The sequence below is a fragment of the Neltuma alba genome, unplaced genomic scaffold (assembly GCF_004799145.2).
Source record: "Neltuma alba isolate B1F8T4 unplaced genomic scaffold, ASM479914v2 tig00012152_pilon, whole genome shotgun sequence".
Lineage (NCBI taxonomy): Eukaryota > Viridiplantae > Streptophyta > Magnoliopsida > Fabales > Fabaceae > Neltuma > Neltuma alba.
This window is the reverse complement of record NW_021636700.1, coordinates 2,705-72,455: the sequence shown is the minus strand read 5'-3', so window position 1 is coordinate 72,455 and position 69,751 is coordinate 2,705. Positions and strand designations below refer to the sequence as shown.

At 36.7% G+C, this 69,751-nt stretch overlaps 8 protein-coding genes, 1 non-coding gene and 2 pseudogenes across 10 annotated transcripts; 5 read left to right on the top strand and 6 right to left on the bottom strand.

The window, feature by feature from the left end:
- The first annotated feature begins 685 nt into the window (after positions 1-685).
- On the top strand, positions 686-1,408 carry LOC114723739 (uncharacterized). The gene is made up of 2 exons (XM_028909971.1): positions 686-764; positions 885-1,408. Exons 1-2 carry the CDS (start codon positions 717-719, stop codon positions 1,155-1,157), a joined length of 321 nt encoding a protein of 106 aa, XP_028765804.1. The 5' UTR covers positions 686-716; the 3' UTR covers positions 1,158-1,408.
- A 4,512-nt stretch (positions 1,409-5,920) lies between these two features.
- Positions 5,921-13,575, top strand: LOC114723724 (SWI/SNF complex subunit SWI3D). The gene is made up of 8 exons (XM_028909957.1): positions 5,921-6,577; positions 7,674-8,200; positions 8,890-9,552; positions 10,085-10,254; positions 10,355-11,106; positions 11,268-11,458; positions 11,548-11,984; positions 12,857-13,575. The coding sequence occupies exons 1-7, from the start codon at positions 6,103-6,105 to the stop codon at positions 11,914-11,916; spliced, it is 3,147 nt and encodes a 1,048-aa protein (XP_028765790.1). The 5' UTR covers positions 5,921-6,102; the 3' UTR covers positions 11,917-11,984; positions 12,857-13,575.
- A 905-nt stretch (positions 13,576-14,480) lies between these two features.
- On the bottom strand, positions 14,481-17,416 carry LOC114723729 (ras-related protein Rab7). Its single transcript, XM_028909964.1, has 7 exons — positions 17,253-17,416; positions 16,715-16,741; positions 16,487-16,586; positions 15,856-16,002; positions 15,682-15,762; positions 15,380-15,525; positions 14,481-14,798 (listed from the first exon to the last, which is right to left on the bottom strand). Exons 1-7 carry the CDS (start codon positions 17,303-17,305, stop codon positions 14,732-14,734), a joined length of 621 nt encoding a protein of 206 aa, XP_028765797.1. The 5' UTR covers positions 17,306-17,416; the 3' UTR covers positions 14,481-14,731.
- Positions 17,417-20,538: 3,122 nt separating this feature from the next.
- On the top strand, positions 20,539-23,500 carry LOC114723732 (putative proline-rich receptor-like protein kinase PERK6). The gene is made up of 8 exons (XM_028909965.1): positions 20,539-21,097; positions 21,259-21,942; positions 22,042-22,128; positions 22,234-22,304; positions 22,416-22,492; positions 22,582-22,729; positions 22,888-23,049; positions 23,240-23,500. Exons 1-8 carry the CDS (start codon positions 20,539-20,541, stop codon positions 23,498-23,500), a joined length of 2,049 nt encoding a protein of 682 aa, XP_028765798.1.
- A 2,108-nt stretch (positions 23,501-25,608) lies between these two features.
- LOC114723725 (coatomer subunit gamma) lies at positions 25,609-33,631 on the top strand. Of its 2 annotated transcripts, none has more exons than XM_028909959.1 (18): positions 25,609-25,833; positions 26,330-26,427; positions 26,528-26,578; positions 26,708-26,821; positions 26,924-27,124; positions 27,247-27,348; positions 28,836-28,943; positions 29,035-29,268; positions 30,042-30,292; positions 30,407-30,578; positions 30,674-30,829; positions 30,943-30,993; positions 31,389-31,529; positions 31,602-31,799; positions 31,878-32,009; positions 32,088-32,261; positions 32,552-32,791; positions 33,083-33,631. In XM_028909959.1, exons 1-18 carry the CDS (start codon positions 25,788-25,790, stop codon positions 33,275-33,277), a joined length of 2,664 nt encoding a protein of 887 aa, XP_028765792.1. In that variant the 5' UTR covers positions 25,609-25,787; the 3' UTR covers positions 33,278-33,631. The 2 variants fall into 2 exon arrangements, with proteins under 2 accessions (XP_028765792.1, XP_028765791.1); XM_028909958.1 differs by having other exon boundaries at positions 26,924-27,119; positions 27,242-27,348; positions 33,083-33,339.
- A 395-nt stretch (positions 33,632-34,026) lies between these two features.
- LOC114723728 (guanine nucleotide-binding protein subunit beta-2) lies at positions 34,027-38,724 on the bottom strand. The gene is made up of 6 exons (XM_028909962.1): positions 38,445-38,724; positions 38,255-38,349; positions 37,042-37,466; positions 36,346-36,703; positions 35,326-35,439; positions 34,027-34,402 (listed from the first exon to the last, which is right to left on the bottom strand). Exons 1-6 carry the CDS (start codon positions 38,548-38,550, stop codon positions 34,367-34,369), a joined length of 1,134 nt encoding a protein of 377 aa, XP_028765795.1. The 5' UTR covers positions 38,551-38,724; the 3' UTR covers positions 34,027-34,366.
- Positions 38,725-39,857: 1,133 nt separating this feature from the next.
- On the bottom strand, positions 39,858-39,929 carry TRNAE-UUC (transfer RNA glutamic acid (anticodon UUC)). Its single transcript has one exon. It is a non-coding gene; the product is annotated as a tRNA-Glu (tRNA).
- Positions 39,930-40,584: 655 nt separating this feature from the next.
- LOC114723727 (glucan endo-1,3-beta-glucosidase 7-like) lies at positions 40,585-44,259 on the bottom strand. Its single transcript, XM_028909961.1, is given in 6 exon segments — positions 40,585-40,953; positions 41,403-41,649; positions 41,855-42,181; positions 42,998-43,602; positions 43,605-43,661; positions 44,121-44,259. Coding segments are annotated over 6 exon segments (1,365 nt in total). The 5' UTR covers positions 44,212-44,259; the 3' UTR covers positions 40,585-40,915.
- A 3,858-nt stretch (positions 44,260-48,117) lies between these two features.
- On the bottom strand, positions 48,118-52,656 carry LOC114723726 (cyclase-associated protein 1). The gene is made up of 10 exons (XM_028909960.1): positions 52,268-52,656; positions 51,354-51,522; positions 51,217-51,281; positions 50,420-50,720; positions 50,200-50,347; positions 50,013-50,122; positions 49,836-49,891; positions 49,654-49,710; positions 49,199-49,342; positions 48,118-48,596 (listed from the first exon to the last, which is right to left on the bottom strand). The coding sequence occupies exons 1-10, from the start codon at positions 52,547-52,549 to the stop codon at positions 48,510-48,512; spliced, it is 1,419 nt and encodes a 472-aa protein (XP_028765793.1). The 5' UTR covers positions 52,550-52,656; the 3' UTR covers positions 48,118-48,509.
- A 1,707-nt stretch (positions 52,657-54,363) lies between these two features.
- LOC114723730 (probable receptor-like serine/threonine-protein kinase At4g34500) lies at positions 54,364-58,533 on the bottom strand (annotated as a pseudogene).
- A 9,243-nt stretch (positions 58,534-67,776) lies between these two features.
- The window catches only part of LOC114723731 (BTB/POZ domain-containing protein At1g63850-like), a 2,912-nt pseudogene continuing 937 nt past the window's right edge, over positions 67,777-69,751 (top strand).

Sequence of the window (69,751 nt, the reverse complement as noted above, 5' to 3'; positions counted from 1 at the left end):
TCTTATGCTTCCAACATAATTAGGTGTTAAAAATTTTGAAAATTTCTAATCACACAAATATTCATTTAAATTTTTTTTATAAATAACAAAATAAATTACGCCTTAAAATTAGGGTTTAAATATTTGAAAGTCTAAATTAAAGATTTCAAACCTAAACGTATTTTTAATTTTATTTTTTTATTGTAAACTAAGAGAGTCATATACTACCTCCGGTTCTAATTATAAAATCATGTTTGTAGACTATAAATAAGGTCTTATAATTAGGACCGGAGGTACTAATATAGATTGAAATGAGCGGCATTTGTCAGATTTTTTTAATAATGATACGATTAATTATTTACCTGAAAACCAAGCTATCTTATACAAATAGCAGACTTTTTAAACTAAAAAAATAAAAATATGCTTCATGCGTAAAAACAAGGATTGAATTCAATTCAATTGCTTACATAAAAAGTAGAGTATATATCTGCCACCCATAACACCAACCTAATCAATTTGATGAAAAAAGCTGAATGAATATTATTGATATTTTCCAATTAATAATTTTCTATTTTTGAGTAAGGCGTCCAGGCGTCAAAACGATGTGCGGCGAAGGTTGATGATGAATCACTTTACAGCTATAACGCAAGCATGAGAGAGAGGTTTCCTAATTCCTATAAATTTGCGAAGGGTTACTTGACCCCTTTGGAAATACACCAATCAGAATCACACCAAAGATGAAGCCCGCTTTCTCCTTCGTCTTCATACTCTCCCTTCTTCTTCTGGTAATTAATCCTCTTCTTCTTCTCTCTGCAAAATCCACTATTTTCCTCTTTCAGTTTTCTCCGCCATACATATATATAAACCTCTCGATCGATTCTTTTTCTCTTTGAATATCTCTGCAGGTTTCTAGCCCTAGCCATGCCAGAAAAGATCTCGAAGCCTACTGGGAGAAGAAGATGAAGGGACTGCCCATGCCTGAACTGATCAAAGATCTTGTTCTTCAGGATCAGCCGTCTGTGTCTGATGCAGACAAAGATCTTTTCGTTAAGGACTTCGATGTGAAGCCTAACGTCATTATATATCACAGCCACCATGTGGAATCTCATCAAGACGAGAAGAAGATGAAGGATAAGGCTTTTGGGGAGAAGCTTGAAGAAGAGAAGTTGGCTCAATAAATTAATGAAAGGGACCATAGCTTCTACAATACTCCGTTATGTTTGTTGGAATAGTGGGAATTAATAGTCAACTAGTGTTTTCATTGAAGTTTGTTTTGCAGGGAAGAGAGAGAGAGAGAGAGTTATTAATGAATTTTAATGGATAAACATCCTCTGCTTCTGGTGCTTGTTTTCTGATTCTGCACAATATTCATAGGAATCTAATCTTGTCTTGTTCCTTTTCACCCATTCGAGGTTCAGATCATTAAAAATTACGCAAGGGGTTTTTTGGATCCATTCATTTACTCGACCAGCCAATAAGAGATACAGTTGAAAAGAGATAGAAAGACGGAAATTCAGGTGGCGCCTATACAAGCAAGTAAATCCAATTCCTACATCCATCAGTCTAGGCTTCGACCTTTCGATTCTGAGAAACGTCACCAAAATAAGTTTTGTGGAGATCAGGAAAATCATTAAATAACATCAGGTTTTATAAAATAAATTTATTACTCTTTTGATCTTTTATATATAGGATACGAGTAAATAAATTTAGGTTCTGGAAAAAAAGTAAATAAATTATGTATATGACTATGATAAGGTGGTTAAAAATAGTTAATGGTAATAAGTATGAACAAAATAATTTTTTTAAAAAATATATCCTTATTTTTGGATAGAGAGTGGGAGAGCACAACCAAACAGAAATATAGAAGCATACCTATTTAGAATAAGAGGTAGAATATTTTTTTTTTATAGAAATGCTCTCAGTCTTCTTTAAATAAATACCACTCCTAATTTAATGCATTATTTTTTTGGCCAAAAATTTAATGCATTATTGAAATCTTTAATTAACAGGGGAGCAAATCTGGAAATAAAAAAATTTAGTGCATTATTGGAATCTAAAATTGACAAGTATTGTAAAATATGTAAAGCATATAAAACAGCTTTTCTGTGAGAGACAGACATTGGGGTGATTCTTTTATATTTATTTATTTTTAAATTAAGTCAGAATTATTACTCCCTCCATCTATGACCTTCTTACCCATTCATACACATTAAAAAAAGTAGGCATATTTATTATTTGTAACTAAGGTATAAAAAATTTGCAATACTTTCTCAGAATTAGCCACACATTCAATTGACTGCACTTATTAGTTCCTATTAAATAGGGGAAAACATGAGGTACTGAATGCTGGTTTGACGATCCCTGTGATGATTACTTAAATAAGTCCTTATTCTTCTGTCTTTTATAATAAAATCTAATTTTTTTAATTAGTTTGTCCCTATTTATAAGATCTTCTTTAAATTTTTCTAAGCAATAAATGTATTTTTACCCACTTTATCCTTAATTAATATACTCTCTCTCATTATCTTTTTCCCATACATTTTTTCTCACTCACACCTACCCACTAGTAAATAGGGGTATATTTGGAAAAAAAGTATATTTTCAACATATTTATTACTTTTAATTAATTGTAACAGTTTTTAAACCACGTAATATAGTTAAGTGGATCTCATAATAAGAGATGAAGGAGTATGTTTTTACTCTCCACCCCCTTGTCTGGATAAGACATCAAGTCATCAGCTGATTAGTATTTTTGATCCTTTGTGTAGGATATTTGCTTAGTTTTAATAATCATCAAATACTTTTTTTAATCATATATGCTCATATTTAATAAAGATATAGTGAGATAATAAAAATTAATATGATGTTAAAGTTTAATGTAATTAATAAGGATAATATTGAATGGCAAAAAAAAAACAATAATATTAAAAATTATTTGAATTTTATGACAAATTTAATATTTTTAGCTATTTTTATTGGCATGATTGAATTGGTTATAAATGGCTTATAATAGGAACTACAAAGAGTATGAGATAAAACTCTGGTCAGTTCTTACATATTTATTCCATGCAATAAAAATCACTTTTTTTTAACCAACGCAAAAAAAAAAACAACTTTAAAATAGGAAAAACACACTTATATTAGTCGAAACATTAGTTTCGTGAGTTTTAGTGTTTTATTTTTTCGGTAGAAAAAGTTGAGTCTTGCAAGTTTATACATGCCTCCGTGGGTCGCGATTTATATATATAAATATATATATGTATATTTTCGGCCAAAGCGATTTATATACCTTGGGAACTCATCTATGTTAGGGATAGGCTTAGCTTGATGCTCCTCGCGTCCCTTGACTTTCTTCTTCTTCCTCTTAGATTACCAATCTGTTATTTAGCTGCGGCCTAAGAAAATCCATTTATTATTTAGCCACAGACAAAGAAACGAATGTCCACTTGGGTGTCATTGCTTCACCTGAAACCGGGTAACTTGCTTATAAGAGCTTTATCTACATATAATGAAATACTCGTATATATAGGAGTAATATCTTGTTAGTTGAGCATAAATATAACAGAAAATATTTTCTATTAAATATTTGAAGTTGTAAGATTTATTAATGCATAAAATTTTTGAAACACCAACCAAGTCAACACCTACCCCCACAATTCATATGAGTGGGCCAAAAGGGCGATATGTAACTAAAAGCTTTCTTCTTAGTTAAGGTCATCAAACTTTTTTGTTGCCTTTAGGACTAACAAAGGGAACCTTGGGACACTTGAATTGTTCGGGATTGGACTATATTTTGACGAGTTCATTTTTTAATGATATCTGTGGTTAAATTCTATTCTTTTTTAAAAGCAAAAGAAAATACAAAGTAATTTTTTAAACAGACAAAATGGTAGCAGGCACACCCATGAAGGCTGTTTGTGAGTGGAAGGGAGTAGCTTCATGCCCAAGCAAGAACAAATTAAAGCAGTGTGAATGTCCAGATTCCAGACCAACCCATGTGTTCTAATCAATTGCATTGAAATTGTACTTACGGGCCGAAAACCCAAGAAGAAGAAAACGGACACAGAGAGAGAGAGAGAGAGAGACAGAGGTGAGAGCAACAAATATGTCACTCATTTTCAGGTTCGGGCGCTTCCCCTGTTCCCGGAAAACACGGGGGGAAAAGGTAGGGGCAGTGTGAAGACTTTACAAATTACTGTGTTTTTATATATCCAATTATCTTATTTATAAATCATTTTAAACATATTTCATACAAGTTAAAAAAATATTAAACTTTGTCAATTTTTATTTAAAATTTAACAAGTTTTCAATTTTATTCGTATTTAATATATATTATATCGCATATAAACAAAATCAACAAAATAATAATAAAGGATAAATTTGTACATCCACATGAAAAATTTCTCTTAGTATCCTATAAATAAAATAAAAAAATATCTTTTTTCTTTGCTCTATTTATAAATAAGACTAAAGGAGCGCCAAAAAAGAAAAACATCACTATGTTTCTGAGAAAAATCAATGTACAGAAATCAGTCTTACAAAAACAACAAATTACCAGCGATAAAAGATATAATTACTTCTTCTCATGTATGTGTCACTCATTAAGCACTTTCTGGACAAAATATAAAATGAAGGCAAAACAATTAGCAGCAAATACACTAAAGCAGAAAAACAAATTACGTGTGAAGAAATTGACATGAGCAAGCGCGTGGATCATCAATCCAACATGATCCTCTGACAAGCTGATAAGCCCAAGACAGTTGTAACATAACTGGACCTCTACAGTAGTAGTAAAACACAGGAATAGGCAACTTCAATATTAAAGTCGCAACATTGAATGGAACCAGAACACTCACTGATATTTCCAATATCTTTTCTGGGCCTGGTTATTTCTTCGTGCTGGGACCTGAATTATTGCTATGAACCAACTTTGTCATGTGGGTCTTTAAGCTAGCTACAACTTTAGTTAAATTAGAACGTGTGAGCTGAGCAGGATCAAACTTACGAGCCCAACAAGAAGAAGAGATGTTTCGTGGAACGATGCTGATCATCTTTAGGTCGAGCAACTTCTGGGAGGATGTGGAGTTTCATGTTGGATACAAGTGATGGAAACCCATAAACAATGCAAGACCCACCCCAACTTCGAAAGCCCACTCATGATGAATGATCCAAGCTCTTGCATCTTTTACTAGGCGCTTCATCTTCCACTCAAGCAAATACGTGGGAACACAGTGACATTGCAAGACAGATCCCAATCATAATAATTAGGTTTAGTGAAAAGGGTTAATCCTTCACAATATGACGAATTAAGATTCGAATTTTTATTGGAAGATGTGTCCACATTCAGTATCCCGAGATACCTCAAATAGGATTATCTCGAATAGAAAGATACTTCTGTTTTAACAAAAAAAAAAGAAACAGATCCCAATCCTAACTTAAAAAAGAAGACCCTTTTATGGAGGATCATTTTTTTTTTGTTTTTGGGGGGGGGGGTCTTAATTGAGGGTTATAGGATATGTGGCTAATGATGTATGATCCAATCCTAACTTTGTAGCGTTATTTTTGTGTTTTGCAAAATTAAACCTTTTTTCGTATGCTGCTTCGCATGGTACATAATCGTTAAAATAAGTTAAAATTAAATATAACAATAATTAAGCTGTAAGTAATTTTAAAAATTAATCTGTAACAGTTGAATTATAATGAATACTTGCTTTGGATAGCTTAACCCTCTCTCCCCATAGAAAAGAGGACTCGCGCGCTCTTTTTGGGACATAAAACTCACAGTCTCTTCTATAATATGATATAAGGCGCCTTTAATAAACATGCTAAGCTGTTCGGAAGAAAAATAATGTTAAGCATGAGGATCAATTTAGTTAAAATTAATTTGACTACCACCACCGTCCACCAATACGAAAGAAGGGCGCAGCTCTGTACCGCGGACGAGCGCCACACGGGATTAAATCGGCTGTTACCAGGGAAAGCCTGAAAAGATGAAAGCCTGAAAGCACTGAGAGTGGAAGAAGCTCTGGAAGTAGCAATCCACGATATGACGACGACGTACGTCTTTGAAGACCAAGCACAGTCACACTGAATCATATCCCCCTTTCTCAGAGGAGCGTCGCGATGGAGGAGAAACACCGCGAAGCTGCCGTTCAACCGTCGTCCAACGTCGATTCGCCGGCATCCGAGTCGACTTCCTCCCGCCGCCGCTCCGGAGGGTTAAAAAGAAAGGTTAATACTCTCGGCTCCTCGAATTCCACGCCCACGCCCTCGAAACGTGTAACTCGCGAGAAGGCTTTGCCTGCTCATACTCCTCCCTTACACAATGGCCCCTTGACCCGGGCTCGTCAAATCCCGAGCAACCAGGCCACCCCCTCCTCTTCAGCCTTGGTAGCTGGTGGCGGCGGCTCTGCTGCTGGCGCTGCGAAGCACTCACAGCATGCGGTGACGTCTGAGGCTTTGGGTAGAGACTCAGGCGCGCATGCGGAGGATATTAAGAAGGAGCGTGAGTGGGAGGCTCTGGAAGCTGCGATCGAAACTGAATTCGAAGCTATCAGATCTCGTGGTGCCAATGCTCATGTAGTTCCGAGTCATTGTGGTGAGCCCATGTGTCTTTTGTGGAACCCTAGTTTGTTTATGTGTAGCTTTAGGACCTCTTAGGATTCTTCTTCATTAGATACTGGAAATTGGACGATGTTGATTATCTATGCTTTGAATTCTTTGGTGTTCCATTGACGAATATTTCAACTGAACTCGACTGAGCTGGTTTGCGGCTGGCTCTGTCTAGTATGCTGCTTAGTGCTTGCGATAGGCTTTTTCCAGTCTAGTCATGCTTGCCTCTGGCAGTTTGCCATAGTAGACCGTTGTTCATTCTACCTCCGGAGGCCACATTTTATATGCAACAATAAATACGTTTGTCCGGTTGAAGCATTCTCATCTTCCCACCTTTATCATGCCAGCGTTATAGTATTATTAAAAAAAGCGCGGAGTGGATGTTGGGAAAAATTGATATTTGTTAATTTTATCTTTGCAGAGTTCATTAAATGGTTTTGTGCAGTATACATAACACTAGATCAGCCCATGCTTTAAGGGATGGTTATGAAATCTTTTTATCCTGTTACTTTTGGAGCTTTGGTTCCAAATTATTGTGGTTGTTTGGAATCCTTATATTGAGTTATTGACCGGATGAGTGGACTAGCTTCTAAAATTACCCTTTTCTACTATATATATATATATATATATATTTGTATACAAGTTTGAGGACTATTTTTGGGTTTCTTTTCAGAACCTTGTAAGATCTAGAATGGAAGTCTAGGCACTGCAAAATCATCAGAATTTCCTGCAAAACCTAGAAATGTGAATAGTTTTGCTATGAGAATTTTGTTGTGGCTAAAATGTTTCATCGTGGAACGATGTATTGGTGATCTTGTTAACTGTATCCTTGAAAATCCTTATTTATCTTTTGTTCACTCCTAAATCTTCAAAAAGTGATTTATTCTTTTAAAAAGGTTTATCTTGTCTGGTTACTTTCCTTGATTCAAGCTGTTTCATGAAGTTATGTTGGTCAACCCCTCCCCCCACACCCAAGATCAACCTCTTAAAAACTAAAAAAGTTAAGTACTCTAAGTTTCAATCTTAAGTCTGACAACAGCTTTCTTCAATCAAACCATTTTACCTCTGGAATTGACTTTCAGGTTGGTTTTCGTGGACGGATATCCATTCAATAGAGAAGAATGCATTACCTTCTTTCTTTAATGGGAAAACTGAAAATCGGACTCCTGATATTTATATGGAGATACGGAACTGGATTATGAAGAAGTTTCATGCAAACCCAAATGCTCATATTGAGCTGAAAGACTTGTCTGAGCTTAATGTTGGAGATTTGGATGCCAGGCAAGAGGTAATGGAGTTTCTGGACCATTGGGGTTTAATTAATTTCCATCCATTTCCATCTACGGACAATGCTGTTGTCGGCACTGATGATGATGGGCAAGCAGAAAAGCAGTCCTTGGTTGAAAAATTGTATCACTTCGAAACTGTGCAATTATGTCCGCGTGTTGTTCCAAAGACCAACCAAATGACTCAAGATATGCCATCTGGCTTGTTTCCTGAATCAACATTTGCTGAAGAGTTGGTGAAACAGGAGGGGCCAGCAGTTGAGTACCACTGCAACTCCTGTTCAGCTGATTGTTCGCGCAAACGCTACCATTGCCAGAAGCAGGTTTTACCCATGTCATTGAATTGCATTGTTTTAGCTACGTTTTAAGGACTCTAAATATATTAATGGGCTTAATCTTTTTTGTGTGTGTGTGTCCGCCATGCGCGCGCATAATGGGCTTGATCTTATTATAGTTTAAATTTGAGTTTCTGTTCCTAGTCTGCTGCTTTAAGAGGTGTTTAATTATCTACATTGTTTGGTGTAGTTTGTTGAAATTACCTCCAACTGTGAGGATTGAACTGGTTGCCAAACTTTGCTCCAAGAAGCCCTCTTCGGTTTATTTTTAAGTTACAAAATTATGACGCATGGAATCATTTTACCACCTCTTCTGCGTCAAATTAGATTTTTGAAAATATTTTTGCATAATACTCCTGTGACACAACATGGTTCTGGATAAGTAGAAGGCGTGGAGTGTGAGCAGAAAATGTTATAATGATGACTGTCACATCCAACAGCTTGGAAAGGCTACTTGCCTTTTTGAATTTCTATTGACTTGCAAGAGGGTACATTCTTTGAAATGGTGTAAATGGTTGTTGCTCTAAAGGTTGTTCAACTTGTCGGAATGACTCAAGTTTGTGACTTTTAGTTAGACTTAATCTGTTTGACTATCGAAGTATTGAATTATTTGATTAATTTTAATATGTTGGTGAAAAAATAGGGTGATTGATAACTTTCTAATTTGCTTCTGACAGGCAGATTTTGATCTATGTACTGATTGCTTTAGTAATGGAAAGTTTGGCTCTGGTATGTCTTCAACGGATTTTATACTTATGGAACCAGCTGAAGTCCAAGGGGTTAGTGGTGGAAAGTGGACTGATCAGGAGACCCTCTTGCTTCTTGAAGCATTAGAACTCTATAAAGAAAATTGGAATGAAATTGCTGAGCATGTTGCAACGAAAACAAAAGCTCAATGTATATTACACTTTGTTCAAATGCCAATTGAAGAAGCTTTTGTTGATAGTGATGTTGTTGCTGCCAATTGTAAAGAAACTGCTGATCCAGCTGCAGCTAAAAATGATTCATCTATTGTCAAAGATGCATCAGAAACTCTTGAACGTAAGACCAGTAATGGTGATGGACAAGTCCTGACCCCATGCGATGAAACTTTAAAGGCTGAAGATGCTAATAAAGTAAAAGTTGATCAAGAGACCCTAATGCCAGAAAATGGCAGCAATGAGAAAATTAGTGAGGGAAATGGCAAACCAGAAAATGCTGCTGAAGTGAAACTTGGACAGGAAGCTAGTGACGGCTTTGTTCTAAAGGCTCTTGGGGAAGCATTTGAAGCTATCGGTTATTCTCCTGGACCTGAAGGGCCCTTGTCATTTGCGGAAGTGGGCAATCCTGTGATGGCATTGGTAAGTGGGATGCCTGGATGCTTGAAAATTAGCACATTGCTTGCAGAGGTTTCGGTGACTTGTAACAGATATCAGTCCGTCCATTCAGTCTGAATTTATTGATGACACATAAGGAAGGGATTGAAATAAAATTAACTTGCAAATTTGAAAGTTGTGTACTTGATGGTGCTAGTTTTCAGTGCCTGGCTTAAATGAGAGAATTTGATATTTGATAATGAGTACAAGCATATATGATCGTTTGTTATGATGACCCCCCCCCCCAAAAAAAAAAAAAACCTTAAACTAATTATTAAAAAATGATTTCAACTGCTGGCTGGTATTATGTGGCTGCGGGCGTGCGCGTGAGAAATATTTCATAGTATGTGCTTGGAGAAGACAGATTTGCTAAATTATTGGTGTTTGCTGTGCTGTTAAATTCTCTTATTTATAAAATTAGTATGAAGAGTATGTCTACCTTCCCCTTTTCCTTGTGTCCTGTCCCATATTTTCTGTCTGTTATCCATCTTGTGGAGTAATGCTGCTTTCTGTACAGGGAGGTTTCCTGGCACGCTTGGTGGGTTCTGATATGGCTGTTGCTTCAGCTCATAGCTCCTTAAAATCCATATCTTCTAATTCTCCCAGCATTGAGCTTGCAGCAAGACATTGCTTTCTTCTGGAAAATCCACCTGATGATAATAAGAAGGGACCATCTAGATTAGAAAGGTATTTTCATTAAATGGGGCGTGTGTGTGTGTGTTGCAATTTCATGCCTAATTTGACTATTGTTGATGAGATACTCATATCGTGTCTGAATGGATCATAGGGATTCTAAAATGGATGCGGGTCAAGATGAAAGTGAAAAACAGGATAAATCTATATTACCTGCTAAAGACATATCAAATGATCACAATGAAAGGAAAATTGCAAATGATGCTTTAGAAGATAAAAGACAGTTGAACTCTCCCAATGGTGGAGCCTCAGAGGAACCTGGTCCTTTAAAGGAGCAAGCAATAGCTAATCATGAGGAAATTGTGCCTGATAATTGTAAAAATCCAGCCAATTCAAAGTTGTCTGGTGATTGTACTATCCAGCATTCAGATGGTTCGACATCCAAGGCTGAAGGAACTTCAATTAAAGAGCTTTGTCAGCCTGCAGAGAAAACAAAGGATGACTCTGTTGTTTCTGATTCTCTTCGCTCTGAAAAGAATGATCTTCAGCAGTCAACTGCGGCCAAGAAAGCAGGAGAAAAGCCCAAGTCTGTACAGGCGCCAACAGACACGGAGGTCGTGTCTGATTCTTTGCCCTCAGATAAAAACAAACCTCAAAAACCTCTATCTAAAAATCCAGTTGGTGAGCATATGGAAATGACGGAACCAGTAATGAATGTTGACGTGGTTCCTAATTCCTTGCCATCAGAGAAGAATCAGAAGAATGAATCTGAGCCGCAGGTTACACTAGATTCGTCTCAACATGCAGGGACAACAAAGGATGTTGATATGACGTCTTCGTTGGACCAGAATGAACCTTCTCATCCAGTCACATCAAAGTCTGGTGCTGAAAATGGGAAAAGCCCAGGTCTCTTTCTCTCTGACAAGCTTCCCCACACCCACACACAAACTTCCACACGCAAAACATACACTTTTGCAGAAGGAATGCAATGGAGCATTGAAAGGTTTTATTCTGAGTAGCTTTTTCTTAAGGACACGAATAATAATTGATGTCTTCCTTATTTGCAGGTGAAGACGACACAGAAAATGGTAGGAAAATGGAAGATAATATCACAAATACCAAACAAGCTAACAAATTTGAAAAATTAAAACATGCTGCGATTTCTACACTTGCTGCAGCAGCAGTTAAGGCAAAACTTCTAGCCAATCAAGAAGAAGATCAAATTCAACAACTTGCTACATTATTGATAGAAAAACAGGTATTCTCATAGTCAGAGAAAGTTAGCACAGCAATTTATTTGTATTTTCTACTCCTTTGAAATTCATGGAGTATTTCATCAACTTGCAGCTGCACAAGTTGGAGACGAAGTTAGCCTTTTTCAATGATATGGATAATGTGGTGATGAGGGTCAGAGAACACTTGGATCGGTCACGGCAGAAGCTTTACCATGAGCGTGCAATGATAATTGCATCTCGCCTTGGGATACCACCTACAGCTAGAGGTGTACCCCCTTCCTTACCAATGAATCGAGTTCCCATGAATTTTGCAAATTCAGTACCAAGACCACCAATTAATATGAATCCCCAAAGGCTACCAATTTCTAGGTCCATGGGCACTGTGGCAACCACCCTTTCAAACTCATCATCTGCACCCACAACAGGAAATTCAGTTCAGCCAACCGGCCAGGAGAATTTTTCATCGGTTGAGACAAAATAAATGTCACGTGTGTCTTGAGAATGTTCAAGTATTCTTACATAGCGATAGTCTGCTACTATTCTGATAATGTGAGTATTCATTTAATCTGATGTTGAAAGTTTTGTTGGTTGAAATTGTAATAGTATTGCCAGTAGAACACCTCACTTTACTTTGATGTTTCTAGAATAATTTGGTCTAAGACTGGTATTCTAAGACGTAAAGGAGCCTGAAAATGGAACAAATAAGAAGTGCATGAATAGGAGAGGGAAAAGTAAGCTAAACGTCAACTGGGATGTTTCCACCATCACATTGGAAAAGATGTTTTTTGTTGATAATTCAGGCTATTTGAACTTGAGAGTGAGCATTTCATCCCTATTGATGAGTTTCTATTTTGAGGTTATGCTAATTTGCCTCGGTCCAATTGTCCTTGAGCTGTTTATTTATTCGGAGAATGGTAAAGCTGTTGCCATGACTTTTGATCAAGCAGCCCAAAAATTGTCCTTGGCATGGCGTATGGACACCATTTATTGGATAAATGGATCTGACTGAGCATGATTGTGGGACACTTGAAAGAAATTATGGTTTGGATTGATTAGAGCTGTAGAGCATATTATATTTTATTTCATGTGGAATATCACACTCGAACCATTTTGATTTCTTGTCTCTTTTGCACTTGCATTTTTTGTCTTCATTGTGAAACATTAAGAGCCAAGTTTTACATGGTACATGGAATCATGAACACCATGTGTTACATATTGCTTATTTGAGGCTCCAGACATTTAGGAATGATGTTTCCGTGTCGATGTGAAAGCCTCCACCATAGACTTTATAGTTTTGCCAAATGATTTTGCTGCCCTGTGATGGCTTAATTGCCACTTTAAATGGGTGCTTGGTTCTAGTGTATTAATTCTGTCATTAACTATGTTCTTGCATTACTCACTGATGGTCATATATGATGCAGCCAATTCTTTAAAGGCCAAGCGTTGGTTAGGAGTTAGGAGACTCACTCCAAAACCACAGTTACTGACAGTTCTATGACCAGAACCAGAATCATGAATTGTAGGAGCATCTTAACCTCATTTTGAGCAGCAGCTTGAGGTGGCAATTTGGATACAGATCTGGTGATATATTGAATTTGTAGGGCTATTGGCTCATAGTAATGTTTTGACGTGTTTAACTCCAGCAAGTGGATAGATATGCCGAAAGGGCGCTCCCCCATCTCACTTCACCGCTTAAATCTTGGGAAGGTGCTTTTGTGAAGTTTATGTAGTTTTGTGAATGTACATGTCCTGCTTGTTCCATATTAGAACTTACCACACACCACACTAGATAACCGCGCTGTGCCTTTTCCCAATTTTCCCCCCCTCTCTCTTTGCTTTGCGTCTTCATTGTTTGGGGTTAGTTGCAACTCTAATATTCAACAGGTTTTTCAACAAATTTAGCTGAGCTTCGGGATGGTTTACCTATTTGCAATTTGTCGGTTGCCCTTTTGGTCATGTACTATTTGCAAGCAAGATAATGCATTACTTGTATTGTAACCGGATGGAAGTGCCTTTTGCTTCTTTTAGGGTTCGCGAGTGATTTTGGTGGAGATGCTTGCGTTATCTGGTGAGGAGTATAATTGTTTTGGTTCTCCAACCATGAGTGGAAAATCATGTACTAGCTTTTTGTTGTGGCTCCTACCCTCTTTGTATTCCAAAAAAAAAAAGTACTAAAATCATAATTAAATTAGAGGGACTTGTTCCTTTGCAGAGTTCGCCGATTGTCTAAAATGCTAGATTTTACTCTATTTATTATTTAAAAATTGAAGAACTTAACATTTTAATAAATTTTAAACTGTTACTCCATTACTCCATATCTTTATTTGAATGGAGAAGGAAAAGACTAGAGGAAGGGAGGAAATTTCTTTTCAAGCCACAGAACAAATTGATTAGTGATTAATATATTAGTAAGCAGAGCTGAGTCACTTGTGCCTGAAATCAGAGCTCTTGGATTATATACTAGTTTCATCACAAGTATCGTTAAGATTAATAGAAAAGTAAAAATAATTATTTCAGCAATAAACAATCCCCACAAAGAAGAATCAGGAGCCCCGATGGCCGGATAATGCGGATGCCCAAATTTCGTCCAACTCTGAAGTGCCGCCATGCAGGGCCTGGAATCTGGCCTCCTCTAACGTAACTCCCACGGCCGTCCGATACCGATTGTTCTACATCTTCGATCAAGAGGTCAGAGCTCTGTTTTACTCTTCTCAACCCCTCTGTTACCTAGCTATTTTATCCTCCTCAATACCAAGTCCTTTGACGAACATGGATACTTGCGCCTGACCTCTTGGTCGAAGATGTAGAACAATTATTCGCCACGTAAGCTGTCTATCGCAAAATATGCTTTTGATATTTCTTTCCCCTCTGGTTCGTGAACATAGACAACTATGGCAGCTTAAACGGTTAACAAACCTTGTTTAGTGTTTGGGGGCAAAAAAAAAAAAAAGGGTTGTCCAGTGAGGCGCACATGCCCGAGCGATAAAACCTGACTATAAATTTCAAGAAGTGTTAAAAAGTAAAGAAATAAATAAACAGTAAACCAAAATAACAAATAACCTTAGAAACCAGGACGATCTTAAAAGAGTTTCTTTGACAATATAGGAATAGCATACAAGGGAAGCAAATATAATCTGACTGCTTAGGACATGGACCAAACAAGCAGCGAATGGATAACATTGAACCAGTTGATTCTTAACCAGACATTAATTTACAGTAAAGATACAAGCAGCAACAGCCAAACAGGATCAAATAATGTCAAATAATATACTTTTTGACACTAAACGGCAATATAATCAGCACTCGCATCCAGATGATGGCTGCCGACTACTGCTTCCAACATCAATTGTGTCAGGCAGATATCTTCAATAAGCAAAAAAAGTACCATTAGGACAACAAAAACTAAACGCCACATCAAATCATATCAGGATATTTTGATTTCCAAATAATATAGTATCTATATAAATTTTGATCACTGTCAGTGGATGTGGCAAAGATGCACCAACGAGAAAAATTGGAACATATATGCAATTCCAGGTTAAAACTATTTAGGCCTTCTTAAACAGTCAACACTAGTTGCCATTGCAGCGTGTAAAGAATGAAGTAGTTACTGCAGTGAAGAAGAAGAGGGGCAAAGGTTTATTGGTCACTAAATCACTATTATCCAAAAATTGTTCCTATTACACAGTTCAAGTTCAAGCTAGCTACTCGAACAGTATAAAGTCATGATTCCAACAAACTGGATAAATAATATCGGATTTTCTCATCATAGCACATTTTTATGAAATACTGTAAACTATAACACCAAATCGCCAATAGGAACAAGCTACGTTCCCAACAGATTAAAATTATCTAAAAGCTAGACAGCATTTGTCCCAGTCTATTTGTGTTTCAGTGCTTCAAAATGTACATGAAAGAAGAGATTCGCTTGTTTAGCAACTTACATTTCTTCCTCTTCCCCACTTTTCAGGGCATCTTTTGCAATGCATTGGAATGCTTCTTCAACATTAACACCTTCCTTCGCTGACGTTTCAAAATATGGGATATTTCCTTTTGATGCACACCAAGCTCGAGCCTTCTTCTCTGAAACCTGCACGAGAGAACTTCATTATTGAGTTTATATGTTTAGTAGGAGTTGAATTAGCTTTGTCAGGTTCATGAATGCCTCTCTCTCTCTCTCTCTCTCTCTCTTTTGGGGGGTGGGGGGCATCCTGGAAGATACAGCAAATTCAGGCCAAAGACGTACCACTCTACCGTTCCCACCATCCACATCTATCTTGTTTCCTATAACAACAAAAGGGAAATTCTCTGGATCGGACGGGCTAGCCTGCCAACATGATCAAAGATATAAATGTCTATAAAAACACCACAACATTTGTGGGAGTTGTCAAAATTATCTTTGGAGAGGAACAAGTCATGCCTGGATCAAAAATTCCTCCCTCCAGTTGTTGAGATTGTCAAAAGATTTCATGGAATTAACATCATATACAAGAACACAGCAATCAGCACCACGATAGAAAGCAACACCAAGGCTTTGGAATCTTTCCTGACCAGCTGTATCCCAAATCTGCAAAATTCAACTTAATTAGTAAAACGAAAGGCTGACGATTGTAACCAAGTGCTGCTTAAAACTTTTATAATAAAAAAAGAATAGTAATAATTAGTCCACAATACTTCCAAACTGCCTATCCACATAAACAGAGATGCAGTATCCATGTATGTAATTTCTTCTTCACATAACCCATGTTCAGGAATAAGACAAATGAAGCTGAACAATAATAGCGTTTGAGAATATGAATCTGAAAAATGGAAGTCACAAGTTATTCCTCATTTAGAAGGTTGAGTCCTAAGAAATCTTCAGTTAATTTGGCATATAAGTTGTAAAATAGATTTCAAGATGGGTACTTCCAAGGAAAATCGAGGAGACAATCACACCGAGTTGCATCCACATTTGACGCCATTGGATTAGGCCCTAGTCTCATGGCTCATGCATACAGTCAACTTCGGACATTCAAAAAAGAGACAGCATATGACCAGCGCCATTCACAAACCTGTAAGGTGAAAAGCCTATCTTCAAATTGCACCTCTTTTGTCAAAAAATCAGCTCCTATAGTAGCTTTGTACTGATTGCTAAACTTCTTATTCACATATCTATATACGTTAAAGAAAGACAGACTGCATATGCTACAGACTTAGATAATACTGTCAAGATTAGTAGCTAATATGCTATTAAGTTATGTCGGAGTGTAAGGAGTTCCGGCACAAGCACCAAAGGATACTGATTCATCAAAGATGTCTTCCCCACCCTGCAAAGCACCAGATTCTTTAGTCAAAAGAACTGCGATAACGTTTATAACAGCGTAACCTTAAATCAATTTCCTGAGTGCATATATCCAAATAACTTGATTTGTATTTAGTTTGATCCAAACACAATGGAAGAAAACACACAAAAATTACAGTTCCTGAACGAATTGTTCTGAAAAATGTAGATCTCGTACCACAAAAATAGTAAGCTCGCCCTTCAACAGGATCATTTGCAAAATATAGTACCATTCTAAACTGCAAATTACTCTGTTTTGTTCATATTATTTCATCGAGAATCACAGAATTCGAGGCTGGAATATTAACAGTAAGTACCAGCAGAACTAGATGGAATGATAAAATTGATTGTGTAAATTCAACTAATAGGTACTAAACGAACTCCAGAGATTTTCATCATATGTTTCGATTATTCTAGATCAAGAAGCGTTAAGATCCGAAGTTCATAGAATCAAGCATCCAAAAACATAGAATAAGTCTGAGAGAGGAGAGTGGAACCCGCTGTCGCCGAGAATGATGACCTTCAGGAGGGTTCTTCTTCGGGAAGGCATCGTGCGGGTGAAGGATCGGGAAGGAGATGAGCACGAGGGCAGAAGCGTATCTGAAAGTCGCTTTGGACTGTGACGCTTTCTTTCTTCACCAGCTCGCAGCTTTCAGGTATATTCTCTCTCTTCGGATAAAAAGGCCCGCACTTGCCACCCGACTCCCTGTGACGGCGAGCACCATTTTTTTTTCAAAAAAAAAAAAATCAATGTGATCTCAAGCCAAAATTGTCCTCGCGGGATGCCTGTTGTTAATCATTTCTGCCATCCTTAATATAATACTTAATTATTAATACAGAATTTAATTATTAATTTAATTTTAGTCCTAAATATAAAACTTATTTTTCATATTTATCAATTTTTTCTAAATTACCCCTATGGATATTCTCTCAACCATAATCAATTAAGTGCGGGAAGAAGAATATTAAGAAAGATGATTATGATGTTTTAAAAAAAAATATGTCATATTTCTTATAATTAAATAATTTATCTAAATTCTTTAATATAATCAAATTAGTTAAGGATGTCTTATATTAAGGAGCAGAAGAGTACTACTTCTGGTTCCAAGCTAATTTCAAAACTAGGCATTTTGATTTGGTTTTAGCTTACTGCTTAGTTCAATTGTTCAAAGTAAAACTGCTTTACTCAAATTTAATTCAATTGTTATATTTGCATATTAATAAATAAAATATATAAAATGAAAAATAATTTTTCAGTTATTTCTTTTTTTTTAAAAACAAATTTATAGTTAAAAATAATAAATCCGATTATCTTAATTATCTCGTATAATTAACATCAATAATCAAACAATAGAACCACTCATTTTAGATCTCAAAAGTGGAAATCAAGACTCTAATGATATGTTTGGTTTTATGAATTTCTAATTAATTTGCATTGCACTAAGTCTGGCCAATTAGAACGGGAATCAGGGCTGGCCCGACCCTCCAGGACCGGCCCTTCAGGGCTGGCGAGCTTAAAAGGGTCGGCCCTCCAGGGCTGAAATTTTAAAAATACCCCAATTTGCTAGGCCGGCCCTTAAACTACAGGGCCAGGGCCGGCCCGCGGGCTTTTGGCCCGTTTAAGAAAAAATATTATTTTTTATATTTATCATATTTTTTTATAAAAAATATAAAAATAAACCAATAAAATTATTAATAAAAGACATAAATATGAATAAAATTAAGTCACAAATATAAAATATTATCATATATAAATATTCATCAACATTTAAGAACATCTAAAACATTCATTAATAAGATAACAACATCTAAAAGTTTTATCTATAATGCAATTGTGCAATAAATAAACACTATCATTAATCTTTTGAAACTTCATCATCACTATAATTAATTATTTTTCTTCATAAGTATACTTTTCTTTCGTAACAAAAATATCAAGTTTTTCTTCTTTATAAGAATTTTATTTTTAAATTTTGCAATCTAACTATTATTTTACTTTAATGTGAGAAACATTGTTGTTGAAACTCATGAATTTCTAATTCAAATTATAGAATCACAAGTTATATAAGTATAAAAATATTCTATTATCAAATATATATATAGTTTAAAAATATCAACGCATATAATATAAATCAAATCATTATTAAAGTCCAAATTAACCCATTTTTAAAAAATTTAATTGGATAAATTATTGTCTAAAACTAAATTTAATTTTAAAATGATAATAATAACTAAATATTTGAAATATTATTAACAATATAAAAAATTAATAACATTAATATTATATAAAAAATTTAAAAAATTATAAAATTATAAAATGACTTAAAAGGGCCGGCCCGCGACCCTCCAGGGCTTATTTCTCATTTTAAGAGAAAAATATCAAGCCCGACCCTCATAATTTCAGGGTTTAAAAGGGCCGGCCCGACGGGCTCGGCCCGTTTTCCGGCTCTATGGCCAATATTCTCACAGAATTCAATATAATGAAACAAAACAGCACTAAAATGCCTTTATATAATAAGCCCAATAACTGCAGCCACGCCATAGTTCAAGAAACAACACAAGACCACTGACCATAATTTCAATACCACCTAAGGTCGAAACTCTGCATTGTCCACCATTTCTAACCACAATAATTTCCCATACAGCACAAGAGACGCTTTATAGGGAGATTGTACTAATTGCATGCAGGTGGGAATAATAAAGAAGATCCAGATCGAAGCCAAAAACGGATCAAGAACCTCTGGCGACTCTGAACATTTTTGTTGCGGAAAGGAAAACCTATAGTTATAATTTCAATAACAAGGGAATTTTGTATAACGGATACAGTTAAAACAGAATTTCTTAAAGAAGTTAATTACTATATACTCCTCCGGTCCTTATTATAAGACCCCATTTGACTTTTTATTTGGTCCTAATTATAAGACCCCAATCCATTTTGTCTTTTATATTTATGCATTTTTTTCCAAGATAATCCTTCTAATAATGATAGTTTTAGCCAATATACTTAATTAGTAAGGATATTTTAGGAATGACAACACTTATTTATTATAAATAACCAATTTAACTTACTTTCTTAATCTCCTCAAATAAGTCAATTGGGTCTTATAATTAGGACCGGAGAAGTATTAATGATTTAATGTATTGAAAAGCAATAATGCCCCATGAAAGCATAGTGTCAACGTGTCGCTTCAAATTTGCATGACATTTCCGAAAGTGCCTCATTCAAATACAATGCAGCAGACAGATGCTAAAGCAAGACATATATATATTGACACACACAAAAAAACATATGCCAAGTCATATTATCCATTTTGAATTTCTTAGTCATAAGTTATAACAGCCACAATTATATTAGCAAGTCATCACAACAATGACACAACGTTGAAGCTTAAAAATAGTAAATTGCAGTGAGATGTCTCCCAACTTCCCTACTTTGTAGGAGATGACTTGGAAAACGGCATGTCTTCGTTTTCTTTACCCACTATTTCCATGCATGCATTTTCGCCTTCATCTTCTTCCTTTGAGAATTTGCCTGTCCTTTGCTCTCAGGTATGCTCCCGCGTCCTTCCTTCTTCCCTATCATCGCTAGGGGAGAATAATTTTGTCGCTCCCACACGTGCCCATCGATCATATCCTTTCCAAAGCTTATCATTCTCTGTTTTCTGGTTTTTCCACATCCAATAATTCATTCATTTGAAATAGAGAATTAGCTTTTGAGAGAGCAGGTCAGGCTTCTCCACATCTTTAACGATCACCTTAGTTGGAGGAGGCAATAATTATTTAATGGCTTCAAGTTCCGATTCCGCGCCTTCGCCTGATTCATCTTCCTCGGATTCTCCTCCGTCACCACCGCCACCGGATTCAAGTTCATCTGACGATTCTTCTTCCTCTCCGCCACCACAACCCCCTCCTCCACCATCCGACGACCAATCACCCCCACCGCCACCCGACCAAGACAATGGTGGAGACAGCAATAACTCATCTCCTCCCCCTCCTCCACCTTCTAATGGCAACGATAACAGCGATGGAAATAACAGCAAAACGGGGAGCCCTCCGCCTCCACCACCGCCAGCGAATGCCAAGGGAGGAGAGTTTTCACCTCCGCCGCCAGTACACCGGTTGTCTCCTCCGGAGAAAAGTTCACATGGATCATCGGACAATCCATCACCGTCGTCAGGTAGCAATAGCGATGGATCTCAATTGAGCGTACCAGCTATCATTGGTTTGGCAGCTGGAGCTGGTTTGTTGCTGCTTGTGTTCATCCTCATCTTCATTGCATGCAACAGAAGGAAGAAGAGGAGATCTGAGGGTCCCATTATTTACTACGCCAACAAAAAATTTGGTACAACTTTCCTACCTCAAGCACATCGCATTTGATTAACATTTCCTCTACAGTTTTATGTCAAGCTTCGTTCGTATAAATTAATAACCTGACTTTAAACTGCAGCAAGCATGTTCAACATTTATCCTGTTTTATATCAATGAATGAATGAATATAACCAGAAAAAAATCATATGGACGTACTTAGGGTAATAAATAATGGCCATGTTTTTGAGAGAGATTTCAACGAGGGAAAAATTTATGGTGACCAATGTATGAACAAATTTGGGGAGACGCATGCAGATGATGACTATTACAAGCAGGCGAATAAGGGAAACAATTGGAACAATACTGGTTATAACACTGGTGATCAACACGTTATGAATATGCCAACACCCCCAGGAGCAATGGGAGGAGGCGTGAATAAATCTCCTTGGGGAGCACCGCCGGCTCCATTCTCTGGGAATATGAACAGCGGTGAGATGAGCAGCGCGAGCTATTCAGGGCCGGTGGGTCCACCGCAGCCTCCCCCACACCCTTCGGTGGCGCTAGGGTTCAACAAGAGCACCTTCACGTACGAGGAGCTAGCGGCTGCAACTAGTGGTTTTGCCCAAGCGAACCTACTGGGACAAGGTGGATTCGGGTATGTGCACAAAGGAGTGCTTCCCAACGGCAAGGAGATAGCCGTGAAGAGTCTCAAGTCGACCGGAGGCCAAGGTGACAAAGAGTTTCAAGCTGAAGTTGATGTCATCAGCCGAGTCCATCATCGCCATCTCGTTTCTCTTGTTGGTTATTGCATTCAAGAAGGCCGTAGTCTCTTGGTCTACGAGTTTGTGCCCAACAAAACTATGGAATACCATCTTCACGGTAAGACTTCTAAGAAGTTTTAATTTCATTCATAGTGTGACACGATTAATTATTTTATTCTTTTCTTAATTTTGTCGAACTTTGAAATTAAACTGGTAGGGAAGGACCGACCTGTTATGGACTGGCCTACTAGGCTCAAAATTGCAATTGGATCGGCCAAGGGACTTGCTTATTTGCACGAGGATTGTGAGTGATCTCCTTTGATGATCTTATCATATAAGCATACTCTCAACCATTTTATCTTATTTTACTCATTAATAATTAATAATTTACATCTGAAATGTTCCTCAGGCCACCCTCGAATCATCCACCGTGACATAAAGGGCGCAAATATTCTACTCGAAAACAACTTTGAAGCCAAGGTGAATATTACTGAAGAAAAGAAAATTTTCATGTTGGCTTATAATTAAGGTATTTTGCTATATGTTTAATTAACCTCACAATTGGCTTTCTGGGGAAAAAATAATATTCAGGTGGCAGATTTTGGATTGGCAAAGCTTACACAAGACAACAACACGCATGTTTCCACCCGTGTAATGGGAACATTTGGGTAAGCCAACTTGTCAGATTCTGCAGAATTTTGAAGCACCTATATATGTCTGATACATTAATCCATATATATATAATTGTAATTCTCAGGTATTTGGCTCCTGAGTATGCTTCAAGTGGCAAATTAACTGAGAAGTCCGATGTCTTCTCATTTGGTATTATGCTTCTGGAGCTCATAACAGGACGACCTCCCGTTGACACTACCGGAGAATATGAAGAGGACAGTTTAGTTGACTGGGTACGTGTGTGTGTGTGTAAATATATATATGACTTTACACACACCTTTAACATATATATTTTCCTACTATACTTACATTCATATGTATATATTTATATCTAATTAATTAAGGTTCTGTTGAGAAATCAGTTTATTCATGAACTGCATATGTAATGCAGGCTAGACCTCTTTGCATAAAGGCGATGGAAGGTGGGAGCTTTGAAGGTCTGTCGGATCCACGACTAGGCAACAATTACGATATGCAGGAGATGGCCCGTATGGTGGCTTGTGCTGCTGCCAGCGTCAGGCACTCCGCTAGAAGGCGACCAAAAATGAGCCAAGTATGTTCATACACACACACACACACTAAGCCTTTCACTGACGCCTTTGTTGTCTCTCCAAATCAAAAATATTACAACACAAACGATCTAAGAAGCCCTTTAGTACTAAATCTCCCTTTATATTACACATGAGAATATTTAAGAAGCTAATAATGATAATAATGTGTGCTTGTGTGCATAAATGAAACAGATAGTACGTGCTTTGGAGGGCGATGTGTCACTGGATGATCTGAGCGAAGGGGTGAAGCCAGGGCAAAGTTCAATATTCACAAGCAACAGTATGGAGTATGATGCTAGCACTTACAGTGCAGATATGAAGAAGTTCAGGAAGCTAGCATTGGATAGCGGCTACGCAAGCAGTGAGTTTGGCCAAACAAGTGAGTATGGCCTCAACCCTTCCTCCTCAAGCAGTGAGGAGCACTCTTCTGAGTACACCAAGACCACCAAGTAAACAACAATATTCAATCCGGCCAACCTAAACGACGTCGTCGCAACCCCCAACTTCAGCACCAGCAAATTAAACCTCCAAATCTGTGAAACGGAATAAATTAATCATGTTTATCAATTAGTTATCATTGTTCTGATTCATTTGTTGCACTATACTCAGCTAGCTAGACTACGTTTATATTCTCCTGTTATTTTATTTTGGTATATATGACGTAATTGGAGGGGGAAAACAATGCAAAAAAAATATTTTTTTTATTTGCAAAAAAAATGGGAACAATCTTAAGCACTTGTTACATTTATCTTCGTTAATTAAGATGTCGAATGGGTTGCTGTACTTTGACTAATTTCAGTCTGGGATTTCGATTATTTCGGATTTTCAAATTTTGCTCTTGTTATTGATTCAGCATGTTGCTTTTGTTATTCCTAATATCTCTAATTAAATTTAAGTTTCAAGCAGACCTTTTTTCCTAAGTTAACAGCAATTTTTTATTGAAATTAACCTCAACAACTTTTACTTGATGAATCAATTAAAATGGACAAACAGATAAATTTACCTAAACAATATGACCACTAACATAGACTAGTAATATACCACATTCTTTGCAGATTATTTAACCCATAGTGCTATTTTGATTCCCGCATTATTCCATCAGTTTACAAATTAAATAGGAAATTATAATTGTGTGTGTGTATGCATGTGTGCACGTGAGAGGGAGAGTAGTTTTTTTTTGTTTTGCTTTTTATATGAGAATTATGATATCAGTAATCCAGTATTTATTAATTATTATATAACGCTAATAGACGCGTGAAGGCCTGCCAAGACAAAGCGAAGGGCTTTTTATATTTTCTAACAAAGTATTTTTAATATAAAAATGATTCGAATGATGATGGCAATCTTTACCATATTTTACACTCATTAAGCTAGTTTAACATACCTAAAAATTACAAGGTTGAAAAAAAAAAAAAAGGACGCCGGAAAACATGAAAGTGTCACGTCTTCTCCCACGTTTTGAACGAGATACGGAGATAGACGAAGGATGCTAGTTGCTAACATGCAATCAAATTAAAATTAAATAAAATTAAAAATATAAGCTATTAAAAAAAATGAAATAAAACCTTGAAAGGAAACTAAAATTATACACTAAATGAGGAGGCAGTGATACAATACTGGGAGGGTAAAAGTTTGGTCAAACTCTGTCGAGAAATGAATTCCAATAATTTTAAATATGAAAGTCCTCTTCCATCGAAAAATATGGAAATCCCAATTATATGAATTATGATATATAAATGTATATGTGTGTGTATATAACCGTCATTAGTTCCTGATTTACAACTTGAAATTTCTCCCCTTCATGCACAAAATAGTATATTTGAATAGATTTAAAATTGTTGGGGAAAAAAGAATAATTTAAAATGTGACAATACTTATACTACTCTCGGTTCTTAATATAAGAGCTTGTTTAATTTTTATTTTAGTCTTAAATATAAAATCTTAATCCATTTTGTTTCTTATATTTATCCATTTTTTTAAGACATTTTTTGTAATAATGGTAGTTCTAGCCAATACATTTTATTAGCAACGATATTTTACAAAAGATAATATTTATTTATTACAAATAACTAATTTAACTATATTATTTAATCTACTCAAATTAACCAAGTAATTGTATTTAATTTAATATTTTCTTTTTTTTATAACACGCACATATATACTACCTCCGGTCATTAATATAAGACCTCTTTGACTTTTATTTTAGTTCTAAATATAAGATCCCAATCCATTTTGTCTCTCATATTTATACATTTTTTTCCAATATAACCCTTCTAACAATGATAGTTCTAGTCAATACATTTGATTAGCAAGAATATTTTAGGAAAGACATCTATTTAGAACAAATAACTAATTCAACTTACTTTTCTAATCTTTTAAAATTAGTCAACTGGTTCTTATAATTAGAACCAGAAGTAGTATATATATTCTATATTTGCATTGACTATTGATTATCCTTTTTGAGATGGCGCGATCTGGCTGGTATGTTGCTGTCATAAAAACTCCGTAAATTTGTAATTAGTTAAAAGCAGACCCGCGCCGGACTTGATCTGCGTGAATCGATACACCGAGGCCCTCTTAGCGTCAGGGGGCAATTTCCTCTTCATTTCGCCTCGCAAGCTTCTCATTTCCCAACTTCACTTGAGTGCTGGCAGACTCGCATACAGAGAGATAGTGATAGAGATAGAGATCGAGCGAGGTTGTATAGCTTCCAGATCTCAGAGATTCCTCTTCTCCGGTTATGGCTCAGCCTCTAGTGAAGAAAGACGATGACCGAGATGATGAAGGTGATTCGAATTTCTTACTACTGAACTCCGGATTTTCCCCGACGGAATATCATATTTCCATTCGTAATTCTATCTGCTTTCCGTTCTGTTTGTGCTTAGTATTTATTTTCTCCAGTCCGCTGCTGCTGGATCACTCTGTTTCGGCTCCAGATCTACATTTGATTTTCATTTTAAATTTGGAATGCAGTAGGATCTCTTAGATCATAATACTTGTTTGAAATTGATTTTGAACTCTGACGTGCTTTGTTGCTCCTCGTTTGATCTGGTTGGGTCCATTATGGTATTTGGAAACCTGAATGATCTTAGCCTCAGGATATAATTCGCAAAGCAGATAATTGAATTTATCCCTTCTTTTGTTTGAATTAGTTTATGTTGATGAGTTGACAGCTTTTTTTGGCGTTTCGTTCAAGTTAGGCTGGTGCATTGGAAGTCATACGTAGCCTTATATCATGACTCAATTATGGGTATACTAATTGCACTTTTGGTTGGTTAACAGCCGATTATTCTCCCTTTTTGGGAATTGAAAAGGGGTCTGTTCTCCAGGAAGCCAGGGTTTTTAATGATCCACAGCTAGATACTAGGAGATGTTCACAGGTTTACATCTCAAACCACTTGATTTCTCTGTTTTTAAGTTTTGCGTCCAATATTATTTGTTGATTAAATTTTGAAAATTATGTATGCTATTTAATTTCAGGTTATCACAAAGCTTTTGTACCTACTTAATCAGGGAGAGACATTTACAAAGGTCAAGAACATTTCTTATTGGTTTCATTTTAATTGTTTTAAAGATCTATGGTTGTTTGAAGATTGACTTTTCAAAACTATTTTGTAGTTGTTATTGATCCTTTAGTAGTTTCTTGCTTCAATTTCGTAGGTTGAAGCCACAGAAGTTTTTTTTGCTGTGACTAAGCTTTTCCAGTCTAAAGATCTTGGGTTAAGGAGAATGGTCTACCTTATGATAAAGGAAATCTCTCCCTCTTCAGATGAGGTTCATGTTCTTATGCAATTCTTCTTTCTTGTTGGACACTTAGGACTCCCTTGTATTGTCAAACTGTTCTCTGACTTATCTTTTGCTTTAATTTTATGAAAGGTTATTATTGTCACGAGCTCTCTCATGAAGGACATGAATAGTAAGACTGACATGTATAGGGCGAATGCCATTCGTGTGCTTTGTCGCATTATTGATGGAACACTTCTCACCCAGATTGAGCGGTATTTGAAACAAGCAATTGTAGATAAGAATCCAGTTGTTGCAAGTGCAGCCCTAGTTAGTGGCATTCACCTACTTAAGGTATTTTTCACTGCATGTAATTCTTTGTATTACCATGTTGTAATTGGTTTTTTTCTTTAATGTAATTCTTTATATTAGCATGTTGTAATTGGTTGTTTCTTTAACTTTTGTCGTTTTTCCAGACGAATCCTGAAATTGTAAAAAGGTGGAGCAATGAGGTTCAGGAAGCAGTTCAATCAAGAGCAGCTCTTGTACAGTTTCACGCTCTGGCTTTGCTACAACAAGTATGTTGCACAATGGTTCAATTTGTAACTAGGCTTTATGATGTTTTGAGTAACTTATGCTATAGATAAAACACTACCACCACCACCACCCATATAGATCATTCAATGAAGCAATGTCTTAATAGTGATCAATGATAACCTGATGTTGAGCAATAGCTTCCAACTGAGGAGGAACTTAAGATTACTTTCTTAAATGATAGGCATGTTGGCTTATCAATGATCACAGCTTTAATATTTGATAATTCTGGATGATCTGGCTTCTCCTTTAGTTCTGTACAGGGTATGAATTTGTCACACTGAGAGGGAGAGAGAGCACAACTTCTTGAAGTAAATATGCCAGAATTTGTTTTTTTTTTCCAAAAAAAAAAAAAAAGGTTTCTAGTCACTTTTATGCTATCTTGTCTTCTAAAAAAGTTTCACATTGCCATTCTTTCTCCTAGCTTCAACCCAGCAGTAAAGGTCCATGTGTCTATCTAATCATGGCCCACCCTCTTCTAGAACTGTACAAAGGATAAAATTCAAGACATTGTCTCTGTCCACATCCTTTCATCTATTTCACATGGGTACAGGTACTGGCACGTGTAAGGGTACTAGGCATGGTTATTTTTGTAAAGTAAATTTACTGTTATAGCAATATGATGAATATACGCTCAATTTATCCAATATGCATTGAGATCGAACTTTTTTTTTTTTTCTTTTTAAAGTAGTACTTGATACTTCTTTTTGGGTGTCCTAGTTAAGAGTGGATCTAGGGGTAGGGGAGTGCTGGCATCATGGTTTCTCCTTAATTTGTCAAAGGCAGGCTTTGAAGCTGAAGAGTGAAGCTTGGGTTGGGTATATATGTAACAAGTTAGGCATGATTAACATCTATGTTCCAACTCGAAGGGGGTGGAGTATTCAAATGGGGTTGTTATTATCTATATTATCGGTTATATATGGAGTATGCTATAGGAAATAGACTTCAATTATAGGTTGTGTAGGGTAGGCTGCATTTATAGGCTCTCAATAAACCATGATTACCTTGGCTCATCTTGTGTATATATACCTTAGATGATTGTATGCATCTTAGTCTTTTCTTTGTACACAAACGAAATATGGTAACACCTGACCCTACCTATGAACAACAGGCACTGATGAAATGATGATATTCCATTAATACCTGCTTTGAGCAGCCACTCGCACGTATTGCAGGAAATAGGCTTGTATTTTTATATTCTGATAAATAAGCCGAGAGGTTTTTATTGATTATGAGTAGCTTTAGATTTGGCTTGATTCAGCACTTTCTTCTTTTTGGCTTTCACATTCCAATTGTCATCTGAAGTTGCTCTTGAGAGGGATTGTATATAGATTCTGTTGATTCTCTGGAGTCCTTCTGTAAATTTCTACCATTCATTTTATGTTTTTCAGTTTAGAAGCATTATTTTATTATATATAATGAGTTTGGGTCCCGAAGTCTTAATGATACATTGTGATCAACAATATTGCAGATACGGCAGAATGATCGGTTAGCTATTAGCAAGTTGGTTACTAGCTTGACAAGGGGAGCTGTTCGTTCACCTTTGGCTCAATGCCTTTTGATCCGTTATACAAGCCAGGTGCTTTTTTCTTTTGATATGCGGTGTATTTTAATAGTGGGACTGGGATGGTATTTATTTGTCTAACAGTTATCTTGCATCATGTCTGCAGGTTATTCGTGAGTCAAGTAATAATACACAGACTGGGGATCGCCCCTTCTATGATTATCTTGAGAGTTGCCTTCGCAGCAAGTCAGACATGGTGATTTTTGAAGCTGCCAGAGCAATTACAGAGCTTAATGGTGTTACAAGCAGAGAATTAACTCCAGCAATTACTGTTCTCCAACTCTTCCTGAGTTCATCTAAGCCTGTATTAAGATTTGCTGCTGTCCGAACCTTGAACAAGGTCAACCATATTTACTTAAATTTCACCATAAGTTATTTGATTATTTGATGCTCCCTTTGATTTTTTAATAAGATATTTGAACAACACCTCACTGGAGTTGAGCGTTATTCAGTGTAGCCTAATGGGGAGGGTGCCTTTGTGGCATGAAGCACTAAATTGGTGCTCAACCAAGGGACATACAATTTACATATAAACAAAGGGGGAGAATATACATACTATTGTACGTTAAATTACTAATGCAAATCAACTACTCAGTCAAGAAAATAGCTTATAGCAATACATGTTCAATAAAAGTGTAATGACAGGTAATCCAGATAGTAATGTGGCGCAATGTCATGAAAATTGAGAAACTGGAAAAATAAAGCGTGATAAGAAGCTGCAGCGGTAATACAAATATTTAAAAAAGGGTGGAGAAAAAAAAAACAGCTAGGCTTTGAAAACTCTGTAAATAATGATCTAGCTGCAATGTAAAAATCCAAGGGAAGGAAAACAAGATTTTAACTGTAGTATAAAAATTGGAGTAAAAGAGGAGTAGCTCTTGTACAAAATTTATGAATTGTAAAACAGGAGTATCTAGGCTTTGGAAAGTTCCATGGGAGTAACAATGAAGAAACATTTTTTATATATTTGGAGAACCCCAGATACCAAAAAGGCACTCAGTTCATTTAAAACAATAACTCTTCAAAATAATTTAACCTTGCTAATCTCTTGAACGGTGCCTTGGATGAATACTGACCATTCTTTTTGCTCCAATCACACTTTGAACTTTGTAGGTGGCTATGACACATGCAGCAGCAGTCACTAACTGCAACATTGATATGGAAAGTTTAATTTCTGACCAGAATAGAAGTGTTGCCACACTTGCAATAACTACACTTCTGAAGACTGGAAATGAGTCAAGTGTGGATCGTCTTATGAAGCAAATTACAAATTTCATGTCAGATATTGCTGATGAGTTCAAAATTGTTGTGGTTGAAGCAATAAGATCATTGTGTTTGAAGTTTCCCTTAAAATATCGGTCTTTGTGAGTAGGCATATCATACCATAAGTTCCTTTCTCCCTGTGGTTGCAACTTTCTTTGGATATTTCTTCTAGTAAATGATCTATTTACAGGCTGGTATTCTATTATTGATCTCAGGATGAACTTCCTGAGCAACATTCTCAGGGAAGAAGGTGGCTTTGAGTACAAGAAGGCAATTGTTGATTCAATTGTAATTCTCATTAGAGACATCCCTGAAGCCAAGGAGAGTGGACTGCTTCATCTTTGTGAGTTCATTGAAGACTGTGAGTTCACCTATTTGTCCACCCAGGTATTATTTTCGTTCATCCTTCATCTTTTACCATTTACAGTTCACACTTTTGCCATTCTACCATGTTTAATTATTTTCTTTCCCTTGTACATTAGATACTGCACTTCCTGGGAATTGAAGGGCCTAAAACAGCTGACCCAAGTAAATTTATACGATACATATATAATAGAGTACATCTTGAGAATGCAACCGTTAGGGCCAGTGCTGTGAGCACATTGGCAAGGTTTGCTGCTTCAGCTGATGCATTGAAGGTATTACTTTCCTCTTATATTACCTGTTACCTTGTAATGAATTTCCTTTAAAACTTTTGATTTCATTGTGAGATATATACTAACTAAATTTGGAATGTCATGCTTACTCTCAGCCTCGGATATTTGTTTTGCTAAGGCGATGCCTTTTTGACAGTGATGATGAGGTTTGTTTCTCTATCTAATCGGAGCTTATACTAATGCTTCTAAAAGTAAAATCGAGTCGTTAAAATCTTTGATCATATACAGAATTATCAATGAGTTTCTAATGTAAAAATGCTTGTGGCATGGTAGGACCCACGGAGGTGTGGGCAACCTGCCCTTGAAAGTATGCTGTCAATGATAAAGAATCACTTTCTTTAGTTATCACACGAAGCATCTATATTACTTAAGAATTCCATGCTACTTGATTCCTGTCTTGGCACATTTTAAAAAGTATGCATGAACTCTGAACCGCTTTCCCCCTTTTGCCATTCTGGAGGTGCGGAAAATAATAATAAATAATAATAATCCCTGAGATCCATATTTGTATAACTGTCTCTGTGTGTGTGTGTGTTTGCAGGTACGCGATAGGGCAACACTCTACTTGAGCACACTTGGAGGTGATGGATTGGTTGTTGAGACTGACAAAACTGCTAAGGACTTCCTTTTTGGGTTATTTGATGTCCCACTAGTCAATCTGGAGACTAGTTTGAAAAACTATGTAAGTGCTCGCCTTTTTTGCTGCTTTCCATGAGTTATGGATATCGTCTAAATCTATTTAGCATGAATGCAGGAGCCTTCAGAGGAGTCTTTTGACATTAACTCTGTGCCCAAGGAAGTAAAAACTCATTCATTTGTAGAGAAGAAAGCCCCTGGTAAAAAGCAAATTGGTTTGGGTGCTCCTCCAAGTGGCCCTCCAACAACTGCAGATGCATATGAAAAGCTGCTTTCCTCGATTCCTGAGTTTGGAGACTTTGGGAAGCTTTTCAAAGTTCGTTCACTTGATTCTTTTTTTCACTTCCTGTCTTAATTTGATGAAACGTATGATGACAGCATTACATCTTTACAGTCCTCAGCACCTGTGGAGCTTACTGAAGCAGGGACTGAATATGCAGTGAATGTTGTTAAACACATTTTTGACAGGCATGTCGTGTTCCAGTACAACTGCACAAACACAATACCAGAGCAATCACTGGAAGATGTAAGAACAATTAGATACAGTACAACTTCATAAGACAGTTGCAGGCCAAGTTTTCTTTATAATTCTTCTCTTTTTCAGGTTACTGTTATTGTTGATGCTTCAGAAGCAGAGGAGTTTTCTGAGGTGCTCTCCAAGCCTCTCAGGTCACTTCCTTATGATTCGCCAGGACAGACTTTTGTGGCATTTGAAAAGCCTGATGGGTTGCCGACAGTTGGAAAATTTTCCAATGTTCTGAAATTTTATGTTAAAGAGGTATTTTTCTTTATCACAAAGCTTTTGTGTTTGTCATGAACTGTACTTAATCAAAATTTTCAATTATGTTAGAAAGCAGCTACTTCTCTCTTTATTTTATATATAGTGCTATTAAATAGTGGCGTCTTAAATAGGTATATATATTCAATAATTTAAACATGAAGCTTGTTTCATTTTGTATCGGGGAGGAAGTATATGAACAGAAAAGCTATAATATATATATTTTTTTTGGGGGGGGGGGGACCTATAATAGTTGTGTCAATCTCATCGCTGCTTCGGATGTTCATCAGGTTGACCCAACCACTGGTGAGGCAGAAGATGACGGTGTTGAAGATGAATACCAACTGGAGGATCTGGAGGTTGTCGCAGCAGATTACATGTTGAAAGTGGGGGTGTCTAATTTCAGGAATGCGTGGGAAAGCATGGGCCCTGATTGTGAACGGGTGGATGAATATGGTCTTGGCCCAAGAGAGAGCTTGGCTGAGGCTGTAAATACTGTCATCAATCTTCTTGGCATGCAGCCCTGTGAGGTAAGCTCAACGATTCTCTTGGAGCTTCAGTATTTTTGTTAGATACTGCCAAAATACCAGTATTATGTGCATCCTATGATGATGGACTTATTCCCAGAATTGATATACAACGTTTAAGTTAAGTGCATTATACATATTAGCCCGGTGCCCAGTTGTGTAAAATGTTGCGTACACGCGTTCACAGAAGGCAGATGGATAAAGTGGAGTATCTTTGGTGTATGATTGATCACTTTACTGAAAACGTCTGGGAAGGAAGTTGGCATCTAACTCCGTACTTGTTTGCTTGTGCAGGGCACAGAGGCAGTACAGCCCAATGCAAGGTCACACGCATGCGTATTGTCAGGTGTATACATAGGAAATGTGAGGGTGCTCGTGAAGGTGTCTTTCGGACTCGATGGTCCCAAGGATGTAGCGATGAAATTGGCTGTTAGATCCGAGGATGAAACAGTCAGTGATGCCATTCATGAAATTGTGGCAAGCGGCTAGTAAATTCATCAAAGTCAAGCAACGTTGACTTCGGCCATTCACTTTTTTTTTTTTTTTGGGAGAGTAAAGATTCTTTGTTACGGTTTGATATGGGAATTAAGACAGCTATACAGATAGATAGACTTAATTGTAAAGACTTGCAAAGAGTTGGAAGATGGGACACTCGACCCGCACCTGTGCCTGCGGCATTCCGGCTAATAGGCGGCATCATTTTGGGCGTTTGAGAGTAAGTTGCATACCCTTGTAGCAAGACGAAAGATCCTTTTTTTTTTTTTTTAATAATTAGGCTTTGCCTTCTGCGGAGTTAATGAACTAAATTTTTGCCCAATGCTCAATGGCAATTGCTTTGTTAGATGTGTTTCTTGTTCATGGTTACCCGATGTTCGCTTCGCGAATCATGGTCAGGATATCTATGGCAAAATTGATAGACCTAAAGCCCCGAAAATTTCCGAAGCTCCTCAAAAAGCATCCACACTATAATCTGAAGTCGTACTCGAGGTTGCCAAACCCATAATAATAAAAGCAGGCGTAAGTTTTAAGTAAGCAGCTAACTTAAGATATTATGAGCCAAAACAGAGATAACTTATCTCATAGAAGTCAAATGCCGTGGCAAAAGTCAATTTTATAGGTTGTAGAGACATAAACTCTCAATTTTCGATTGCAGCGACTTCATCTTACTTTTATTAAGCAAGTTGTCCCTCCCTCGGAGCTGCACAGTCCATACCTCCACTGGACATGCCGAGCGGAACTTTTTAAGCAATTAACATCCTCAAACTGAGAAATAAGTACGTAACAGCAATGTTGTTTGGCAATATACCAACAGACAAGAAAATATATGGTCCTTCATTTCTACGTTTAATGTGCAGGTACCACGGTGGTTAATACAGTGGAAATCCTAGATCACACACTTGGACAAACTGACATGAGGATAAACAAACTGCAACACTAGTTAAAATAGTAGAGCACATAACCTTTGCCCCCTTCCATGCAATTCGTCTGCAAATCAACCATCACAAGCATCACCAAACAATTATATTGGACCTCAGACGCCGTGTAATATTAAATGGAAAATCTTGGCTCCTCCATAGTTCACACCACCTTTCTAATCCCTCCAAAAGCCCAAATCTGCAAGAGAGCACTTAGAATAATGCTTAGTATTCATTTGTTGGAGAAAGCAATGCATAGCTCACATAAGGGATGATGCCGAGTAATTCACACACAAGTTCCAAAAGAAAAGGAAACACTCCAGCAACCACTCTCACAGACTGGCACTTGCCTATTGGAGAATAGCAAATTTAATACTACCACACTCACAACCCAAAGCTTTTATAAGTAACTGCTGCTGATGAAAGGAATACTACATTCACTTGAGATAACAATTAGCCTAGCACCTACCTTAACACTTACGGACAAAATTGATAAGATACATTTGATATAAATGTGTTGTAAATGTCAAATCACTATAGGCTTGTCATGTTTCTGTTAGTAATGTTGCATTTCTTTGTCTTTTAGAATTAAATCCCAAAACTTCAGTTTAGCATTGAGTTAAAAAAATAGTAGCTTCAATGTTCTTGTGGAAATCCAGCGACCAACAAACAGAGGGCCTTCTGATTGAAAGGTCCCGTTCTGGGAGACCTAAGCAAAAGGATGGCTCACAAAAAGGATCAAGGAAGGTTGCTAGAACAGTTTTGGGGCTTTTAGACAGAGCAAGACATTGGATTTGTGTTGGCTTTCTAGGGAGAGCTTCTAGAGATAGTTAAGGTAAGGAATAGAAGGACTGCGAAAATAGGATGGAGAAATTGTAGAGCAGTTCAGGGTGGCAGACTGCTAGTCTTTTAAAGGCCTAGCCTTTTTCTTTTTGGAGGGCGTTTTCTTGCTTTTGTATCGCATATCTATTTTGTTCGATCAGTCCTTCATCATTGTTCCATGGGCTCCATCATAATCTTCAACAAGTCTCAACCCAACATGCAAGCTGATTTCAAGAGTTGGAGCACCCAATGGTCTCGCGTAACTCATAGTGCATAAAATAGGCCAAAATGCATGCTCACCTTTAAGTTTGAGTCCCAGCTTCCTGTACACAAGGCACTTCCATCAGCTGACAAACCTAAACAGGTGATCCTGCCCTCATGAGAGTTCTGAAGAGATCCTAAATTCAATACCATCTGCAATGAACAAGGAAGCAAGTTTTAATTAGTTTACAAAATACATAAGCAAGCATAGATAATGAGAGAAAGGGAGAAACAACTTGTGCCCATGAAATCAAGGTACCTCTAGATGTTCCAAGAGGGTGTCGTATTCTATCCTTACTGCTATTAATTAAAAGAAGCATGCAAAGTTTGCCGAGATAGAAGCCTAAAATAATGCTGTAATTCGTGCTCTTTTTTAGCTTCTGTTGACTTGCCTTTTCACAAAACGAAAAAAAATCCTCAACCAGCCATCTTGAATAATTCATATAAACTCTTCCTAGCACCCAATCCAAGGTGACAAAGGACTCAGACTTTTCAAAGCTGGAAGTTCCAACATGCTACAGTTATAATGATGAGCATTGAAGACTACTTGAGTTGCCTCAAGGGAGAAAAGAAGAAAAAGAAATATGTGACAAGGAAATAATGTGATATTTACTAGTAATGCGTCAAACAAATTAACTATTTTCATCCAAAATAATAATAAAGTAACTGCTGCACATAGAAATATCGAAAGGTAATTTGAGCTAATGTATACATAGATGGTTCCCGAACATATTGTAATTTTGCGAAGTAGGAAAGGTATACAGCACTTTCGCATCTGATGAAGGATTATAAGATTTTGCACATGAAGCAAGCTATTAAAATCTCACATCATATGATGAAGCGGCAAAATAGAATTTCTCATTAGAAAATAAAAAAGGTCGATGTATTTGCCTGAAACACTTAGTTCTTTGCCTGAGAGTACCTTATTGCAGAAACATAGTTTACTTTCTTTATTTCTTTGGACAGGTGATGTGGAAGGAAAAGTAAAGTGATTCCACAGTCAAATGTTGATTTAAAAATGAGTTGACTTTATTTAATGTACAACAAATCCCTAATTACCTTAGCCAATAAAGTGTCCCAAACATAGCAATCACCGTTCGTGTATCCAGCAAAAAGAAGTCTTCCTGATATGGAGAATGCAATGGAGGTCACGTGTGGGGTGTCATTGTCACTGTGCTGTTGATAGTATGTTTGTAGTTGGTGTCCAGTTCTAGTGTCAAATAATCGGCAAGTTCCATCATCAGAACCAGTTCCAAACCTGTTTCCATCAGGAAAGAATTTGACAGCATTAACATCTCCCTCATGCCCATGAAATGTCTGCACGGCTCGGCTTGCCACACGCGTATCCCACAATCGGGCAGTTCCATCACAAGAACCAGATACAAACAATTTTGAATTGGATCCATTGATAGAAATGCTGCAAGAGAGCAAAGCAATGTTTCTAAGGATTTAAAATTAAAGATATAAAATTTAACCGAAACATATTTAGACAAGGGGATCCAGAAACATTACAGTTAAGACAATTTACACTACACATTATCAAATAGATAGTTTTTATTCATTGCTAATTTTTTGCTTGAGATGGGAGATGGGATGTATGCTATATGATAGGAAGATGATGTATATTCTACGTTTAACAAGCATGTTGAACATTTGGCAATGAAATATCATGACCTTCCTGTGTTTTTTTCTTGGTGTGTGGGTGTGTGTTTCTGGGGAATGGAAGGAAAATAAATTCAGCAATCACCTAAATACCTTGATACATCTGCAGTATGTCCGGACTGAAATTCACCTCCAAAAACAGATGTTCTAAGGCCTGTAGTAATGTCCCACAAAACACACGTCTGATCACCAGAACTGGTAATTAGGTGAGTGTCATCATCTGGAACAAACTGACAAGAGGAGACATAACCCTTATGTCCACTAAGCATCCGTGAGACAGGCAGATTACCATCCCTGTCAGTAGGGGAGTTCAGATTGAAAATAGAGCAAACACTATCAAGACCACCGCATGCAACAGACTGACCAGTTGGCGAGAAAGCACAGGTCATGACCCATGCACAAGGCAGCTTTATGGCATGAGTTTTCTGGCTAGTAAGAGCATTCCATACTATAAGTCGTCCGTCTTGGGATGCACTAACAATTCTATTCTTTTCAGATGCCCAATCCAATGAATATACCTGCAAAATTTTCATGATCGAGAAATTAATCTGAATTTTGAAATATCCAAGGCTGGTGGTTAGAATTACAATACGTGCAGTCATTGTGGTATATTAGAAAATCATGAAAATATTTCTAACGTGTTGGCATATTTCACCAAGTATAAATAAGCTATGCCTAACATCAGCGTTCTCAAAATTAAGATTACGAATGGACCAATAACATTAATATGATAACTTTCTCCATGACTGCCCCAGCAGAAATAGAGATAAAAGTAAATCATTACTGAACAAAGCGCTAGAATTACTCCAGTAAATAAGAGAGAAAGCTAAGCTCTGTAGTCCAGACAACCCAAGTACATAATCTGCTCCATTCAAGATTATGATCTGTTAACCTGTAAATTAACCTTTTAAAGATATATACAAATAATCTTATATAATTTGATAGAATAGCAAGTTTAACGATAAATGCAATGCTTTCACCCTGAATAATCTTGAATTACTAGGCCATCAATCCCTTCCCCTTTCCTGTCATCTTGTCAGTTTCGTTAAGTAATTTTGTTCCGAATCTTAATACATGAAACCAGGATTGATGAGCTAATTCCATACTCGATCAGTCTGACTAACAGACGAGTATCTGTCGGCCCTTAAAACCATAGGAGGTCACCAAGATTAAGCTGAAAATAAGTTACACATTACACGGGAAGAACACACAAATAAAACAACCTGGTGCGAGGGCATTCACATATCTAAACACACATACTTACGAATAAGATGTGGAACTAACTTTCTGCAGAACCATAAATTACCTTCCCCATATGACCCTGCAAAGTTCTACAGCAGACGAGATCCGTAGGACCAAAGCTAACAGGAGTTCTACCTTGAGACCTCGCGTATCCAGCAACTATGAAGTTTATCAATCAAGTGGTTCAGTGGATTGGATCTGAAAGTAACTCTTTGGACAAGAAAACATCAAAGCTCAAAATTAAAAAATTATACCATCTGTATCGAGTAAAGAAAGTCGTCGCTGCTTCAACCGCTCCCTAAGAGTGTTCACCGTCTCCGTGGCCGCCAAGTGACGCTCCTTGAGCTCCGTAACAGACATTTTACTCGTTCTGAGCAATTTGTCGTGGGATACCGAATCGGTAATAGGTGCACCTACATGCTCGATTTGAGCCCTAAGCCATTGTGGGAAGTGGGGAGGGAATATAGCAGGGTGTGAAATTTAGGTCGTGGAATTGAACGGAGAAGCAGGTTTCGAGTCGGAGCAAGATGCCGGTGGTGGTCGTGGCAGAGGCCGGCGAAATGAGAATAATTTGATAGGTGGGCAAATATGAAATGATAGGCTGATAGGTATTGAAAAGAAAAGAAAAGAAAAAGGATGCTCCGAGCTGAGCTGCAGCTGTTAAGGGACTGACGCCGCCGGGCCCACTTCTGTCTATGTGTCTTCATACGTAGACCTCTTCTGTCCGACTCCAACGTGTTTGAGGGACCCACCATCGCATTACGCTTTGTAATTTTTCTGCTTTTTTTTCCTTTCTCTTACTAATTAGGTGTGTGTGTGTGTGTGTATATTCAATTATGAATTATAATGTTATATCGTATGTGAATTCATATCGTATGAATACCTAAATATAATGTTGGCAAAAAAATAGTAATACTATATAAAATATGCTATCTAAAATATTTCATAGATGCATAATTAATTATTAGTTAATCGGACAATTTGAGGTCAAATGAGTATAGTTTTTGTGAAATAGAAATAATGTTATTTAAACATGTTCTGATTAATGTTTTATGGAGCACAAAAATTATGCCGTGTAAGAGATAACTGTGTGGAAGGGGGAAATTAAATGATAATGACGTGAACATTTTTCTGGCCAAAATAATAAGAGGGGACCAAAATTATAGCAGTAAGTTCTTTAGAGCCATCTTATTTTGACAATTCAAACTGATGTCAAACCTCATCCAACTATAACGAGGTTGACCATTTCGTCTGAAAATGTCGACAAGCTAATATCTTAATAAGCATTGCGTATTGGTGATGATTAGCCTCCCCATTTGGAGCGATGACCAACACGCTTATATTTTTTTTTTAAAAAAAACAGTTAATTATAAAATATTAAAAGGAAACATGTTTAATTTGTTTAAGTGTTATATTCATGATCATTATCATCGTCAGTAATTATACCTAAGAGCATTGACCACGATTTTTGAAGCAGGTGTTTGTGAGAAAAGAGTTTGATTATAAAAAGGAATTTGACACAACTGGGTAAAGATTTCTGGCATAAGTTGTACGAAGAATCGATGTTATTTACAACTTTTTATTTTTTTTTTAAAAAAAAAAAAGGAAAAACGAAAACAGAGGAGAAGAAAGGAAGAAAATTTAAAGCGAACGAAGAGGCATAAAATTTCCGTTGCCGGGAATCGAACCCGGGTCTCCTGGGTGAAAGCCAGATATCCTAACCGCTGGACGACAACGGATTTCGTAGGAGCTGGGACAACATGATTAATTTGTTTACTGAGATGCAATTGCTCCGCTACGCTGGATGAGCTCTAACGGATGGATCAACTAAAGCACTGAATCAACCGATTGATGATCGGAAGAAGACGAGTTCCAAGATGAAGAAGCGATTTCAGTTGGTGCTTTCTTAACTATTGATAACTGATAAGGGACTAAACCTGGACAAGGCATTTGCCATTTACAGTAGTTGACTGATAAAATGCAACAAGATATTAAGGTTGTTTAATCCCGGCACCAGGAAAAAAAAAATGGAGATAAGGTTCTCTAAGCATTCTCAGGATAAGACCTTGGCGGACAATTATCCCCAAGCCTTCACTGCGTGCCTTATTCTTTCACAGCTCTCATTTTCTTTGACTCTTTCGAGAATTGACATTATATTTAAATACACCTTTTTAAATTAAATCTCTGTCCCTTTTAACAAGCTTTACTTTAATTTTAGAATACGGAGATCTTTTGTAATTCTACATACTGTACTTAAAAACCTCATTAAAATATTAACTTGTCACCATTAAAAAATTTATTCGTAAACGTTTTCGTGTAAAAGTAACATTCATGTCATGAATAAATGATTAATGCATTAATATCGCATGGGGATCCTTTGCACTCACAAAGTAGTAAACTATAAAATACTTGTCATTTTGTTTAAGAAAAGTTGATCTGGAGAACAAGAAAGCCAAACACTATTATGCTTCATTCCGGGATATCCATACACATTTGAATCTGAAGTTACGAGCAAATAAAAACGGAACAAGTTCCTAAAAACTAGAAAAAGGATAATCATAAAACACCGCCAAAATTTGAAACATCTTGTGACAATTTAAGCTGAACAAGATTAAAAGGCCATAAATTAGGAGGGCAAAAAATAACCCCTTATTCATCAGATTAATTCTAATACAATTTATTCACAAAGTATTTTTGTTGCCGATAAATTAAGGGCTCTACTTTCTTAGGTGCTGCCGCCAGGGTAAACGCAACCATTATAACCTGCAAAAAGGAGTGAAATAATTAAATACTTAAAAAAACCACTGAACACGACATCATTCCGCTTAATTTATGATCTGTTTCACCCCACCAGAACACAAGCAAAAATAGTTAGTCAGGATTGTCCTCTTCAGGAGTTCAAGTTCCAGTGAGGGTAAACAGAGTAATATTTGATTCAATAGACACCGACTATAACTTCCAAGACTTCATTTATAGACCACTACCACCTTCCTATTTACTTAACTGCCCTTGATACTGCTATTACCATCTGATATACATCATCACTTCTTTTTCCCACCCAAAAAAAAAAAAATCCAATAACTTCTTTCCTGCAGTAGAGATCAATAAAGTGACCTGATACGTTATATAATGACTCAAGCACCAGTCAGTGCTAAGATAACATAGCTCAGTTCATGCAAAGAAAATAGACTTGAAGAAGAAATAAAACTAACTTGGATTTTGGGAAGTGAGAGTAGCAGACTGAGAGAAATCACAGTTCCAAGGATTTCTGCCAAACTTTTGGTAATAGAGGTTCATGGCATAGGCAGCATGAGATGCTATTGTGTTTGGATCAAAACAGGCACCCCCTGCTTGAATTGCCCCACAATCTATGCCTTGGCTGCAGGCATAGTCCAGGTTTTTCTGCAACTGAGCATCTGATACACCCGCTTTCGGAACGCACCACCCTGCCGGAGGAGCCTATTCACACAAACACATTCAACTTTAATCCAAATCCCCGGATGATCGAAAACTGCAATGTATCTTTGATCATACTTATTGATAGGAAGAAATGATCAGAGAGGTACACATATAAGCTGATGTTTTAAGGTTTTAGGTTTAGAGATGTTGAATTCACAGTGATGGGTGCAGCTAAAAATGTTAAAGAAGAAGACAAGGGGCTGACCTGTTGGCCAGACTTTGCTAAGCCAACATCATAAGATTGGGAGAGATCGGTTTTGAAGAGGCCAAAAGCACGTTCAGAAGCAGGACCAGGTTTCAAGTTCTCGTCATAGAGTGCAAAAATGTAAGTGTCCACAGATTTGCCCGGCAAGAGAGGGGTGCCAACCAAGGAACGAAGGTGAGCGATGAGGTTTCCATTGTAGGCTTTGGCATTCTCAACACTGGGCCCCACTTCATTGGGGTCCCCACGAGAGGGCCATCCTGTCTCGGCCACCACTATCTCTACGTCCTTGTATCCAATGGCTCCCAAAGCTGAATGTACCGCGTCCACCTGCTCAATGTGGTATTATTAACACTAAGCTGTTCAAAATCTCCGTTATTTAATGTAACTATTAATTAACTAGCTCGGGTAAATTAAAAAATCCGAATAAATCGGTTAATTATAAGAGACAAAGCAAGATGAAATATTTGACTTAACGTATTAAGACAAAACAGGGGTTCAAATTTTTGGTATAAAGGAAGTCTCCGTAAAAATATTTTTTGATGGGCTTCCTTATTTCATATGGTAGCTTTTTCCTTACAAGGCAAATCAACTAGTCAACAAAGAAACGTCAAATGCTTCCACATGATCCTATTAGTGATTTATAGTGCGGTAAGTCACTCGGAAACTGCCTAGAAGTCACGCAAGCATGTAGAAGTGATATGCTGCGAAATTTCAAGTTGGAAATTATGGATTTGAAACGTTCTAACATATCCACAAAATTGTTTAAGTCGAGCCTTCTAGAATAAGAATCCTCGAGGAAACCTAGCAACTTTGACACGTGGAAACAAGAAGATCATGGCCGCGACTGTCCTCCACGTGACCTTTTCATATTCTACTCAGCAGTATGTACCATTTCATTCACGCCCTAATTACAAATTATGTATTTGTCAAATTAATTATAAAAAGAGCTCTTCTTTATTTACTCATTTTATAGCAATAATTTAAAAAAAAACACTGTCAGATACCAAAAAAATAAATAAATAAATAAACACTGCATAAAATTATAATATAGAATATTAAGTACAATATTACCAAGCAGTTGCAATTTACTCTGCTTTATTTTTTTTTGGAAAAAATATTCAAAAAAAAAAAAACGACGCTGACCTGTGCATCGAACATATTAGTGTAGAGGAGGCCGTTACCCCGATCGGTCCGACCCGAGTTTGGTTGGAACAGGCAGAATGCCAGTGTTTCGGGTTTTGGGTCGCTCTGGTAGGCGAAATACGGATACGGGTTGATCATTAACGGCGATTTGTTATCATTCAGGAACGCTAGCATCTGCTTCAGCGGGCCCTGCAGTGTGGAGTTGAACGATCCGGACGATGGAGGATCCGACTGGGTCAACACGGCCATGGAATGTACGGTGGAGACTTTGACCTTGCCGCCCAGTGAGGCCGAACTGAGGGCACGCTGGACATTTCGCATAGCCGGAACAAGCTGCGAGATCAGATTCTGGTCTCCGGAGGTCATCACCTCGTTTCCGACGGAGATGAGAGTGATGTTGGTGGCTGGGTAGTAAGGAAGCACATTTGCGCTGATCCATTGGGTGGCAGCGGCAGGACCGGAGGCGAGACTCGGGATGTCGCCGTTGGCGGCGGTGATGACGACCCCGATGCGGGTGTTAGCGAGGGCTTTGAGAATGGCCGGATCAGCTCCGTAAAGCAGGACTTTTGAGATGATGGTGGATTGCAGGAGCTTGACCGTCGCCCCGGCGCTGGAAGATTGTCAGCTGTCTGGCCGTAATTCACACCGATGAAGGATTGCGACTCTGAAAGACAGAAAAACAGAGAAAGATCCATGAAATAGCATCCCTTCAACATCGAAAATTGAAGAGAAGCGAGGCCATTTATGAAAAGTACAAATTTTTAAGCATAAGGTTGGTTGTTCTCAGTTGCATAGGCTGTTCGCAAATGTGATAAATCAATTCAAAATCCAAAATTCACAAGAGAATGAAGTTGTTCCATTAGCGTATCAGTGCTAAATTCAAACAACAACATAAAGTTGTAGAAAGTTTCAAAAGTGAGTAGAAAGGATCAGCAAATTCAACTTTTTATGTGCAAGATGAAAAAGGCTCAAAAACTTTTTTAACTTTCCCAAGGAATTCCACACAGAAAGCTCCTACAAAGTAACATGAATTGCTTTGCAGGTATTCTTAACTTTCCCGGGAACCTATGAAATCCCAAAACATAAAGTGATGAGAGAGAGAATGGAGAAACGAAGAACTAACCAGCGAAGGAAAGAGCGAATAGGATGATGAGGCAAAAGCAGAGGAAGATGGAAGACTGAGAAGAAGAAGACATGGCTGCCTTGAAGTTCATTTGGAGTATTGTAGTAAGTCGTTGAAGTTCAAACTTTGAAGAAGATGCCGATTTATAAGGGAAATGTAAAAGTTAAGAAAACAAATGAAAATAAAAATTAGAAAAGGGAGCAATGAGAATGGGAAATGGGGTGACGTGAGGAGGGAGAAAAATAGAATAATAATAGGTAACGGTAGAAAGACTTTTTGTGCATGAGGCAGACCATGGAATTGAGTGAAAACAACTTCTTCCCGCTTAGCTGGATTCATGGACTGTTTTTCATTTCATGAAATTCAATCAAGACAAAAAGCGTTACTACTCTTTGGTACAATCACAAATTACAAATTATAATATATGGGAAATGAGAGGGCAAAAAGTTTGGTACAGGGACCTATAGCTGTATACCTATTTATTTGCGCATTGGTCGGTTTCATCCATTTTAGCCTAGGCCATTAACTGCCTGTTAATTCCGCACTGAGCATTTGTTTTCCTTTTGAATGGACTAATAGGTACGTCGGTAAATGGGAAAAAAGTTACCCAGAAGATCTGAGGTGAAGAATTAAAATAAAGAAAGGGACAAAATTTAAGACTCGCCTCTTTTCTCCTTAGCTACGTCGAGGTACATTTCATTTTTTAATACTTTTCCTGTCCTTAAATAAGACCCAACTGTTGAGTTGGTTTTGATCCTAAATAAAACTCATTTCTTATATTTATCAATTTTCTTTAAATTACTCCTATGGATACTCCTCAACCATAATCAAATAGAAGAGGGAGATGGGGTATTAAGAAAGATGATTATGGTGTTTTAGGAAAAACGTGTCACATTTCTTATAATTAACTGATTTACCTAACTTTTTTAATCTAATCAAATTAGTTAAATGGGTTTTATATTAAGGACCGGAGGAGCAATAATATAGATATGCATATACATCAAGTTAAATTATGAACAACCAGGAGAAATATATACATTTTATGAATGTGACGGACAAAATTAGTTTATGCAGTTCATTAATATAATAGTTCATTGATGATGTGGGATCGTCGCAGTAGCATGGAGAAGACTGAACTGTAATACTAACAACAGATCCCACATCGGGGGGCAGATGAAAGTTTCTCAAGTTAGTACAAGAAGAATACTATGATCTGGGATTGAATGAATGAAGTGAAGGTGGGAGATTAAAAAAAAAAGGTTCTCTCCGACCCCATGTGATGCAGATGCAGAAGCAGAAGCCACTTTATTCCTCTTCTTTTTCGTGGAGAAAGTGGTTCAGCTACATAAAAGCAAACCAGTAAACGATAAAAATCCCAGGTATTTTTGAAACGGCCTCGGCCAAAATTAAGATCCCATTTAAACGAAGCATTAAAAATAAAATATAAGAACTGAAATTATAATTTAAAAATTATTAAAAAATATTTAATATAAATAATTACTTAATACATGGGATCAAGTAAATATATGAAGGTAAAGTTAGGGAATAATATGAGAAAAAGTGATATTCTCCGATCCCAACCAAACAACCCTACGACCACGAAATGAGCTTTTTAACTCGACCTTTTGTTTTTGGTTCAAATTACTCGACCTTTTTAGTCTTTCTGTCTTTTTATTTGTAAAATATTCGGATTAAGTTCAACCATCAAATCTAGCATTTAAAAGAATATAACTGGAATATTTAATGAGGGATGCTGCCACTCATCCTAATGACTGTGGGTAAGAGTGATAATGAGATGGTTTGTCAATTTTAAGAATATCCTAAAAAAGTTCAATTCTCAGGGACAAACGATCAAAAACCTTTCAGCCATACGCACCGTTGATGAATTCCGGAGCCCCAAGCAGATTCAATTATGAACACGAGCATTCGAAGAAGGCAACAAGAAATACTGCCTGACTCTTAATTTAAAAGTTAGTTAATTAATTTGAATAAATTAAAAAATTAATTAAGTTATTTATAATAAATAAGTGTTATCTTTTCTAAAATATACTTACTAATTACATGTATTAACTAAAATTATTATTTGATAAAACATTTAATATATGTAACTACTGCAAAAAACTATTTTAAGTAAAAAATAAATAAATATGAAAGATAAAGTATATTAGAATATTATATTTAAGACTAACTAAATATTAAATTAGTTTTAATTAAATTACTAAAAACATAGTATGAGAAATCTTTGAATCCCCCGTTTTCACACAGCAAACTGTTGCCATATAAATGATACTCCTCCGGTCCTAATTATAAGACCCAATTGACTTATTTGAGGAGATTAAGGAAGTAAGTTAAGTTGGTTATTTTTAATAAATAAGTGTTTGTCATTCCTAAAATATCCTTGCTAATTAAGTATATTGGCTAAAATATCTTTAATTAGAAGATATCTTGGTAAAAATGCATAAATTAGAAGGATTGGGGTCTTATAATTAGGACCAAAAAAAAGTCAAATAGGGTCTTATAATAAGGACCGAAGGAGTAATACAGTAGGCGTACGAGAGAATTCATTGCAGAGAGTAAATCAGTGAGACTGGGCATCTCTTTGTGTGCCCAATTATTCTTCACAAAATGATGGTGGGGGTAAGAATGAAGAGCACTGGCCCCAGTGACAGTGAACAAAATACACTGCGGGTCAAGTTTCTTCCTACCTCCACGGATGGACACGCTCCATGGCTACACATCGACCGGCACCATTACTCCATTTTCATTCGAAAATGACTTGACGGGGTCACGTCAACTCAAAAGCTTTATTTTATTAATATTCATAATTCAATAAGTTCAGCTCAAAAAATGCTCAAGGTACACCGTCTTGTACAAAAATAAGTGATAGGACTTGTTTCCATATCCATTTAATCATATTACTCCTCCTATCTTTAATATAAGACTTAATTATTAAATTGATTTTAATATTAAATATAAGATCTATTTCACATATTTATCAATTTTTTCTAAATTACTCTCATGAATACTCCCTCAATCTTAATCAAGTAGAAGAGGGATAGAAGATATTAAAAAAAATAATTATGGTGTTTTAGGAAAAATATGTCATATTTCTTAGAATTAACTAATTTACCTAACTTTTTTAATCTAATCAAATTAGTTAAATAGATCTTATATTAAAAATCGAAGGAGTAATATATTTTCGATGAACTTCAAGAATGTTAGCGATTCTTCATCGGTGGTTACAGATGGGACCAGTAGACTGATGAGGTTATTACTGCGAAGCCGAAAACGGCGGTGCCATCTAACAATCGCCTACGTATCGAACCCGTAGATGCCAATTATCGTTGCCCATTAGCCGCGCCCGATGCCATCCAGATTCAACGACTCCATGCTTTAGTCGTCAATTTCACAGCCGAGGAATTGTACCGCCTCACGTCCTAAAAACTAATTTACAATACAATTAACAATTATGAGGGCCTGGGATTCATATTAATAAAAATAAAGCAGCCAATTAAAATTTTATCACTAAATTATGGCACCGGTCACTTGGACTTATTTTTTTTTTATTTGGTGGCAGCTGATAAGCTTTAGACTTTGATAATCTCAAATATTATAATACGAACAACAAGAAAAAGAACATCTTTATAACAATTTTGTTTTATAAGTATTATAGAAATAAAATTCTACTCAAGTTCCATATATATGCATATTGCATATAGGTTTTTAATATATATTTTTATCTTCACACACATAAAGTATTTTCATTTATACTTACTCAATTATTCTACCTATTCACTCTAACTTCTATATGGATTCATCCCCAACAACTTGTATCATTTACACTCACTCAATTATCCTACTTATTCACTCTAACTTAACTTCTATATGGATTTATCTACAACAACTTGTACAATTCTATATCAATCCAGCCAACGAACATGACATTAAATGCCTAGAATGGGACTACTACGAGAAATAAGGGCCTAGTGGAACTTGCTTTAGAAGGAATTCACCTGGACCAGCAACTAGCGATCTTGATTCCGGATTGATTTCATAAAAACTCAAAATAAACACCTGAGAATAGAACATACGAGAAATGCAAAAATAACTCCATGGATCCTCTTAAAGATCAGAACCAGCTGCACAACACACACTGCAGCTCTGGAGTCAAGACACACTCAAGCAGAAGCCAACTCCGCACCCAAAAAGAAAAAATCGCTGGGATGTTTCCATGGGATCAATAAGCCAGTGGAAAAAGCAGCCAGGCATGAATAATATTACACCTATATGTGATTGTAAATGAATCAAAGGGAAAAGCCAGATGAAGCCACACAAACAGCAATCGTTGAACTTGGCTAAAGATGTACAATCTCTGAATCGCCCGTCAAATTAACCTCCAGAGTGGGAAGCTGCGGTAGTTTCAAATCGGCCGTCCTTGAACGCATGAATATATTGTTGTGGCAACGAATGCTCCACCTGAAACAGATGGTACGATTGTAATCCATTGTTACTTGTGCAGGTTTTAGTAATTATATTCTATTGACCAACATTAATGCATCTAGTTAACACTTTTAGAATAACCGTAATTATCAGAATGATAAATTGATGCCATGTTATAATCTTCGACTTTCAAATGGAAAGCAAACTCAAGCTACACCATTAACCACCAAAAACTGCCCTCTTGCTAGAGTAAAGACCGTAATGTGATATTGTTTATATTTAATTATTCATTCTCCAAGCGCACACGATGAATTTCATAAGCCAGATGAATGTGTAGATTCTTTTCGCATTAACATGCAAGAGAGAATTTCATTAACTAGCAAAACGTTGAAGCTAAGCAATATAGCACGTCTTGAAGAATTTTCACTAACTAAAAATGGCAGAAGCTAATATTCTTGCTACACATTTTCATATCCTGTTGCTTCAAATATTTCGCACCATTCTAGCAAAACAAGACTACAGAGATACATACGATTCTGATGATTGCAATAAGCATCTTATCAGTTCCACTCAGCACCCAAAACTTTTCAATGCTAAACGAATAAATAGACCAGAAGATAAGATATATAAGAACATACCCAATCACCATCGGGCTCAGTACCGGGTACTAGCACATTGATTTCGCTTGACTTGGCTGTAGATATGGATGCATTTAAAGAATCTTTGCTCAGATAAAGCTGGCAGCCAGAAGTGTTGTCCACCGAGATTGTTGGAGCTGAACCCTACATCAGTCGAAGGGGCCATAATTGCAATTAAATTCATATTTGATGAACCAAGTTTTTTTTTTTGGCCTTTTTCTGAGGAAAAACGGGAATTTGTTGCCATTAAAAATACAAAGAATACACGCGCCCTTACATGGAACAGGGTGAAGCCCCAAAAAGAGAAAAGAGATTAGAACAGAAAAAACATATTACATCAGAGCAACCAACTACGTGATATGAGGACTAGTATTGATGAACCAAGTTTTCATCACAGAAGAGTAAGCCCCAAAAACCTACAACAATCACGACAAGAGAAAGAAGGATAGGGTTACCTGACACTGCGCCTCAACCCCATTAGAGTTCACAATTTCGAAAGCTGCAACAACATCCTACATTTCAAGCATATGGCAAAATGAGTTGACGATGGCCCCAATATGAATTGCTTCGGATAACTCAAATTTAAAACTCCCAATCAAGCCGTTAAAACCATTACTTCCTGTGTTTCAATACCAACCTTAAATACAACTCCCATCTTTGTGCAGTTGTCAATAGTTATATTGTTAACCTTCCCTGCAAATTGTTAAGAAGTCATCAAGTCAATGGCCTTTTCATCAAGCATCCATGTTTAGGTAGAGCATAAAATCTTAATATGCCAACTAGCGAAAGGAATTTGTCACATATTTATAAATACCTTGAATCTGCAAAACAGAATTTTTGCAACCATAAACATAAACAGACTGCTTTGAATCACAATCATCAATGACTAAGCCTTTCTGTCCAATTTGATTCTCAACAACCCACCTGCAATGGAACAGAAAAGTTAGGCTAATGTTGACAGGATACTGATGAACTGAAATCATACACATGCTTAAACCTACTTGCGACCCATTTGAAGTTCTAATTTTGGAGGTCCCGCTTTAGAAAATGCTTGTGTCCTCACACGGGTGTCCTTTTCACTAGCACCAACAACCCCAGTTCTATCTGCACGATTCTTTGCCTTCATATCATCTGTAACCTTTCTCAAACCTAGCAGAAAAGGTTTTTGGTTCATAAATGCCTAACAAACAATCAAGAACCACAAAAGTAGGAATGATGTACCTGCAGTGACATGCCCTGTGCTAAGTTCTTGAAAAACAGCTGACATTCCCTCCTTTGGCTTGGAGGATGAAGCCTGAGATGATTCAGAACTAAGGAGAGATGCAGGTGGTGGAGGCGGTGGAGCAGGTGCCCTAGGTGCAGGAGCTTTTGGCGGAGCAATTGATTTTCCCGTTGAACTCCATACAGGGCCTAAAGGATAAAAACTCTTGACATAATCTCTCAGACCAGGTAGGTATAACTCTTTGAGAGCTTTGGCCCACTCAACATGACTTGCGTCTTTATTTCTGTATTCTACAAGCACCTGATTATTACCCAAAAAATACATGATATAGCAACCAAAATGAAATAAGGAAAATGCAATGAAATTCGCAGGAGGTTAGAGCAATAACAGTGAACAAAATTCTGACCCTCAGATATTGCCAAAAATATATACAAGATAATATTTAAAGTCAAATGTATTAAGTCGATGCACCAAAATATGAGTTTAGTGATCATTTTTCACTTCTATCCTCAGCCACTATGCTGATATAAACTGGCGGCTCAAGTAGAGAGTGGACAGACGTACTGGAGTTGATAAAAAAAATTCCTCTCAATTCAAAAACCAAAAAAGAACAGAATGTTTGCTAAACATGTAATAAAGGAACAAGAGTACCAAAGCTATTTCACTTGCAGAAAACTCCTTTATTCGTTCCTCCTCAATGTTAACAAAAGGAGACCACACAACCAGTAAGTCAAGAAATTTTTTCAGTCACTAAAATCAGCGGGCTTCTGACATGAAAAAAGAATAAGGAGAGCACCTTGTTGCAATAAAACTCAGCCATTTGCCAACTTTCTTCCACATGTGCAATGGGCATGCTCATACCTCAAAACAAAAGAAGATAAATAAGAAACCAGAAGATAAGAATTCCCCATAGAAACAATGATGCACACTAACCACAATCCTTCCCCGTATATGCAATCCATGCTAGAGCAGAGAGACTGTCGACTGCAGCTTTCAGGTGGTTAAAATAATCAGATCTCCGTCCTTCTGTCATTGCATTAGCTTTTACGATCACTTCATTCAACGGTTTCAGAAATTCAGCCAATCCAGCAACGTCAGGCTTCTGTACAATGAAGATTTGTCAGTAATTTCCATTTCATGCACATCGCCATGGCAGATGCCACAATATAAAACTGAAACATGATCAATTATCTATGCATTCCCTCCTGCTACTATTGAAATTCAAATCTCATTCTGTTCATAGTGTTCAAATTAACCAACACAACTACATAAACATGATTCCACGAAAGACGGAATCATTTGCTTCCAGAAAAATCGTAACATCTAGTGTTTCAGAGTCTGTGCGGCAATACTAGTCGGCTTGTTTCAAGATGTCAACTAGTAATGAGGCTCTTATTCCCCCTTTCATTCTTCTAAAACTCCCCATTGAACTTTCCACATGTAACAGTATATCCAGAAATTACATGAAACATGGAGTTTCACTGTTATGTCTGAAGGAAAGAAGTTCAAATATTCAGCAATGCACACGGTCTATAATCGTCGCATCGGTATTAACATTCTCAGCAAGCTGACTAAGCATGAAATTGCATTTAGTTTACTTGCCACTAAATTATCCAAGGTAAATAGTATGTTATGGAGGATAATATTAAAACTGTGAACAATTTGTTTCAAATGATGCAAGCTAAATCCGTTATTCGACACCAAAATCAACCGATTCAGTTGAACGCTTCCTCATTGCACAGAAGCTTAATGTACAGAAATTAGCTGCTCCCCAGAGCAGAGATCCATTTATGAAAGCAAAAGAATAAAAAATAAAATGTAGAAAGAAATGTCCCGGAAGCACAAACCTGAGTTTGCTTGACCTTCATCAAAAGCTCTTTCTGAACAGCAAAAGCTTCTTGCACAAGCTTCGAAACCTGCAGAACTTGCCCTCCAATCTTCCCTGCAGCAGTCGAAAACCTGCCGATATACTGGTCCATCAGATCGCCAAAGGCAATAATCGATGGATCCACCGCCACATCGGCGCCGGATAGAGCAGCAGAGTCTCCACCACGCAAATGGAATCCAGTCGATAGCGCCTCCAAGCGCGACACCGCCGACTCCAACCTCTCAATCAGCTTCTGGTCCATAGCTGATAGCTCAGAGCCAATCTTGGCAACTAGTGAGTGAAATGAATGAGAGGGAATAGAAATAGATCTTGCGCCCGGAAAGATGAGGCCGTTAACGCGAGTGTTAGCCCGGCGACCCCCCACCCCCAAAAAAAAGAAAGAAAAAATTCCAAAAATTTAGTCTTTTAATTATTTTATATTAATTAATAATATCTTAAGTTTTATCTATATTATTGTTCTCAACCTTAGTTGTTTGGACATTTTAATTATGATTTATGAATTTAAGCACATCTCATAAATCATTTGAATGAATTAATACTACAATTTTTATACATTAATTTAAGTTATTGAAATCGACCAATTATCAGAGAATTATGATTTTAATATTAAATTGGATTGGATGAGAACGCCGAAAGGTGAATTGGAAAAGCGCGCGGGGTTGGCGATGCTCAAAGCAAACTTTTAGGATACCCCACGTGTCACCTTGCTAGCGAATCTTGGCTTTTCTTTCATTTGGGGCCGCTAGATGCAATTCGACGTGTGGGACCCTTTTCATCATAAACACTATCAAACAAGTCTCGCATCTTTGCGGGAATCGGCAAGCGGTTGATAAACCTTTCATCAAAATTCCAACTTCCCCTGTTATTAGCTTTTTTTAACTTGTATTTTTTTCGTTTTTGCGTGGATAAAATCATGCAAGTAATAAAGAGAACAAAACATTGGTTAAGAACAAGATGGTTATATTTATACCTAAAAAAAAAAAACCCATCTCATCAGGATTTGGATGCTCTCATGACCTCAATTGACTCGGTATTTAATTATCTGATCTTAATTTAATGCTTTTAACAAAGAAATTACAAATTCATTTCAAAATTTTAAACAAAAATTTTTATTTCAACATCATTAAATCAAAATATAAATGGTTAATAACCCTTGATTGAGATTCAAGTGATGGAGCCCAATTGAGCGGGTACAAATCCTGTTAGAAAGATAATGGTTTTTACAAAATCCAACGTTTTGTTACAACCTAGTTTGAAAATAATATGTTTAATTTAATGAACGAAAAGGAATTCTCATGAATCAAGAATGAATTGGATGTCTCTATGGGGCATCTTGCACGTACACGTTTTCCTTTTCCCCCACTTTTACTTCCACTGCCTTCCTTTTCTTTGGATTGGGCAAGCATGTGCTGTCAACAAAAGCCAGTCTCTTTTTTCTTTATCTACATATACATGAAAAAGATTGGCGATCCTATTTTACGCCACTTTGATGTTTGTGATTGGAATGATAGAGGTGGAACCAATTTGAGCGTCGCCAACACGAGGGTCAATCATGTTTCAAATCTGAGGTGACAAAAAGACGGTCATTCAAACAAGTCAAATCAAAGAATTGGATGAATTATGTGAAAAATTAGATTAAAGGACGGAGGGCAGGAGGCAATTATTTAAGTTACGGTATGAAATTGATGGAATGAAGGAAGCTTCAAGTTGCAGGCAAAATCATAGGAGTCTCAGCTCAATGTCAGGGGCAAGGGCGATCATCGTTGAAAAATGACTATTGATGTCACTGTTGCCTCTTGCCACTTTACCAACCATGACATTGACAGGAACTGAATTCTCAGGACAACCCCAAGTCTTCCCGTATCTTAACACTTTCACCTGTTTCGCAACTGCCACAGAATGATCCATAAACTATTTTTTTCCATCCATACCAGCTACCTGCAGTTTAAAATGTAGTCTGGAAAAATTGATTATCGATTTCATCATTTAAAATAAAAGGTTTCAACACAATTTTTGTCTCAAATCCTACAGCTCTACCCCAAAAGAGGTAATAAATTAAATAGAAGAGGCCATTGGCATCGAGCTCAATTTTCACTTGAAAAAATACACATTTGGGTGAGGGTCTAGGATTCCCAAGCTAGTAAAATTATGTAGACTGTAGAGGTGCGTGTCTTTACAAGAAGGCTAATCTCTTAGCAAAACAATATAATACAGCAAAATGGTGTCAAAAACTGACTGGAAGGGGGGAAACTTCGCTATAAAAAAGATATATGCACAGTGGGGGAAAATGGGGGACAACTTCGCTGTAAAATGATGTACAATGGCTCGCAATACAAGAAATCGAACATCGCTAAATTGCATTGTGATTTTGAAAAACAAAAACAAACTACATTACAACAAATAAAATTGTGGTATCCTCCAGATGAATTGGCACGAGGAAGCAGTATTACAATCATCTCCATCTTGACTGTTCTATAGAATCCACATTCTTGGGGGGATATTGAACTTTACGGGGAATTGTGGAATGCGAAGAAGCAACGGGCTCTTTCTCTCTTATTGTACGAAGTTCCTGTCAAAAGAGTAGTAGTTAGACATCAAAGGAAGCTAAAATCAACACTTTCATAATATAAACTAAATATCTTATCAAAGATATTCAGTTATATGATACATGCTCGAAATCTCAGACTTGATTTGTTTTTAGTAATATCATTAAGGCACGGATATGTCGAAGAGTGGCCTGGGAAAAAGACTTACAGAACGAAAGGGGAAATCATCTGCCTCAAGCATATGAACGATTTGACCCATCTTCGGTCGTTTACTGACGTCCAAATCTACACAGCGCAGGCAAACCAGCAAAGCTCGTTTCAAAGATCTTGGAGAGGGCTGAACCTCAATCAAAGGATCTACCAGCTCTTCACCACGACGACTTGCTACCATTCCCTTGAACCAATCGATCAAATTCATCTGAACCACATCAAAGCACAAAAGCAGGGATAAGAGTCCGGTGTTTCATGGTATGCTACAAAAGAAAAGGCTCAAGAAATCCCGGAATCACCTCTCCAGGTGGTCTAGAATAATCTATGGGACTTCTTCCTGTAATTATCTCCATGAGTAGAACTCCAAAGCTATACACATCACTTCCCTCATTAAGCATTCCCGTGCTTGCATACTCAGGTGAAACGTATCTGTGGAAAATTAGTGGTAAAAACATGAAATAACAAAATAAATGATCTACGTGAAGATTCAACTCTACATCTTAATCAGTCAAGATCCATGTATAGTTTCATTATGAACATGATCTCAGTTGAAGCATTGACCACTTAGTTATAAAGACTCCCAAGTCATGTTAAGGAGTCAAAACACGTTAGGCCCCGTTTGGTAGGAAAGAATCCTCAAGCCCAAAATGCATTAGACTAGGAATCATCATTAAGTGTTGTTTGGTAGAAACAAATCACAATTCCCAAGAATCCTGATTCAAGGGAAAAAGGCAGAATTGGATTCCATCGGGCTCACAATGGAATTGATTGGATTCCAAGGATTTCTCATTTGTAACCTCACCCCCCCCCCCCAAAAAAAGAGGGTAAATTAGTCTTTTAATATATAAATATACATAGTTGAACATAATGTAAGGACTCCATCTGCCATTCTGCATGCCAAACATGCTTTTATAACCCAATACTATTCCATTTCTTATTTCAATTCTGATTCCAGTTTCATGAAAAACTCTTCCATCAATCCAAACGGGGCATTATGCTGTTGAAAGAAGAATCATAATCTCTAATACCACGTATTGAAAGAAGAATCATAATCCCAAATGGTTTAGAAGGTTGAGGAAGAAACTAACCCAAATGTCCCCATTACACGTGTGGTCACATGGGTCTTCTCAGAGCCTAATAACTTGGCTAGTCCAAAGTCTGATACTTTAGCATTCCACTTTCTGTCCAAAAGAATGTTACTGGATTTTACGTCCCGGTGCACCACTTTGGGTTCTAACCCTTCATGCAGATAGGCCAGCCTGTTTCATGATGTAGGAAAAAAACGTCAATTTGATCAATCAAGGAGCATGATAACATTTTTTTTCCTTTTTCAGTCACAGAATGTATCTCCAATGAAGTCAAACAGAGAAATGAAAAAGCAGACCCTTTTGCGGTCCCAATGGCGATTTTCATCCTTATATCCCATGTCAAGGGACTAACAGGCCCAACGTCACCATGCAACCACTGCTCCAAATTTCCATTATCAACATACTCATAAACAAGCATCCTGGATGATCCGCAGAAGCAAAATTCACATAATTTTAGAGGAATTTTTGCAGGCAAAATTGAAAGAACGATTGCCATGTAAACAGAATAATACCTTTGAGGACCTTCAGCGCAATATCCGACTAAACCCACCAAATTCTTATGCCTTACTTTTCCAATGGCTTCAACCTCCACCTTAAACTCCTTCTCCGCTTGACCTCTTAGTTACAAAGAAGGTAGGAATATCGGGTGGGCGTTACCAAAAGGAAAAAAAAATCCAAAAAAAAAAAAAATTCCAAAAGGATTACAAGCAGGTAATAGAATTGTAGAAAAAAGTTGCAACCCCTTCAATAAATCTTATGTACACTTTGTCCTCGTTTGGAGATCTTTCGATTCTTGTTAATGCAGTACAAAGAATTCATATGCTTAGGCAAAGACATACCGTTGTTGGATTTGTGTTCTCAGTTTTCTTTAAGAGTCATTCAAGTGGTAATTAGTAGTTCTCTCTCAACCTTCTCCGTGCATGGCAAGTCATATACTGGGAAAGAAATAATGGACTCGAGCAGACCAACATAAGCAAGCCCAAATGCTGAACTAATCACGAATAATCAGGTAACATATTAGAGATGTCCGTTAAGAGATGATTGATACGATTATACGTCTAACGTCTGTCAATGAATGGTTTGGTTACTGTGCTCTATCTTTTGTGAGGGTTCGAGGTTACGAGTCGGAAAAAGTGAAGAGCGTGTAAAGCATGTCAGCTTATAAATCTTGCATCAACACTAAATATTATTCACATATATTTCCGTTTCCAAAGAAGACTAAAGTCTTTTCGGGATCAAGATTTGTATCTCACATAAAGGGAAAGATGAGATACAGCAATTATGACCAATAGGATAAATAATCAAAAAGCAAAAGCAAGGGAAAAAGAAGCAATAGCCAGGCCCCAGATGATTAGTAGAATAAGAGGAACCAACAACGAAGTGTCCATTTACTTTTCCTAGTGTTCCACGAAACAATTGGAAACGATCAGGAAATTCGGTACCAACCGACATTAACTATTTCTCCTAGACTCTAGATCAACGCCATAACCGTCGGTTTTCCCATGTCAAGTCATTTCCACGTGAGGTTTGTATTTGTAGAAGTTAAGAACTCGAAATAAAATGGATGATTTTTCTGAGAAACAGGGAATGGATGCATTAGTATTCAGAAAGTCTAAAAAACATGTAGTAATGCAGGAAACATTCGGGAGCAAAATAAGGATAAACAAAACCTTAGAACAGTCAAGTTCGCATGTAAATTTGAATAACTTAAGGCATACTTGTTGTTCAGAAGATTCTTCACAGCCACCACCGACCCATCTTCAAGAACTCCTTTGTACACAATACCATACCCCCTTCACCGATCACACTTTCTTCCGCAAACGCACGTGTCGCATCCTCCAGCTCCCTCAAGCTATACCATCGGCCCCACCCTATGTTCGGTGCGTCCACCGACACGTCACTGCGACTCCCGCCGGACACATCACTCTCGTCGCTCGTCTTCTTCCCTCTTCTCTCAACCTCAATCTCAACCTTCTCCTTCTTCGGATCCTCATCCTCGATTTTAATCTCTGCCTGCTCACAATTCTGCTCGAGATCCAAGGCTTTGACTTCCACGATCTCTTTGGAGACCAAGGGAATCATCCCCGAACTGTGCTTCACGCGCATTTTACGCTTCGTCGAGTTACGATTCCGACGAAGGCACAGAAAGACCAGAAGCAAAATTACAAGCACGATTAGAAGGAGAATGCCGATCACGAAGTAAAGCTTCAGACCCAGAAATGGAGTTTTCTTAGAGAGCTGAGGAAGACCATGACCGGAAGAGTCGTCGGAGGCCATTGCTTCCGACGAGGTGAGGAAAGAGAGGGGAGGAGGTGGTGAGTGAAATTTCACGGGGAAAAGTGACGGTAACGAAAGTGAAAAGAGAGGTGAAGAGAGAGACGTTGCGGGCGTTTGGTTGATGAGAATTGTTAGCGGGGGGTGAAAATAAAGCATCGGAGTGAGAATGCCTTTGGGAAAGGGACAGAGAGGAGGGAGAGGGACTGTTGTTAAAGAGTGGGGTTTCAACGGATAGAGAGCCGGAAAAAGCCGAGGAACGAACGAAAAGATCCAAAAGAAAGGCGTTCAGTTGTTGTTTTCTGGGGTTGGACGCTGCATGTTATTACCAGAATGCCATTCTCCACTGCGACTTGGTGGGCCAGTGGGGCAGGACTCGAGAGAGTGAATTCGGGGAAAAAATTTAGATATATCTAGGTGTATTTAATGTGAGTTGTTTTATATTTTCCCAAGCAATTTTTTTTTGACCAAAATTTTCCTATGCGATTCACTGATTCGGAATTAAATATTACACGAGTTTTAAGTGGAAAGGCTTCCTTGGCTCCTGAATATAAAGATTCATGAGACTTTGGTTTTCAGTTCTTTCTTATTTTCCATATTTATTGTTTATTATTTATAATATTTTTATTTATTGGGACTTTGTTCATCAATACCCATTAAATTCCAGGCATTAAATTAAAAAGAAATTTAAAAATGCAATAAATTCTCCGCATATTAATTAAAAATGATCACCTTATCTACTTATTTCAAATTTTGCGAATTAATTTTAAAAATTTTATAATTAAAACTATTAAAAAAAAGGTTTCTCCACAAACTCATTCAAAACATGAAGGTGTATGAATTCAACGTATTGATGCATTCATTCGGAAAAGAAACTAGTATGAATTAATATTCAAAATTTTAATTAAGAGAAATTTCTATATTTACTAATTTAGTATTGACAGTTTTTTGAATGAAACTGTCTTCAATAAGACCATATATATGCGCAAAAAAAAAAAAAGCACACTAATGTAATTATGATCATGCATGCGAGGGGAAGAGGGGATAAAAGGTAGTGAAGGCTTTTTACTAATATGCTGCAAACAGTAAAACATATTACCAAAATCCTGCAAAGTGAAAATTATTTACCAGAATACTATACTTAAAATTGTTCATGTAAAGAACGAGTTTAAGATTGTAAAGAAATCGTTTATGCGAAGATGAATTTCACCTTTGCTATTTGTCCCATTATCCTAACAAGTCTGACACATGCATTATTTTGAATAAAAAAGTAAACTTCATCACGCATACATCGATTTTGCCTTGCTCTCTCCTCTCTCTTCTCTCCTGCCACCAGAATCAAACGGAATATTTGAAAAATTGATTAGTAAGGAATAGTTTGAAAAAACACACGGTGATGGCTATTTGGGGGAGGAAAAATATGATTGATAGAGTTAATGTACAAATTATGGGATGGAGTAAAATAGGAAAATCAAATATACACTCAGTTAATTCTTAATGTAAGGTCTATTTATCTAATTTAAATAAATTAAAGAAACTAAATTAATTATTTGATATGAATATCAGAAATAAGATAGATAAATGACTTACACTTAGGATCAAAATTTACTCTCAAACTAAGTCCTACATTAAGGACAGGAGGAGTATATTATATCAAAAAATGTAAAAGTATTTTTTCCCAAATGTAAGACTTTATCTATCTTAATTATCATATTATTATTTTTTTCTAAATATAAGACTTTTATCTATTTTATTTCTCATGTTCATAATTGTTTTCTAAAGGTAAGATCTTTATCTATTTATCTTTCATATTTATATTTATCTTAATTCTAGTATTTATCATTTTTTTCAAAAATATAATATTTTTTATTTATTTTATTTCTTATATTTATAATTTTTCTCTAAACGTAAGACCTTTATCTATATTATCTATCATATTTATAATTTTTTTTCAAACTAAAACACTTTTACATTTTTTGATATAATATGATCCTCCGGTCCTGAATGTAGGACTTAGTCTGAGGGTAAATTTTGATCCTAAGTATAAGTTATTTATCTACCTTCTTTCTCATATTCATAATCAAGTAATTAATTTATTTTTTAATTTATTTAAATTAGATAAATAGATCTTATATTAAGAATTAACTGAGTGTATACTTGATTTTCCTATTTTACTCCATCCCATAATTTGTAAATGAACTCTATCAATCATTTTTTTCCTCCCCAAAATGGCCATCACCGTGTATTTTTTCAAACTATTCCTTACTCATCAATTTTTCAAATATCCCGTTTGATTCCGGTGGCAGGAGAGAAGAGAGAGGAGAGAGCAAGGCAAAATCGATGTATGCGTGATGAAGTTTACTTTTTTATTCAAAATAATGTATGTGTCAGACTTATTAGGATAATGGGACAAATAGCAAAGGTGAAATTCATCTTCGCATGAACGACTTCCTTACAATCTTAAACTCGTTCTTTACATGAACAATTTTAAGTATAGTATTCTGGTAAATAATTTTCACTTTGCAGGATTTTGGTAATATGTTTTACTGTTTGCAGTATATTAGTAAAAAAGCCGGTAGTGAAAGAGACAAAGGGAAGGGCTGATGTGAGATGGAAGGTGAACCAGCCGAGGGTGTCATGAGGGATCCCCATTAGGAACGAACTAGTTTATGGGGGTGTTTGGATAGAAACCAAACCATGATTTCAGAAGTGCTTTTATGGATTACGAAGTAAATATGTGGAGGAGATTACCTCGTTTTACGAAAAAGTGATTCTGAAACCGTGGTTTTGATTTTGCCAAACACCCACTATGTTGAAGATGACCACGCCATAATAAAAGCTTGAGGGTATGTGGATAAGCACGTTACATACACACATGTTGATGTCAATTTGTGAAGAATGAGAATCTGAGATATTGATACTGCAACACGCCACCTAACCCTTTGTTAGATTGATCCCAGTTTTGCTTCGCCGTCTGATTTCACCCACCAGAATTGGCCCCCCTTTATTTGCACCTCCTCCATTGTGTCAATTTCCGATGATAGCCATTGCCTGCATACGTGTGCTCTCTCTCCGTTATTAGTTGCCTTCCCTTTCAACTTCATCTGAAAGCTAACCTCTCCTCACACTTTCCCACCACTCCCCAATCAATTCCCTGTCCCGTCCCCACCGCAGCATACATCTTCAACGTACTGATCGCAGTTCTCCTCGACATATGTCATTTGTAATTGTAACATTTACTTTGGCCTACCAGTAAATGTATTAAATTGATAAAACTGTCTCATTCTACCATCATTAAAGTTTTATCTCTCTCTCTCTCTCTCTATCACTAGTCATTCGTAGACTTCTTTCTCCAAATGAATCACATTGAAATATACTATTTTTTTTAAATAAGACATATTTAACTAATTTGATTAGATTAAAAAAGTTAAGTAAGTTAGTTAATCATAAGAAATGTGACATATTTCTCTAAAATACCATAATCATTTTCTTAATATCTTTTTTCTTTCACTTACTTGATTGTGGTTGAGAAAACATCCACATGAATAATTTTAAAAAAAATAATAAATATGAAAAATAAGTCGTGTATCTAGGATCAAAATTAATTTAACAATTAGGTTATATATTTACAACCGGAGGAGTAGGAGTTAAGTTATTTATATTTAAGATCAAAACTTTCCTCTATAAAGTGATTTATTTAGATGAAAGTAGTAATTAACATAGAAAACAAGAGGAAACTAAACTTTATATTCAGGGGAAATAAAAATTCTCATACAGAGCTTATATTTATCACAGGCAAAACTAAGAACCATCAATAAAATAGTAACAAGGTCTAAACCAACATCTCATGAGTATGAACTGCATTTGTTAATTGAATTAATACTCGATGGAGTTTTTAATCCTTCTTATTATTCTTGCATGAGTATTACTACCTGGTCAAAGTCTTGTAAGTCAATGATATGGAACACTTCTCTTAAGTGTTTTTTTTTTTTGGAAATATGAGATTGTCCGTTTAAATTCTCTATTAGAAAATAAATGCCTGCCTGAGTTATTAAAAAAAAACAATGCCTGGTTTTTTTTTTTTTTGGTTAAAATCCCTGATATATCATGCAGAGTCAATAAAATATTGCCATCTAGTTTGGTAACTCCATCTGGCTGGTTCAGTAATGACATTTACAGATACTGCGTCATGATCCGTCGCTATCTTTTTTTAACCCCAGCGTATTTGATGCGCATTACTGCGTGAAACTGATTAAACATGCATTTAATACGGTTTTTAAATAGAGTCTTTTCTGATGAAATTTTACCAAATCAACGGTAGCTTGAAATAAATGTTATTTTATGTTTAAAAAAATAACGAAAAACGTCAAACCAACTTGGATCTACTTGCTACGGCGATGGAATTTCATTTCTTAATGAATGAATATATTAGTATTAATGAAAGAACTCAAGGCTCGTGAAACATTATGATTATGAGGCGCTGGTGCGGTCGCAGCCTAGTATTTAATGTCTTTCAGGGAAATTGCACAGCAGTAGCACTAGTGATCACAGAGAGCGTGTAGGAAAAGGAATAATAATGAGAAAGAAAAAAAAAAGTCACCTTCTTATATTTTGAACACGGATGGATTTTTTTTTTTTTGTCAGGAACATAGATGGATTTATGTTTGAACTCGGAAGATGGTTGAATTTTTTCTTTTTTGTTTTTATAAAAAAACAATTATATTATAGAATTTGTCATGTGCTGTTTAAAAATTGAAATTGGGATGCTATGAAAAAGAAGCATTTTTAATTTAAATTTAAATTGCAACAACTCTTATATTAATATTGATATTTTTTTCCCAACTTATATTAATATTGATCTACACAACGCCGTTTTTCAATGTTATATATTTAATTTAAAACGGTCGTCGTTTTAAATTTTAGATTATAGAACTTGTTTTCGGAGGCCTTAGAGGTTTTTATTTTTAACTAAAGTTAATATCATTAAATAACGCCCACATAAATAATTAAATCAAACTGTGTTGTCACAATAGTTAAATTAAACTTTTGATTTCTATAAGAAACTAGTTTACCGATAGGTTTCATGTGATAGAATAGGTTGAGGACCCAGTTTTAAGCTTGTGAAACAATTAACTTTGACATTAAGAAATGGGATCAATGGTTGCACAAAAAGTCAAACATCTTGAAGGTCACGAATCGCTTAAAAAAACTAGGAAAAATATTGTGAGATTTTCGCAAATAATTGTAATTGTTTAAAAAATCCTACAACAAGCAAGCATTTTGGGGAAGAAAAAGTCAAATTTTCTATATTCATTCTTTAACACGTCATGATTATTTTCCTCAAAATACATAAATTTTCTATCAATGTTATGGATAGGGTGATAATACCACATGGCTAACAATTTTTTATTTAAACAAGTCAATTCTCATAATTCCGAACTTAATGAATTAGAAGAATTATACTATCTCCGGTCCTTAATATAACATCTCGTTTGAATTTTATTTTGGTCCTAAATATAAGACCTCAATCCACTTTGTCTCTAATATTTATGTACTCCTCCGGTCCTTATTATAATACCCAATTTGACTTTTTATTTGGTCCTAATTATAAGACCCAATCCATTTTATCTCTTATATTTATACATTTTTTCCAAAGATAATTCTTCTAATAATGATAGTTTAGCCAATATACTTAATTAGCAAGGCTATTTTAGGAATAACAATACTTATTTATTATAAATAACTAACTTAATTACTTCCTTATTCCTCAAATAAGTCAATTGGGTCTTATAATTAGGACCGGAGGAGTATTTTTTCCAAGATAGTCTTCTAATAATTGTAGTTCTAGCCTGATTAGCAAAGATATTTAGAAAAGACAATACCTATTTATTACAATAGTAAATAATTTAATTTTTTTATCTCTTCAAATTAGTGATTAACTCTTATAATTAAAACCGGAACTAGTATTATCTTGAGTGGAATCATTAATTGAGATAGTTTGCAAAATTTTTATCCCATGTCGCATGTAGGATCAAATATCCATGATGATGATGAGATGATGAGCATTTTGACTTTGGAATCCAAGTCATGTCCTGAACGGCACAGCGTTGTCTCCCATGTGCCATAAAGATGCTGCCACTGCTTATTGCGTTTTTGAATATTGGGATGAGACCATTATTCAGATTTGTCATGGACAAGCATGGTGAGATTAAATTAATCTGTAGTTAATCGCATGGAAATTGTGCAGAGCAATTATTAAATGAAAATATTTCAAAAGTATCAAGTTATTGTGAATTTTAGGGCCTTGATTATAAACAAGCTCTGGGGGTGTAAATTTTGGAATAATGTTATCTTATTTAATTTTGAGTTCTGCCGTATACAGTAACGTCAGTGCACATATGAAGAATTGTGGAGTGATGTTAATTACAATAAGCAATGGTCAGATTTTTTTGGGTCAGATTTAGAGGGTGTTTGGCAAAACCAAAACCACGGTTTCAGAATTACTTTTTCGTAAAACGGTAACCTCCTCCACATATTTACTTCGTATCCGTAAAAGCATTTCTGAAACTATGGTTGGATCCAAAACCCCTTTAGTGCAAATCTATAATCACTTATGAGATCAAATTTGTGATGCTATAAGCATATTGTTGTAGTATTTAAGTGAATCTAACTTTTTTTTTGGGAAAAATATTCAAATGTCTCAGATTTAAAAAATATACATAAAGAGGTCACCAAAAAATTACATTTATAAATTAAATTTGCATATTTATTTTTTATTAAATTTTTATATTTACAAATCAAGTTACATTATTTAAGGAGAATTAAAATAATTTTTTTTATTTTTTTTTTTGGTGTTTTTACCTGAAGAAAAAGTAAGTCCAGTTGAATCCAGCACTTTACATTGAAGATCGTGGCCAGATTCAAAGCAGCATACTTGGCAATCACTCCCTCACTTTTTTTTTTGCTACTGAGGAGGGCTAAGGCCCGAAGTGGAAAAGTAGACTAGAGAGTAGGATTAATGGGGTGTTTGGATAACCCCATAATCACTTTTCAGAAGCACTTTTCTGTAAATCGAGACAAACTCCTCTACATATTTATTCATATACCGTAAAAGCATTTCTGAAACCATAGTTTTGTTCTTATCCAAACACCTTTAAATCCCATATATTTATTAAGAAGCGTAGCCCTTAAATTGACCGGACATGAATCTGAATCAAAGTAGCCGGATTTTGAAATTTTTTGCTTAACTGATGCATCAGCTAACATATTCTGTTGTCTACCAATGTGCATAATTTGAAACTCCTGATCGTACGCAAGTAGGCTTGGATTTTTTTTGGGGCAGGATCAATCACTCTTCGACCGTCCCCCATTGGCATTTCCGCATTAATCAATGCCCCCCCCCCCCTTTTTTTTCCTTGGGCCACTTCTTGAAACTTAAAGGGGAAGGCCCGTTCTCCATCTGGCTAGCATGTTCCTTCATAATGGTCTTGGTCAACATCTTTTTTTTTAGCAAAAAAAAAAAAAGTGGGAAATTTCCCACTCTATCGCATTCATGGAAGATTGAAGACAGTATGAACGTACCAACAGAACTTGTTCAATGAAATAGGTTAGTTTCTCGTAACATGCTCAATCAAAGTTTGACTTGTTGAGAGAGAAATATCGCAAGTGTTTTAATAATATTCGAATAAGATTGCTTTCCATATTAAAAACGCCCATGTGTGGCCAAAAAAAAAAAAGACAATATATGCATAGTGACCATTATATGACTTATAAAGATAACAAGAGTTTGTCTGATTAATAAAGAGTCGATTCATAACTCATAAGATTGTGAATTCAAATATCATTGTTGATGTTAGGATCTTTCATGGACAATTTGTAAATATTTTTATAAGCACTATTTGAGTTTGGAGGTATATCTTGATCTAAGAGAAAGACTCAATTTATTTAAACTTCATTTGTAAAAACTATATGACTTATAAAATTTTATTCCAAACACCCCGCTGTGATTTTAGTATTCCACGTATTGATTTTAACGCTCTCAAAAGAGGCAAGCACTGAAAAACCCCGTTTGCATATTATATAAATTATTTTTTTTCGTCATGTACATACTAATAAGTACTACCTTTGATTTTTAATATAAGATATTGTTTTGTTTTATTTTGGTTCTAATTATAAGACCCCAATTCACTTTGTCTATCATATTATGTATTTTTTTCCAAGATAGTCTTTTTAATAATGATAATTTTAGATAATAAACTTGATTAGAAAGAATATTTTAGAAAAGACAATATCTATTTATTACAAAATAACTAACTTAACTTATTTTTTAATCTCTTCAAATTAATCAACTAGTTTTTATAATTAGGACCAGAAGTAGTAGTATTTTTAGAGTTTCATATATGGGTTTTTTTGTCAGAGTTTTCATATATGGGTTAAAGAGAACATTACTCTATTTAGGAACTGCCGCCTCAAAGATGTTGATTTGATTAAATGTGGCACTGCTTATCTTCATGATGGCATCGTCTCTGTTTCAATCCCCCCACCAAAAAAAAAGGCGGGCGTCGTTGTGTGGTATTGAAAAACTGCTATGGTCGGTCTACACACGTGGCATGTCGCGAGTCGTTGATTCAGGGATTTTTTTTCCCCTCTTGCATGAGGTGAGCGGGGATCGCTTGTGTTGGAGCCACATTCTGGAAACATCAGATGAAGAATGTGTTGCTCACGCTCAGGGACTGTGGATGGCTTTTGCACCGAACTCAACAAATGAAGCCTAGCGTTTTATTATGCGTGGCAGTGGAGTGATGCGATGTGGATTGTTGGATCAAAATGACGGCCATGATGAATTTGATTGACAAAATCCATACTCACGGTGAATCCACTGAATTAATCATACTTTTCTGTCTTCATCCTCATTATTTTTAACGCCCTTATCCACTAGGAGTGCAATAAAAGCCTAGATGGGCATTTTTTCCCCTTCACGGAATCATGCTGTTAATCATCATTCGGACTCCCGTGGATAAACATTAGCTTAGGACCCCCAAAAAATGTCTGTCCCCTCTATTTTATTTAAATGTATGAAAAATTAAATTAAACACGATAATGCAATTTATATGTGGATAATTGGAAGTACTGAGAACGGAGAGTGGGATTTTCCATAGCAGCGCAGCCCGCGTTGAAAACACACTCTGGACGTTCCTGCGTTGAATTCCTGGAGAAGGCCAGAGGATTCTTCATTCATATTCCTGTTCCAGCCATTTCATCACCCCTAAACGCCTACCTCTTGATTAACTCTGTATTTCTCTCTCTCTTCAATTGATTGATCGTTGATTTCGTTTTCTTCCCTCTCCCAAATGATCACCGGCGGCCCCAAGAAGAGGCCACGCGCCACCCCCACTCGGCAGAACGTTTCCTGCTGCGCCGTCATTGATAATTCTTCTCCGATGAATCCCTCTGTGTAGTTTCCCAAAACCCCCGTATTCGTAGTTCCCCTGCATTGGCGGGCAGTAGCGCACCACCCCCTTTTTCAATGACTCTTCCACTGCCGACGTCATCCTCCGCCTCTTCGTTGATAGCGGCTCTCCGCTTGGATCTTCATTTTCCTCCGATTTCTGGCTCTGTCGATCCCGCCGTGTCTACCTCCGACCTTCACGTGTACCTCACTCTGACATTCTCCGCCGCTCTAAATACTTCTCGGTCATTCTATCGGATCGATGGAGTGGCCAGTCTCGTCCTCAAGAGTCTGATGGTTTGTTGAAGCTTAATCTCGGGGTCCCACTTGCTTCGGGTGCCATTCAGTCTCATCTCACGGTGCTGGAATTGCTGTACACTAATGATTTCGCTAATACGATCGATAGTGCGTCGACTGCTCTGGATCTTCTTCCAGTTGCCCTAGAATTGCTGTTCGAGGAATGCGTTCGTTCGTGCGTTACTTTCCTGGAAGCAGTGCCTTGGTCCGAAGAGGAAGAGAGGAGAGTGTTGAATTTGATCCCTCTTCTCAGCGAGGAGGAGTCGAAAGAGCTTCTTGCGAGGGTATCTCCTGTGAGGGAGGACTCTTGCGAAGCAATGCTTGAAGGTTTGATTTCGTCGGCTATTTACAATTATCAGAACACGGCATTCGTCAAGCGTTTGTGGCCAAGATTCTGCGGGATTTCTCTCGAGGGAATCGGCCAAGAGAGTGCTGGAGAAGGCGTTCAAGACGTCCTTGCAGACTGCGAAGGAGTGCTTGGAGGAGTATTCCAGTCCCGATTTTAGAGGGGACCATAATGAGACGGAGGCATTACAGAGACTGAATTTGCACAAAGCGTTGACGTCTGGGAGGCATTTGCAATGGTTGTTGGAGAGAATGATTGAGCTGAGGGTGGCTGATGAAGCCGTTAAAGAATGGAGTGAGCAAGCGGCGTTCACAGCTGATTTGCAGAGGGCATTCCGGGATGATGCCTGGAGGAATATTTGTCCCGGGTCTTCCTGCAGTTTTGCTTCGGTGCACTTACAGGTTAGCGAAGGCTGTTTCCGCGGGCGCTATTTTGGCTGCTAGACAGGTAAATGATTCTCAGCCTTGAAACTTTTCATTCGTAGTTTTAATCCTCTTACTCAGTCCGTTACATGGCATGATTTTGAGACCGAATGTTCTATCCTTTTCGGCTGATTAAATTCCTAATGTGATTTTTACTTGCGAGAGTTTATCTGCATTCAAGTCCTTGTTCTCATGCAATGTTTTATCTGTATTAATTATGGACTTTCTTTGTTGCCCCGACATGTGAACCTGTTGGGTCTTATGGAATACGGCCGTGAGCCACTGCCCACTAGTACTGATATGAAGCTGCCAAGCTTATTGGTTAGATATTCTTGAAAGCGCTATTCTGGGATGTTCTTTTAGTACCTCGATGGCGCTGTTCCTTTTCTTTTCTTAAATATCTCTGCATATATTTATGAACCCTTTAATTGATCTAATTCTTCCTACATTTTGGAAGCGGAGTTTCATCTACACGCATTTATTTGGCTATACTGGGGTTTAAGGATTCTTTAAAATCTCAACAACTCGTCTGTATAGGCTATGGATATTGAGTTTTCTATATGTGGAATTGAAACGCCTTATCTCTCTGTTTTTTTTCCCCTCCTTTGAAGAGAGGTGAAAGATGAAATGCCTTGACTCTTGGAGAGTTGGCCTTTACGGACGTGTGTTCCTCTACTGCCTGCACATGGCCATTGGCTATTGTCATGCTGTTAAATGTTGAAAAAATCAATTATTTATGGTCCTCTATGTACTTGGGTTCACTTCTGAAAGCGGTCTGTTGTGGTTGATGCATCAAAACGAATATTCAGAAA

Bases quoted from the DNA above. Each gene is read 5' to 3' on its own strand.
- LOC114723726 (XM_028909960.1), bottom strand. From the start codon at position 52,549: ATGGACCAGAAGCTGATTGAGAGGTTGGAGTCGGCGGTGTCGCGCTTG. The intron at 50,123-50,199 runs GTAGGTTTAAGC...GTTCCATTGCAG, and splicing joins GAACTTCAAATGGGTCGCAA to GTGGGTTGTTGAGAATCAAA. The intron at 49,343-49,653 runs GTAACCCTATCC...CGACTGATGTAG, and splicing joins GGGTTGAGGCGCAGTGTCAG to GGTTCAGCTCCAACAATCTC.
- LOC114723739 (XM_028909971.1), top strand. From the start codon at position 717: ATGAAGCCCGCTTTCTCCTTCGTCTTCATACTCTCCCTTCTTCTTCTG. The intron at 765-884 runs GTAATTAATCCT...ATATCTCTGCAG, and splicing joins TACTCTCCCTTCTTCTTCTG to GTTTCTAGCCCTAGCCATGC.
- LOC114723732 (XM_028909965.1), top strand. From the start codon at position 20,539: ATGGCTTCAAGTTCCGATTCCGCGCCTTCGCCTGATTCATCTTCCTCG. The intron at 22,129-22,233 runs GTGAGTGATCTC...AATGTTCCTCAG, and splicing joins TGCTTATTTGCACGAGGATT to GCCACCCTCGAATCATCCAC. The intron at 23,050-23,239 runs GTATGTTCATAC...TAAATGAAACAG, and splicing joins GGCGACCAAAAATGAGCCAA to ATAGTACGTGCTTTGGAGGG.
- LOC114723729 (XM_028909964.1), bottom strand. From the start codon at position 17,305: ATGCCTTCCCGAAGAAGAACCCTCCTGAAGGTCATCATTCTCGGCGAC. The intron at 16,003-16,486 runs GTTTGTGAATGG...TGAATTTTGCAG, and splicing joins ATAGGCTTTTCACCTTACAG to ATTTGGGATACAGCTGGTCA. The intron at 15,763-15,855 runs GCATGACTTGTT...TCATGTTGGCAG, and splicing joins GGGAGGAATTTTTGATCCAG to GCTAGCCCGTCCGATCCAGA.
- LOC114723725 (XM_028909959.1), top strand. From the start codon at position 25,788: ATGGCTCAGCCTCTAGTGAAGAAAGACGATGACCGAGATGATGAAG. The intron at 26,822-26,923 runs GTTCATGTTCTT...ATTTTATGAAAG, and splicing joins TCTCTCCCTCTTCAGATGAG to GTTATTATTGTCACGAGCTC. The intron at 30,579-30,673 runs GTATTATTTTCG...CTTGTACATTAG, and splicing joins TCACCTATTTGTCCACCCAG to ATACTGCACTTCCTGGGAAT.
- LOC114723728 (XM_028909962.1), bottom strand. From the start codon at position 38,550: ATGTCTGTTACGGAGCTCAAGGAGCGTCACTTGGCGGCCACGGAGACG. The intron at 37,467-38,254 runs GTAATTTATGGT...AAAATTTTGCAG, and splicing joins TGCAGGGTCATATGGGGAAG to GTATATTCATTGGATTGGGC. The intron at 36,704-37,041 runs GTATTTAGGTGA...GCTCTCTTGCAG, and splicing joins CATACTGCAGATGTATCAAG to CATTTCTATCAATGGATCCA.
- LOC114723724 (XM_028909957.1), top strand. From the start codon at position 6,103: ATGGAGGAGAAACACCGCGAAGCTGCCGTTCAACCGTCGTCCAACGTC. The intron at 6,578-7,673 runs GTGAGCCCATGT...ATTGACTTTCAG, and splicing joins TGTAGTTCCGAGTCATTGTG to GTTGGTTTTCGTGGACGGAT. The intron at 11,107-11,267 runs GTCTCTTTCTCT...CCTTATTTGCAG, and splicing joins TGAAAATGGGAAAAGCCCAG to GTGAAGACGACACAGAAAAT.